This window comes from Epinephelus fuscoguttatus, linkage group LG19 (assembly GCF_011397635.1).
Source record: "Epinephelus fuscoguttatus linkage group LG19, E.fuscoguttatus.final_Chr_v1".
Classification (NCBI taxonomy): Eukaryota; Metazoa; Chordata; class Actinopteri; order Perciformes; family Serranidae; genus Epinephelus; species Epinephelus fuscoguttatus.
The window spans coordinates 39,814,758-39,867,899 of NC_064770.1; the positions used below are offsets into that span (position 1 = coordinate 39,814,758).

At 43.6% G+C, this 53,142-nt stretch overlaps 2 protein-coding genes across 4 annotated transcripts; both read left to right on the forward strand.

The window, feature by feature from the left end:
* The first annotated feature begins 5,962 nt into the window (after positions 1–5,962).
* Positions 5,963–22,832, forward strand: LOC125879314 (macrophage mannose receptor 1-like). 2 transcript variants are annotated; one of them, XM_049561148.1, is made up of 4 exons: positions 5,963–6,090; positions 8,135–8,436; positions 9,273–9,565; positions 9,675–11,413. In XM_049561148.1, the coding sequence occupies exons 2-4, from the start codon at positions 8,139–8,141 to the stop codon at positions 9,861–9,863; spliced, it is 780 nt and encodes a 259-aa protein (XP_049417105.1). In that variant the 5' UTR covers positions 5,963–6,090; positions 8,135–8,138; the 3' UTR covers positions 9,864–11,413. The 2 variants fall into 2 exon arrangements, 1 of the variants encoding a protein (XP_049417105.1); XR_007447846.1 differs by lacking the exon at positions 5,963–6,090 and adding an exon at positions 22,413–22,832 and having other exon boundaries at positions 8,134–8,436; positions 9,675–10,980.
* On the forward strand, positions 8,032–21,556 carry LOC125879322 (L-selectin-like). Of its 2 annotated transcripts, XM_049561156.1 has the most exons (3): positions 8,032–8,134; positions 19,897–20,198; positions 21,036–21,556. In XM_049561156.1, the coding sequence occupies exons 2-3, from the start codon at positions 19,901–19,903 to the stop codon at positions 21,401–21,403; spliced, it is 666 nt and encodes a 221-aa protein (XP_049417113.1). In that variant the 5' UTR covers positions 8,032–8,134; positions 19,897–19,900; the 3' UTR covers positions 21,404–21,556. The 2 variants fall into 2 exon arrangements, with proteins under 2 accessions (XP_049417113.1, XP_049417115.1); XM_049561158.1 differs by lacking the exon at positions 8,032–8,134 and having other exon boundaries at positions 19,149–20,198.
* Positions 22,833–53,142: the final 30,310 nt, after the last annotated feature.

Below are 53,142 nucleotides of genomic sequence, written 5' to 3' on the forward strand. Positions count from 1 at the left end.
GGGCAATGGGGGGCGTGAGCAAGTAATAAAACGTGTAGCTCAGCGTGTGACGTAAACAGTGACGTGGGAGGGAAGCCGCGGCTGGTCAGTCCTTCGGCGATTCTCTCATAAGTCGGCCCGTTCTTCACCGTCCCCGTCATCTGACGGTTAATGGCCTCTTCGTTTGCGAGGACAAGGAGGGCGCGCAATTCCTTGTCTCCTCAGTTGCTCATCTTTACAGTAGCCATGTTTCCATCAGCTTGTTTAGACGCACATCTAGAAGTATCGCATCGGAAAATTATGATGGAAACGCCAAAAGTCGAATTAAAATTCCCTGATTCGCACAAACTAAAATACGCTTGCTTTTATGGGGTGCCGTTTGTAAAGTGGCTCACGCAGAAAATAACATCAACATTTTTCCACGTTTAGCTTCAAATAATGTTTAAAAAAAGTGTTGTGAATTTTTTAACGTCACCTTTTACCACATTTACAGCAATATTTGTTAACTTATAAATATATTAAATAGTTAAATCTAAATATTAAATCTAAATCTAAATGTTAAATGTTAAATCTAAATGTTCTGGGTGAAACTAAATATTTAGCTAATATGCAAATTCACACTGCCGGTCACCGGAAGTACCAAAATAAAAGCTCGAGATGGTCAGACTGTTTATAGAATCAAATAACGAATTAAAACCAACTTATCGGGGGAAATGGACACTTGAACATACATTAGCGTGATAATAACTACCTAAAATAACAAGAAACGTGTTTGGAGAAATTTTATTTGATGTGTACTTTGAGTTGTTAGTGTCCCTTCGGAATCACTTTGTTGTTTACAAATACTTCCAGGTAGAAAACCAGCAGAGTTTAGCCGTTAGCTGTAAACGGTGTCTGTAATAACTCAATAAATGGTCAGTGAAAAAAACACTTTTTCCAGCAAAGCAGTTTTGTGTTGCTATGTGTGGTATTTATTCAGTTTTGGGAAATCACGATGTCTAGAAAGCATCAGTGGCTGCAGCTAACAGACAGCTAACATCAGGACGTCATCTGTTAAAAGCCTCCCGTTGTCGGATACGACATGAAACTACTCCAGTTAGCTCAATCATGTTGTAACTAAGACATCCGCTGGAAAAAAAATATTTTTTTCACGGACCGTTCACTGAGTTATTGAGTTACTACAGACACCGCTAACGGGGCTAACAGCTAACGGTTAGCCCAGCTAATCTACGATAACCATGTTATTAATTACAAACGTGCACACAGAAATAGTAATGTGTATTCAGTCATTGTGTTTATGGACTTTACAAACATCAGATTAGTCTAAACGGTGATATAGTGACGTGAAAAATGTGAGATATACACACACATATATGTAGCTAAACTCTGCTGGTTTTCTACCCGGAAGTATTTGTAAACAACAAGGCGATTCCCTCCGAAGGGACACTAACAACTCAAAGTACACGTGAAATAAAATTTCTCCAAACACGTTTCTTGTTATTTTAGGTAGTTATTATCACGCTAATGTATGTTCAAGTGTTCATTTCCCCCGATAAGTTGGTTTTAATTCGTTATTTGATTCTATAAACACAGTCTGACCATCTCGAGCTTTTATTTTGGTACTTCCGGTGACCGGCAGTGTGAATTTGCATATTAGCTAAATATTTAGTTTCACCCAGAACATTTAGATTTAACATTTAACATTGAGATTTAGATTTAACATTTAGATTTAATATTTAGATTTAGATTTAACATTTAGATTTAGATTTAATATTTAGATTTAACATTTAACATTGAGATTTAGATTTGACATTTAGATTTAATATTTAGATTTAACATTTAGGTGCCACATTTAATATTTAGATTTAACTATTTAACATTGAGATTTAGATTTGACATTTAGATTTAGATTTAATATTTAGATTTAACATTTAGGTGCCACATTTAATATTTAGATTTAACATTTAACATTGAGATTTAGATTTGACATTTAGATTTAACATTTAGGTGCCACATTTAATATTTAGATTTAACATTTAACATTGAGATTTAGATTTGACATTTAGATTTAACATTTAGGTGCCACATTTAATATTTAGATTTAACTATTTAATATATTTCTAAGGTAACAAATATTGCTATAAATGTGGTAAAAGGTGACGTTAAAAAATTCACACTTTTTTAAACATTGTTTGAAGCTAAATGTGGCAAAATGTTGATGTTATTTTCAGCGTGAGAAACTTTACAAACAGCACCCCATACGCTTTAGCTGGGTTTTTGTTGATTCCAAAAAAATGTTGATTCGCAAAACGGGGGATGGAAACAGTTATGTTCGAATTAAGTCTGACGTATCCTACTGACGCGAGGATCGATCTTTAAAATAAAAATGTAGCATCGAGAGTATCGATATTTTGGCATTGGTTCATCTGCCCCTAGTGGACAGTGCAGGTATTACCATGTAAGGTGATGAAAGTAAAGTATAAAAGGCCGCACACTGCGTCTTTAACTGCCTGGAAAATGTGAGGTCGGGCACTGGGCGCTACTCAGTGCCATCTTTCTAGGGCCTGGAGGCTGGCTGCGTCTGAGGTTGCTAAGCGACCACAACCAGCACCACATCACAGCCTGTTTACCCAAAATCCTGAGCGCAGAGCTGATCTACTTCCTGTTTGTGTGTTGGCCTGTTGTCTGTGGGACAGATGTAAAGCTGACTGATCAGATATCAATGAAGTGTTTTAGTCTTTTTGTAGAAGGTGTTAAAGTAAAACCATGTGGAATGAGGAGTAAGGAATACTTGAAAATATGGAATGCAAAGGCGGATTATCTGAACAAATACAAATGCAAATAGAAGGTAAATATCTAAACAAAATACAAATGCAAATTGTACAAAACAACCGGTAAGTGTCTGACGGGCCGGCAGCCTGGAGACAGAGTGCAGGTGAACAGGTGAACATTCACTGAGTTCAGTCTGTTCCAACCTGCCGTCACTGAGAGCAGTGTCACAGCCTTATTTTATTCATCTTATTCATCCTGTATGTGGCCAGGAAGGCCTTATTGACATACGTGATCTCTTCTTTCAGGGAGTCCTGGTTCAGACCTGTGTTACACAGTTAAACACAAACAACACATAGAAGCATCACGAGAGAGAACAGTAAAAGAAGAGGGATATATGAGCCTGACCAGTGACGCCGTTTCATATTCCACTCAGGTCAGGGACTATACAGAGCAGCAACATGTTTCCTTCATGGCAGTTTTTAAAAGACCTTTAAAAATGTTCAAGGAAGGGAGTTCCTCTAAGGTGCATGAGAGGACAAAGCAGGTTCAATGCCATGTCTCAAGAACCCCTTAAGGGAATTTCCTTAAATTTGGCACAAATGTCCACCTGGACTCAAAGATGAACTGATTAGAATGTGGTGGTTATAAGTCAAGGTCACTGTGACCTTGCCCATCTCATTCTCATTATCATAATATCTCAGGAATGTCTCAGGGAAGTTTCCCCAAGTTAGGCACAAACGTCAACTTGGACTTATCTCTGAAATTTTCTTTGGCAAGTAGATTTTTATCATACCTGACTGAAACGACAACATTCTGGTGGTCAAAGGTCAAGGTCACTGTGACCTTGCGTCTGTCTCATTCTTGTGAATGCAATGTCTCAAAAACATCTTTAGGGAATTTCCTTAAATTTGGCACAAATGTCCACCTGGACTCAAAGATGAACTGATTAGAATTTGGTGGTCATACGTCAAGGTCACTGTGACCTTACCCATTTCATTCTCATTAGCATAATATCATAGGAATGTCCTATGGAAGTTTCCTCAAGTTAGGCACAAATGTCCACTTGGACTTATCTCTGAAATGTTCTTTGGCGAGTAGATTTTTATCATAACTGACTGAAACAACAACATTTGGTGGTCAAAGGTCAAGGACACTGTGACCTTGCGTCTGTCTCATTCTTGTGAATGCAATGTCTCAAGAAACCCTCAAGGGAATTTCCTTAAATTTGGCACAAATGCCCACATGGACTCAAAGATGAACTGATTAGAATTTGGTGGTCACAAGTCAAGGTCACTGTGACCTTGCCCATCTCATTCTCATTAACGTCATATCTCAGGAATGTCTTCGGGAATTTTCCTCAAGTTAGGCACAAACGTCCACTTGGACTTATCTCTGAAATTTTCTTTGCCGAGTAGATTTTTATCATACCTAACTGAAACAGCAACATTTTGGTGGTCAAAGTTCAAGGACACTGTGACCTTGCGTTTGTCTCATTCTTGTGAATGTGATGTCTCAAGAAACCCTCAAAGGAATTTCTTTAAACATCCACTTGGACATGCAGAATACACTGAGCAGAATTTGGTGGTCGAAGGTCAAAAGTCAGCGTGACCTCACAGGATAAAATAATGAAGGTCAAAAGGTCAAAGGTCAGCTTGACTGTGACATCATCATGTTTTAACGTCATATCTCAGGAACAGAAGGGGAGACATTTGGTCAGATCCTGAATTGGTGACTCTAATCTTGAAACTGTGCTGATTGTATAGTGTGTGAAGCATCCATGGACTGGTGGGCGGAGTCATACAACCACGGGGCGGTAATTAATTTGGTAATGATTCTGGCATTCCATAAATCTAAGTTTAGCAATAATAAACCTCACATTGGTGTTTTTTTCTGGAGGATGTTGAACATGACATGAAACTGCTCTTTGGCTCCACAAACAGGCTGTTGAGACTCTCGATATCTGTCTTATAATATCTTTGTGTGGTGCAGGGAGTGAGACAAGATTTGGTTATCAAACTCAGTGTTCTATCTGTTCCTGAGTCACGCAGGTATTTGAATGTGTGTGTGTGTGTGTGTGTGTGTGTGTGTGTGTGTGTGTGTGTCTCAGATCCTGTGCAGGTACGTCTGCTGAATTTGAAAGTTTCTCTTGAGTGACACTTTTCACTGTCACTCAAGAGAAAAATGAGAAAGTCTTTACTTAATATGTGTTTACCACGTCCTTAAAAAAGATGACCAATGAATATCTGCACACTCACCTTCAGACTAACTTCACACACCTGTGCCAAGGTGTACGCAGCACAGAGGATATCCACGCCATCGCTTTGGAGTCACGCTAGCAATGAGACTTTGGGTTGACGAGCAGATCTCACTGTGTGAACTCTACTGCTGAACAGGGTAAGGGTCTGTCTCGTCGTACAGTGTCTCGACGTTGAACAGAATTTGGACTGAAAGCCCACTCTGCAGTGAGCAAACCTCTCATTCGCAGAAGGAATCAAAATGCTAGACTAACCTTTGCTGAGGAGCATGTTGTGTGGGCAGAGGAGAACTGGTCCAAAGTTCGTCGTCATACTGGGGAAAGACTGAACCCAAAGTGTGTAAATAAAGACGTCAGTGAAAGGTGGAGGAGGAAGTGTCATGGTTTGGGGGATGTTTTCTGCTGCAGGAGTTGGGCCTCTTATACAGCGACATGGCAGAGTGAATATAAATGTTTATCAGAACCTTCTTCGACAACGCTCATCACCCGATCAGCCAGCAATTTTCATGCAGGACAATGCCTCTCTGTCACACAGCAAAACGACTAAAGCAGCTCCTTGAAGCTGAAAACATTGAAATAATGAAATGGCCAGCCCAGAGTCCTGATCTAAACCCAACAGAAACCTCTGGAAAATCCTTGGTGACAAAGTTATGGCTAAGAAACCCACTACAGTCACCCAACTGTGGAAGAGACTGGAAGAAGAGTGGACCAAAATCACATCAGAGCGTGTGAGAGACTAGTGATGTCCTGTGGCCGCAGATGTGCTGAAGCCATTCAAAGCAAGAGCCTGTCCACGTCCTACTAACTGCTGACTGTTGCAACCATCAGAAACTGCCTTGGTTATTTTGTAAAACACAGATTTTAGCCATTCTTATATCTCATATCTGCTGTAGATGTTCTGGGCTGATCCCTGAATGTTCATGACGTCTTGCTCCGCCCCTGGTGGCAGGCTGACTCTGTGTGGTGGAGTCTATCTGAGCTGTGATTGGTGCAGTCAGTCGGTGAGTCTGAGTATTTCACAGTGAAGCATCAGCACCTGAAACCCTGGATTCAAAGCTGCCGTCTCTGCTGCCGTCGTCTACAAGGTGAGTGATGCTGATACGTTGACACTGATGCTATGTGGCAGGCAGATGGAAGCACTAGGAACCTTATTACAGTTTATACACAGCCTGTTAGTTATGTTTGATTTCTGTTCCCTCAATAGCTGCAGATTCCTGCAGTGAGGAAATCAACCTGCAGACGTAAAAGTAGCAGAGGTGGTAGAAAGATGTGCTCAGAGGTGCACGAATTATGACGATCTCAGTCAAGACTTTGTTTCCTTCTTGTTTTTTGCTCTTTATGCACGAAAAAAAATACTGAAGTTTAATTTAAAGTTTTAATTCAAGGATTTTTCAGATGATTTATATTTATAGATCCCAGGGGACGTTTTATGAAATGTGTAATTAGTGGTAGATTTGATTTAGTTGAACTATTAATACTGTAACAGAATCTGAATCTGACTCTGAGTTACTGTTGTTATAATGATAACACATTTTATTTATAGAGCACTTTTCAAAAACTCAGAGACACTACAGGCATAAAAAAGTGCAGGGAAATACAGTCAAGAGTGCAAAACAGCAGACAAAAGAGGAAAAAAATTACTGGCTGTAGACAAATAAGGGTGCTGACATTACAAAGTTAGGTGGGTACAAGGGAAGAGCAAGAAGGAAGTAGGATGGATTAAATTTGTAAGTTAACTGCAGAACGGAACAGGTATGTTTTGAGTTGAGTTTTGAAGGAGGTGAGGTCTGTGCAGCCGCGGATGTGTTGTGGGAGGGAGTTCCAGAGGGTGGGGGCAGCAACAGAGAAAGCTCTGTCCCCCCAGGTGCGGCGCTTGGTCCTAGGTACGGTGAGGAGGTTGGCGTCAGAGGAGCGGAGGGTGCAGGAAGGGGTTAAGTGGTCACGGGAGCGGGTGTGGGTGAGGAGGCGGGCAGCAGGGTTCTGGATACACTGAAGTTTATTTAGGAGACTGGAGGTTGTGCCGTAGAGGATACTGTTGCAGTCGTCGATACGAGATGTAATAAAAGCATGAATGAGGGTTTCAGCTGCAGGGAAGGAGAGAGAGGGGCGGAGGCAGGCGATGTTTTGAGATGGTGGAATGCTGATTTGGTGACTTGCTTGATGTGTTGGTTGAAGGAGAGATTGCTGTCAAAGATGACTCCAAGGTTGCGGCAGTGGGGGGAGGGGGAGAGGGTGGAGTTGTCGATAGAGAGATGGAAGTCTTTGGCTGCCAGGCTGAGGGACTTTGGACCAATTATGAGAAAGCCTGATTTGTCGTAGTTGAGTTTGAGGAGATTTCTTTGCATCCAGTGTCTGATATCAGAGAGACAGTTTGAGAGGGTGGAGTAGGTCTGAGAGGTGATGGATTTGGTGGAGATGTAGAGCTGGATGTCGTCAGCCTAACAGTGGAAACGGAGGCCATGACGACGGATGATCTGACCGAGGGGGAGGAGGTAGAGGATGAAGAGGAGAGGACCAAGCACCAAACCCTGGGGTACACCTTGGGACAGGGGGGCAGTCGAGGAGGAGCAGTTGTTGATGAAGATGAATTGCTTCCTTTCAGTAAGGTATGATTGGAGCCAGGTGAGGGCATCAACCAGTTGAAACTTCTCGTGGTTAGAATTCCTTCAGTGTTCGTTGTTCAGGAGGTTTTTAGCGGGAGGTCTCTTCCTCTCCAAAACAAACACGCCAGGTGATTAGAATCACTAAAAACACTGCAAAAAGCAGTTTCACGCTACAAATCAGTTCCTCTCCGATGCTGCTCTGCATCTTGGGGCTCACCCAGAACATGCTGTTGTGTGCTCACCTTTTTCTGATCCTGGCATCAAGAGTTTTTGTACAGTGAACTGAATTATCCACTGAGGTCTCTTTCTTTCCCAGACCAACAGACCCAGTGATTAAACTGGTAAAATGCAGAATAACAAAGTTTCTGACAGACTTTGGCATGTCGCTGTGAGCAGCTAGTGGAATAATTTTCCAGAAGGTTCAGAAGGTTGTCACTGCCAGCTCCATCAGCTGATTCACATTTAAAGTATATTCTATATTTCAACTCAAACTAAAGGCTGAATAAAACTGTGCATGTGACTGCAGGTGTATGGAAAAAATGATGAGGAACATCTGCGCTCTCGTCGTCCTGCTGCTGCTTCCTGCTGTGTGTGAGGGACAGCTGAGAGCTCAGGACTTCATATATCAGGGATACTCAATGTCCTGGAAAGAGGCTCAGGCCCACTGCAGGGCGCATTACACTGACCTGGTCACCATCGCTGGGAAAATTGAGAATCAGAACTTCATCAACACCCAGGGATGGATCGGTTTGTACCGAGACAATTCAACCTCTCTGTGGAAATGGTCCAGAAGAGACGAGATAGCCAACTTCACCATCTGGGACAGTAGTAAGCACACATCAAGGCCTTCAAGCTTGTAATACACTACATTAACAATAGTTTAAGACGTGTTTTCTATTTCACACATTTAATATGTCATCAAAATACAAACCCCGACTGGGCACCAAAAACTTTTGATCAGCTGGACCAACTTTCTCATTTTACAGCGAAACAGTACACAAAAATTTGCCTCTGAAAACATTTCAAGAGAGAAATAGGCAATGCAGCAATATAGATCTAGATTCATATTCAGTTAGCGCTGCCTCGTTTGAACGCAGTTCACAGAGTGAATGACATGATTGACAGCTACGTTAGAGACTACTCAGCTTTGTTCGCACATGGTGAGGCCGTTAAAAGCTGAGTGAGATTCTCTGTCTCATGTACCTCGTCAGCGTATTTTCATAGAACGCTTTGTTTGATATCCTACGAAATTGTGCTCCACGAATGACTTAACATCCTTAATGTTCAGTAGTGTAATTGACGCAAAGTTACTAAGGTTAGGTTTAGGAAAATAAACATGGTGAGGGCGTACCTTAAAATAACTCAAAGTTCACACAGATCCGAACACGTGACTCCAGGGGAAAGTCAGTGTTTTGTGACCCATCCACCACTCCAACCTGGCTCCTTACAAGCGCTCAGGACTGTTTCCTTGTTTTCTAAGGAGGCAGGTTGGAGTGGCGGATGGGTTACAGAAACACAAACTTTCACATGTTTGGATCCGTGTGAGCCTGAAGTCACTTTAAGGTACGTCCTCAGTAAAAGGGTCTAAGGCAGGAACACTCAGAAAACATTTCCAAAAACTGTTCTGACTGGATGTAAATGACGTAGATATTTTCTTCTTGCAGATGAACCCAAAGCTGATGAGAACTGTGCTTTTAAGTTCCTAAGCAAAGAGAAATGGGAGAGCGATAAATGTAGCAGCAGGCGCGGTTTCTTGTGTTTCAACGAGAAGCTGGTTCTGGTGAAGGAGAGGAAGACGTGGGAGCAGGCTTTACAGCACTGCAGGGCTCTGGAGGCGGTCAACTCCAACCAGCCAGCCACTGATTACCAGAACCACCGCTATGACCTGGCCACCCTGCACAGTCCAGATGACCACAAGTACGCATGGGAGAAGGCAAAGTATGCCCCCACTAAAGAGGTAGGGCAGTTATTCACAGTGTGTGTGTGTGTGTGTGTGTGTGTGTGTGTGTGTGTGTGTTACAACTCCTCCTCTGTGGTGGTAACATGTCTCTGTTACATGTCTGTAGGTGTGGACGGGCCTGCGTTACCTGGCTGGTCAGTGGGTGTGGGTGGGCGGAGAACGAGTGCAGTACCTGGATATGAAAAGTTGCCCCACCGTCAGGTTTTGTGGCACCTTCCCAAAGAACATCACCAAGATATACAACATACGAGACTGCAGTCAGAAAAGGAGCTTCCTCTGTTACAGGAAGCCTTGAACGCATCAGTCTTCTTCAAGTCTGTGGTTACTGAGAGGTTCTCAGCAAAGTTAGTGGATTGTCCTTTTTAAAGTTGATTTATGATAATTAAACAGTTTCTGCATTTGCAGTGTTTAAGTGGTTTACTCATAGGATGTGTCGTTTGAAGATATATGCTCCTTCTGGTTCAATTGATGCCGACTATTTCAAGATGAAACCACCACAGCACATTCAATAAACACTTCTGTCAGACAAGAAACAAACAGTTTTAACTCACCTAGTAATGGTCCGTCCTGCATCGCAGACCTTCTAACCCCCTATTCTACACCCAGGTCCCTCAGGTCAGCTGACCTGGGGCTCCTGGCTGTCTCACGCTCCAGACTAAAGGTGCGGACACACCAAACTGACGTCAAAGATCTAGCGGCGAGGAAAGCCAACTGTTGCGTCGTCTACGTCACCTCACGTCGCCCTGTGTCAGTTGCATTTGAACACACTACACGGACTACATCCGACGGCCAAGTAGCACGTACGTTCTGCGCCTGCGTGAGAGAGAGCGGAGTGAGAGAGTGGTACATCCTGTCAGCCGAGGGGTTTCCTATCTGTGCAGCCGAGCACCGCAGCACCTCCACGGACTATTACATCCAGACGGTCCCGGTGTTTCCTCCGCAGGCTCCACTTCACTCAGCTGCCCGATAAACCCGCTGCTTCTTCCCACTTTAACCTGAATAACAAACCAGGGCTCGGTGCTCCGGTTGGATCCAAACGGAGAGCCGGGGCTAGCTCAGAGACTAGCGGAGGCTAACTGGCTGTGCTTCCCTCCGGTCATGCTGCGGCTAACGCTCCACTAGCCGCTCCCAGCTAGCTCCGGTTTGTTATTCAGGTTAAAGTGGGAAGAAGCAGCGGGTCTGTGGGGCAGCTGAGTGAAGTGGAGCCTGAGGAGGAAGCACCGGTTAGCCCCGGTTTCACTACAGGCAGATTCACTCGCTACAGGGGCGAGGAAATAAAACCTGAACAGCCAATCAGAGTGATCTCTCTCACCGACAAGCTCCGCCGCCGATTCAACATGCTCAATCGGCCGACAGACGCTCCCTGACGGCCTGACTGTCGGCTTGGTGTGTCAGGGCCTTTAGGCTCAGAGGTGATCCCCCTCCACTGACTCGTTTAAGTCCAGGCTCCAAACCTACATTTATTCATCAGCGTCTGAGTCCCCCTGATGTGGTTCTCCCTGATGCTGCCTGTGTGTGTTGTGTCTCTAAATGTGTGAGCTGTGTACCCGACAGTTATGTTGCCTCCTGTGGATGCTATTTAGCATCTTATTCCTTCCTCTTGTTTGGTCAACATGAGTTGTTTTAAATGTGCTTTATAAATAAATTTGAGTTGAGTTGAGAAGAATGTCTCATGATAATCCACAGATTGGTAGCATTACGACAAAAAGGTTCAGATGCTCCAAATATTTAGTTCAAACACATCATTACATCCAGAGATTTCCACAAACTGCTGTTGCATCATTTGGACCACTCATATTTCTCTTCCCACTGTCTGCAAAAAGTGTGTGTGATGTGACCAATAAATATTCAGCTTCGACTGTCTCGTCTGTTGGGTGTATTTTGTTGGATTGAGCGATTCAGAGAAGAAGAGTGCTGCAGGAAGAAGCTTAGTCAAAGACGACAGGAGGAAGAACTTCATTTGAAAAATAATTTCTGCAAGTGTAAGAGTCATTACAGTCATTACATCTAAATATTAAATCTAAATATTAAATGTAAATGTTAAATCTAAATGTCAAATCTAAATGTTAAATCTAAATTGTTAAATCTAAATGCTGAATCTAAATCTAAATATAAAATCTAAATATTAAATCTAAATATTAAATGTAAATGTTAAATCTAAATGTTAAATCTAAATGCTCAATCTAAATGTTAAGTCTAAATATTAAATCTAAATGTTATATCTAAATCTAAATGCTCAATCTAAATGTTAAGTCTAAATATTAAATCTAAATGTTATATCTAAATCTAAATGTTAAATCTAAATGCTACATCTAAATATTAAATCTAAATATTAAATGTAAATGTTAAATCTAAATGCTCAATCTAAATGTTAAGTTTAAATATTAAATGTAAATGTTAAATCTAAATGCTCAATCTAAATCTAAATGTTAAATCTGAATGCTAAATCTAAATGTTTAGTCTAAATGTGAAATCTAAATGTTAAATCGAAATGCTAAATCTAAATGTTAAATCTAAATATTACATCTACATCTAAATGTTAAATCTGAATGCTAAATCTAAATGTTAAGTCTAAATATTAAATCTAAATGTTATATCTAAATCTAAATGTTAAATCTAAATCTAAATGCTAACTCTAAATCTAAATGTTAAATCTAAATGCTAAATCTAACTCTAAATATGAAATCTAAATGGTAAATCTAAATGGTAAATCTAAATCTAAATGTTAAATCTAAATATTACATCTAAATATTAAATCTAAATATTAAATGTAAATGTTAAATCTTAATGTCAGATCTCAATGTTAAATCTAAATGCTAAATCTAAATATTAAATCTAAATATTAAATGTAAATGTTAAATCTAAATGCTAAATCTAAATATTAAATGTAAATGTTAAATCTAAATGCTCAATCTAAATCTAAATGTTAAATCCAAATGCTAAATCTAACTAAATATGAAATCTAAATCTAAATGTTAAATCTAAATGCTAAATCTAAATGCTACATCTAAATCTAAATGTTAAATCTAAATGCTAACTTTAAATCTAAATGTTAAATCTAAATATTAAATGTAAATGTTAAATCTAAATGTTAAATCATAATGTTCAATCTAAATCTAAATGTTAAATCTAAATCTAAATGTTAAATCTAAATATTAAATCTAAATGTTTAAATGCTCAATCTAAATCTAAATCTTAAATCTAAATGCTAACTCTAAATCTAAATGCTGAATCTAAATCTTAAATCTAAATATAAAATCTAAATTTAAATGTTAAATCTACATGCTAAATCTAAATCTTAATGTTAAATCTAAATCTAAATGCTGAATCTAAATCTAAACTCTAAATATTAAATCTAAATCTAAATGTTAAATCTGAATGCTAAATCTAAATGTTAAATCTAAATATTTAACCTGAATCTAAATGTTAAATCTACATCTAAATGTTAAATCTAAATATTAAATCTAAATCTAAATGTTAAATCTAAATGCTAAATCTAAATGTTAAATGTTAAATCTAAATGTTCTGGGTGAAACTAAATATTTAGCTAATATGCAAATTCACACTGCCGGTCACCAGAAGTACCAAAATAAAAGCTCGAGATGGTCAGACTGTGTTTATAGAATCAAATAACTTATCGGGGGAAATGGACACTTGAACATACATTAGCGTGATAATAACTACCTAAAATAACAAGAAACATGTTTGGAGAAATTTTATTTCACGTGTACTTTGAGTTGTTAGTGTCCCTTCGGAGGGAATCACCTTGTTGTTTACAAATACTTCCAGGTAGAAAACCAGCAGAGTTTAGCAACATATATGTGTGTGTATATCTCACATTTTTCACGTCACTGTATCACCGTTTAGACTAATCTGGTGTTTGTAAAGTCCATAAACACAATGATTGAATGGTTACCGTAGATTAGCGGAGCTAACCGTTAGCTGTTTGCCCCGTTAGTGGTGTCTGTAATGACTCATTAACTCTAAACGGTCTGTGAAAAAAATATTATTTTTCAGCGGATGTCTTAGTTACACAGTCGCCAAAACTCTGGCAGTGTAAAAGGGGCTCTAGTTTGCTCACTCCCTCTCACTATGAGGGGTTAAAGGTCATCTCTAGACTGCCAACAGGAGGCTCTCTGATCCACCCAGCGATGGTACGGTAGGCCTCCTCTCCATCACAAGGTCGGTCCACTGTCGACTCTGGTGGTTTGGTTTTGGGAGAATCCTACTGGTCTGTATTACGTCTATATTTTGAGGTGATACACGACATGTTAATCAGAGTTTGCACAGCTGCATGGAGACTAATATAAGTGGAATGTACCTTTGTATTAGACATGTAGACAACTTGTTAATGTAGACACTGATGAAAATATTCAGAGCCTTTGCTGTGACACTCAGGTGCCTCCTGTTTCTCTTGATCATCTCTGACCTGTTTCCAAACCTTGACTGGAGCCCACCTGTGGCCACTTCAGCTGATTGGACCTGACTGAGACACACACACACACACCTGTGTGTTGAAGGAGCTCAGAGACGGGGCTGTGTCGAGGCACAGAGCTGAGGAGGGCTGCAGAAACACTGTGTTGGATCCAAGGGTCCCAAAAGCACAGTGGCCTCTGTGATTCTTTAGTGGAAGAAGTCTGGAGCAACCTGCAGTCTCAGTTTTTTCTGTCTGCCAGACAACAACAGATCAAAGAGTCGGTGACCAGCGTGAGAGGGGTCTGTCATGATGTTTATTTGGCTCAGCTGATGTAGCGTGAAGTGGTGAGTTCTTCCAGGGAGGGCAGGAGACAGCCGGTGATCTTTCCTGCAGACTTGATGACTCTTTGCAGAGCCTTTTTATCTGCAGCGGTGCAGCTGGCAGACCGCACCACGATGCAGTCTGTGAGGTCGCTCTCAATGGTTTGAGTGCAGATGACGCAAAAGCAGTAGAGAAGTAAAGAGTCGGTGCACCAGGTGTGTTCATGACAACAGATTGTGTTTGCACAGTTTTGCTCAAATATTTACAAGGTAGAAGAGAGAAACTGATGCGAGGATCGATCTTTAAAATAAAAATGTAGCATCGAGAGTATCGATATTTTGGCATTGGTTCGTCTGCCCCTAGTGGACAGTGCAGGTATTACCATGTAAGGTGATGAAAGTAAAGTATAAAAGGCCGCACACTGCGTCTTTAACTAACTGGAAAATGCGAGTTCGGGCACTGGGCGCTACTCAGTGCCATCTTTCTAGGGCCTGGAGGCTGGCTGCGTCTGAGGTTGCTAAGCGACCACAACCAGCACCACATCACAGCCTGTTTACCCAAAATCCTGAGCGCAGAGCTGATCTACTTCCTGTTTGTGTGTTGGCCTGTTGTCTGTGGGACAGATGTAAAGCTGACTGATCAGATATCAATGAAGTGTTTTAGTCTTTTTGTAGAAGGTGTTAAAGTAAAAACCATGTGGAATGAGGAGTAAGGAATACTTGAAAATATGGAATGCAAACGAAGGCGGATTATCTGAACAAATACAAATGCAAATAGAAGGTAAATATCTAAACAAAATACAAATGCAAATTGTACAAAACAACCGGTAAGTGTCTGACGGGCCGGCAGCCTGGAGACAGAGTGCAGGTGAACAGGTGAACATTCACTGAGTTCAGTCTGTTCCAACCTGCCGTCACTGAGAGCAGTGTCACAGCCTTATTTTATTCATCTTATTCATCCTGTATGTGGCCAGGAAGGCCTTATTGACATACGTGATCTCTTCTTTCAGGAGTCCTGGTTCAGACCATGCGTTACACAGTTAAACACAAACAACACATAGAAGCATCACGAGAGAGAACAGTAAAAGAAGAGGGATATATGAGCCTGACCAGTGGCGCTTTCATATTCCACTCAGGTCAGGGACTATACAGAGCAGCAACATGTTTCCTTCATGGCAGTTTTTAAAAGACCTTTAAAAATGTTCAAGGAAGGGAGTTCCTCTAAGGTGCATGAGAGGACAAAGCAGGTTCAATGCCATGTCTCAAGAACCCCTTAAGGGAGTTTCCTTAAATTTGGCACAAATGTCCACCTGGACTCAAAGATGAACTGATTAGAATTTGGTGGTCATACGTTAAGGTCACTGTGACCTTACCCATTTCATTCTCATTAGCATAATATCATAGGAATGTCCTATGGAAGTTTCCTCAAGTTAGGCACAAATGTCCACTTGGACTTATCTCTGAAATTTTCTTTGGCGAGTAGATTTTTATCATAACTGACTGAAACAACAACATTTGGTGGTCAAAGGTCAAGGACACTGTGACCTTGCGTCTGTCTCATTCTTGTGAATGCAATGTCTCAAGAAACCCTTAAGGGAATTTCCTTAAATTTGGCACAAATGCCCACATGGACTCAAAGATGAACTGATTAGAATTTGGTGGTCACAAGTCAAGGTCACTGTGACCTTGCCCATCTCATTCTCATTAACGTCATATCTCAGGAATGTCTTCGGGAATTTTCCTCAAGTTAGGCACAAACGTCCACTTGGACTTATCTCTGAAATTTTCTTTGCCGAGTAGATTTTTATCATACCTAACTGAAACAGCAACATTTTGGTGGTCAAAGTTCAAGGACACTGTGACCTTGCGTTTGTCTCATTCTTGTGAATGTGATGTCTCAAGAAACCCTCAAAGGAATTTCTTTAAACATCCACTTGGACATGCAGAATACACTGAGCAGAATTTGGTGGTCGAAGGTCAAAAGTCAGCGTGACCTCACAGGATAAAATAATGAAGGTCAAAAGGTCAAAGGTCAGCTTGACTGTGACATCATCATGTTTTAACGTCATATCTCAGGAACAGAAGGGGAGACATTTGGTCAGATACTGAATTGGTGACTCTAATCTTGAACCTGTGCTGATTGTATAGTGTGTGAAGCATCCATGGACTGGTGGGCGGAGTCATACAACCACGGGGCGGTAATTAATTTGGTAATGATTCTGGCATTCCATAAATGTAAGTTTGGCAATAATAAACCTCACATTGGTGTTTTTTTCTGGAGGATGTTGAACATGACATGAAACTGCTCTTTGGCTCCACAAACAGGCTGTTGAGACTCTCGATATCTGTCTTATAATATCTTTGTGTGGTGCAGGGAATGAGACAAGATTTGGTTATCAAACTCAGTGTTCTATCTGTTCCTGAGTCACGCAGGTATTTGAATGTGTGTGTGTGTGTGTGTGTGTGTGTGTCTCAGATCCTGTGCAGGTACGTCTGCTGAATTTGAAAGTTTCTCTTGAGTGACACTTTTCACTGTCACTCAAGAGAAAAATGAGAAAGCCTTTACTTAATATGTGTTTACCACGTCCTTAAAAAAGATGACCAATGAATATCTGCACACTCACCTTCAGACTAACTTCACACACCTGTGCCAAGGTGTACGCAGCACAGAGGATATCCACGCCATCGCTTTGGAGTCACGCTAGCAATGAGACTTTGGGTTGATGAGCAGATCTCACTGTGTGAACTCTACTGCTGAACAGGGTAAGGGTCTGTCTCGTCGTACAGTGTCTCGACGTTGAACAGAATTTGGACTGAAAGCCCACTCTGCAGTGAGCAAACCTCTCATTCGCAGAAGGAATCAAAATGCTAGACTAACCTTTGCTGAGGAGCATGTTGTGTGGGCAGAGGAGAACTGGTCCAAAGTTCGTCGTCATACTGGGGAAAGACTGAACCCAAAGTGTGTAAATAAAGACGTCAGTGAAAGGTGGAGGAGGAAGTGTCATGGTTTGGGGGATGTTTTCTGCTGCAGGAGTTGGGCCTCTTATACAGCGACATGGCAGAGTGAATATAAATGTTTATCAGAACCTTCTTCGACAACGCTCATCACCCGATCAGCCAGCAATTTTCATGCAGGACAGTGCCCTCTGTCACACAGCAAAACGGCTAAAGCAGCTCCTTGAAGCTGAAAACATTGAAATAATGAAATGGCCAGCCCAGAGTCCTGATCTAAACCCAACAGAAACCTCTGGAAAATCCTTGGTGACAAAGTTATGGCTAAGAAACCCACTACAGTCACCCAACTGTGGAAGAGACTGGAAGAAGAGTGGACCAAAATCACATCAGAGCGTGTGAGAGACTAGTGATGTCCTGTGGCCGCAGATGTGCTGAAGCCATTCAAAGCAAGAGCCTGTCCACGTCCTACTAACTGCTGACTGTTGCAACCATCAGAAACTGCCTTGGTTATTTTGTAAAACACAGATTTTAGCCATTCTTATATCTCATATCTGCTGTAGATGTTCTGGGCTGATCCCTGAATGTTCATGACGTCTTGCTCCGCCCCTGGTGGCAGGCTGACTCTGTGTGGTGGAGTCTATCTGAGCTGTGATTGGTGCAGTCAGTCGGTGAGTCTGAGTATTTCACAGTGAAGCATCAGCACCTGAAACCCTGGATTCAAAGCTGCCGTCTCTGCTGCGTCGTCTACAAGGTGAGTGATGCTGATACGTTGACACTGATGCTATGTGGCAGGCAGATGGAAGCACTAGGAACCTTATTACAGTTTATACACAGCCTGTTAGTTATGTTTGATTTCTGTTCCTCAATAGCTGCAGATTCCTGCAGTGAGGAAATCAACCTGCAGACGTAAAAGTAGCAGAGGTGGTAGAAAGATGTGCTCAGAGGTGCACGAATTATGACGATCTCAGTCAAGACTTTGTTTCCTTCTTGTTTTGCTCTTTATGCACGAAAAAAAATACTGAAGTTTAATTTAAAGTTTTAATTCAAGGATTTTTCAGATGATTTATATTTATAGATCCCAGGGGACGTTTTATGAAATGTGTAATTAGTGGTAGATTTGATTTAGTTGAACTATTAATACTGTAACAGAATCTGAATCTGACTCTGAGTTACTGTTGTTATAATGATAACACATTTTATTTATAGAGCGCTTTTCAAAAACTCAAAGACACTTTACAGGCATAAAAAAGTGCAGGGAAATACAGTCAAGAGTGCAAAACAGCAGACAAAAGAGGAAAAAAATTACTGGCTGTAGACAAATAAGGGTGCTGACATTACAAAGTTAGGTGGGTACAAGGGAAGAGCAAGAAGGAAGTAGGATGGATTAAATTTGTAAGTTAACTGCAGAACGGAAAAGGTATGTTTTGAGTTGAGTTTTAAAGGAGGTGAGGTCTGTGCAGCCGCGGATGTGTTGTGGGAGGGAGTTCCAGAGGGTGGGGGCAGCAACAGAGAAAGCTCTGTCCCCCAGGTGCGGCGCTTGGTCCTAGGTACGGTGAGGAGGTTGGCGTCAGAGGAGCGGAGGGTGCAGGAAGGGGTTAAGTGGTCACGGGAGCGGGTGTGGGTGAGGAGGCGGGCAGCAGGGTTCTGGATACACTGAAGTTTATTTAGGAGACTGGAGGTTGTGCCGTAGAGGAGGCGGGCGATGTTTTGAGATGGTGGAATGCTGATTTGGTGACTTGCTTGATGTGTTGGTTGAAGGAGAGATTGCTGTCAAAGATGACTCCAAGGTTGCGGCAGTGGGGGGAGGGGGAGAGGGTGGAGTTGTCGATAGAGAGATGGAAGTCTTTGGCTGCCAGGCTGAGGGACTTTGGACCAATTATGAGAAAGTCTGATTTGTCATAGTTGAGTTTGAGGAGATTTGTTTGCATCCAGTGTCTGATATCAGAGAGACAGTTTGAGAGGGTGGAGTAGGTCTGAGAGGTGATGGATTTGGTGGGGATGTAGAGCTGGATGTCGTCAGCGTAACAGTGGAAACGGAGGCCATGACGACGGATGATCTGACCGAGGGGGAGGAGGTAGAGGATGAAGAGGAGAGGACCAAGCACCAAACCCTGGGGTACACCTTGGGACAGGGGGGCAGTCGAAGAGGAGCAGTTGTTGATGAAGATGAATTGCTTCCTTTCAGTAAGGTATGATTGGAGCCAGGTGAGGGCATCAACCAGTTGAAACTTCTCGTGGTTAGAATTCCTTCAGTGTTTGTTGTTCAGGAGGTTTTTAGCGGGAGGTCTCTTCCTCTCCAAAACAAACACGCCAGGTGATTAGAATCACTAAAAACACTGCAAAAAGCAGTTTCACGCTACAAATCAGTTCCTCTCCGATGCTGCTCTGCATCTTGGGGCTCACCCAGAACATGCTGTTGTGTGCTCATCTTTTTCTGATCCTGGCGTCAAGAGTTTTTGTACAGTGAACTGAATTATCCACTGAGGTCTCTTTCTTCTTTGAGCAGCTAGTGGAATACTTTTCCAGAAGGTTCAGAAGGTTGTCACTGCCAGCTCCATCAGCTGATTCACATTTAAAGTATATTCTATATTTCAACTCAAACTAAAAGCTGAATAAAACTGTGCATGTGACTGCAGGTGTATGCAAAACATGATGAGGAACATCTGCGCTCTCGTCGTCCTGCTGCTGCTTCCTGCTGTGTGTGAGGGACAGCTGAGAGCTCAGGACTTCATACATCAGGAATACTCAATGTCCTGGAAAGAGGCTCAGGCCCACTGCAGGGCGCATTACACTGACCTGGTCACCATCGCTGGGAAAATTGAGAATCAGAACTTCGTCAACAGCCGGGGATGGATCGGTTTGTACCGAGACAATTCAACCTCTCTGTGGAAATGGTCCGGAAGAGACGAGATAGCCAACTTCACCATCTGGGACAGTAGTAAGCACATATCAAGGCCTTCAAGCTTGTAATACACTACATCAACAATAGTTTAAGACATGTGTTTTCTATTTCACACATTTAATATGTCATCAAAATACAAACCCCGACTGGGCACCAAAAACTTTTGATCAGCTGGACCAACTTTCTCATTTTACAGCGAAACAGTACACAAAAATTTGCCTCTGAAAACATTTCAAGAGAGAAAAATGCAATGCAGCAATATAGATCTAGATTCATATTCAGTTAGCGCTGCCTCGTTTGAACGCAGTTCACAGAGTGAATGACATGATTGACAGCTACGTTAGAGACTACTCAGCTTTGTTCGCACATGGTGAGGCCGTTAAAAGCTGAGTGAGAGAGCAGAGTGATAGAACGCTTCGTTTGATGTCCTACGAAATTGTGCTCCACGAATGACTTAACGTCCTTAATGTTCAGTTGTGTAATTGACGCAAAGTTACTAAGGTTAGGTTTAGGAAAATAAACATGGTGAGGGCGTACCTTAAAATAACTCAAAGTTCACACAGATCCGAACACGTGACTCCAGGGGAAAGTCGGTGTTTTGTGACCCATCCACCACTCCAACCTGCTGCAATCATATGACCAATGTGATGATGGCAGTAAACAAGGCAGTAGTCCTGAACACGTCTAAGGAGGCAGGTTGGAGTGGCGGATGGGTTACAGAAACATGAACTTTCACATGTTTGGATCCGTGTGAGCCTGAAGTCATTTTAAGGTACGTCCTCAGTAAAAGGGTCTAAGGCAGGAACACTCAGAAAACATTTCCAAAAACTGTTCTGACTGGATGTAAATGACGTAGATATTTTCTTCTTGCAGATGAACCCAAAGCTGATGAGAACTGTGCTTTTAAGTACTCACGTACAGAGAAATGGGAGAGCGATAAATGTAGCAGCAAGCACACTTTCTTGTGTTTCAACGAGAAGCTGGTCCTGGTGAAGGAGAGGAAGACGTGGGAGCAGGCTTTACAGCACTGCAGGGCTCTGGAGGCGGTCAACTCCAACCAGCCAGCCACTGATTACCAGAACCACCGCTATGACCTGGCCACCCTGCACAGTCCAGATGACCACAAGTACGCATGGGAGAAGGCAAAGTATGCCCCCACTAAAGAGGTAGGGCAGTTATTCACAGTGAGTGTGTGTGTGTGTGTGTGTGTGTGTGTTACAACTCCTCCTCTGTGGTGGTAACATGTCTCTGTTACATGTCTGTAGGTGTGGACAGGCCTGCGTTACCTGGCTGGTCAGTGGGTGTGGGTGGGCGGAGAACGAGTGCAGTACCTGGATATGAAAAGTTGCCCCACCGTCAGGTTTTGTGGCACCTTCCCAAAGAACATCACCAAGATATACAACATACGAGACTGCAGTCAGAAAGGAGCTTCCTCTGTTACAGGAAGCCTTGAACGCATCAGTCTTCTTCAAGTCAGTGGTTACTGAGAGGTTCTCAGCAAAGTTAGTGGATTGTCCTTTTTAAAGTTGATTTATGATAATTAAACAGTTTCTGCATTTGCTGTGTTTAAGTGGTTTACTCATAGGATGTGTCGTTTGAAGATATACGCTCCTTCTGGTTCAATTGATGCCGACTATTTCAAGATGAAACCACCACAGCACATTCAATAAACACTTCTGTCAGACAAGAAACAAACAGTTTTAACTCACCTAGTAATGGTCCGTCCTGCATCGCAGACCTTCTAACCCCCTATTCTACACCCAGGTCCCTCAGGTCAGCTGACCTGGGGCTCCTGGCTGTCTCACGCTCCAGACTAAAGGTGCGGACACACCAAACTGACGTCAAAGATCTAGCGGCGAGGAAAGCCAACTGTTGCATTGTCTGCGTCGCCTCACGTCGCCCTGTGTCAGTTGCATTTGAACACACTACACGGACTACATCCGACGGCCAAGTAGCACGTACGTTCTGCGCCTGCGTGAGAGAGAGCGGAGTGAGAGAGTGGTACATCCTGTCAGCCGAGGGGTTTCCTATCTGTGCAGCCGAGCACCGCAGCACCTCCACGGACTATTACATCCAGACGGTCCCGGTGTTTCCTCCGCAGGCTCCACTTCACTCAGCTGCCCGATAAACCTGCTGCTTCTTCCCACTTTAACCTGAATAACAAACCGATTCAATATGCTCAATCGGCCGACAGACGCTCCCTGACGGCCCGACCGTCGGCTTGGTGTGTCAGGGCCTTTAGGCTCAGAGGTGATCCCCCTCCACTGACTTGTTTAAGTCCAGGCTCCAAACCTACATTTATTCATCAGCGTCTGAGTCCCCCTGATGTGGTTCTCCCTGATGCTGCCTGTGTGTGTTGTGTCTCTAAATGTGTGAGCTGTGTACCCGACAGTTATGTTGCCTCCTGTGGATGCTATTTAGCATCTTATTCCTTCCTCTTGTTTGGTCAACATGAGTTGTTTTAAATGTGCTTTATAAATAAATTTGAGTTGAGTTGAGAAGAATGTCTCATGATAATCCACAGATTGGTAGCATTACGACAAAAAGGTTCAGATGCTCCAAATATTTAGTTCAAACACATCATTACATCCAGAGATTTCCACAAACTGCTGTTGCATCATTTGGACCACTCATATTTCTCTTCCCACTGTCTGCAAAAAGTGTGTGTGATGTGACCAATAAATGTTCAGCTTCGACTGTCTCGTCTGTTGGGTGTATTTTGTTGGATTTGAGCGATTCAGAGAAGAAGAGTGCTGGAGGGAGTTACAGTTACAGTTTGCAATGCTGCAGTGTTATATTTTATTCTATATTGTGGATCTGTGAGTGTCGTTTCATAAATATTCCATGGCACATTTGTACTGTTAGTAAGCGTGATGTAAATCTGTGTCAGAGCAGTGTGACTGGGGTTTTCAGGCCAGCTGTGTGTGTAGCAACCTTCCAACATGGCCACCAGAGGACGCTACGATGCTTCAGGAAATCATCCATCAGTGACATGAGACACACTTTTCCTGGTTCAGACTGTTATCTCATCCGTGGAGATTTCATCAGCTGCAGCTGTGACACAGCGCTGCTCCGTGTGCCTGCAGGGATAGAAAGAAGAATCCTCTCTGATCACTGCGGAAAACACCAGAAGACCTTTGAACCACTCTGTGTTGTTTACTGTGTGTCTTTAATGTGATGTGTTCAGGGGCGGGTTTAGAAACGTCTGGGTCGTCCAGTCTGGGGCACTGATTTAAAAAGGGGGGCACATTTTGTGTTAATGTGTTCAGACTCAAACTGTGCGTTATTAATAGTTCCATCAGTTATTCAGTAAAATCAATAAAAGCCAGATAAACAAGTTAAAATATTCTAATATGAAATATTGTCAATAATTAGATGCTATTTGTGCAAGTTTTGCATCCTTTTGTGGTCATTTGGCATCTGTCTGTGGTTGTTACACATCTTTGTAGTAGTTTGATTAACTTTCTAAAAAGAAATGTATGTGGCAGTAACTGCAGAGGTTCTGATACTAATAAGCCAACTACCTGTTACACTCAGACTCTGGTTGGGGCCTGTGTCACGCATAGCGAGCCCTCTGGCCCCGCCCCTGCCGGAATGTGTGTTTGGATCTATAGATATCTGGATTTTCCCACAAATCTCTGTGGATCATTTCTACAACATTATGACAATATCATATACATATATGATATTTATTTTCAGAGGAAGATGCTGAACATGAGTTGTGTGGCTGGATTGGGAACTCTGCACGAGGACAAAACAGACAAGGAGAATCAAATCTGTGTGATCCCGTAAACAGAGGTCAGAAATAACGCCCAGCCTGTTTGTGTGCGTTTCATTTCCCTGCTTCGGTTTGGAGGCAGAATAAAGCTCGAAAGACGGTGTTAAGAGTTAAAAGTTAAAAGTCAGCCATGTGCGGAAACCACCGTACTGAAAGTAGACTTCCCCATGTGTGTGATTACTGCAACATAGAATTACACCAGGCTGGTCTGCTGCTGGACGGGTTTTGATGGCTGAGGTCGACAACACATCCAGTTAAAACATTGTCGAGCTTCAGCCAAGTGACCTGATTGGTCAGAGCCTGGCCCACGCCATGCTTAGAGCTCCCATAATGCACAGCTAGTCTGCCAAGTCTGCTGCTTTCTGCTTCACGATGGGAGAAAACAGGACACGTGTATAAAGCAGTGGGTGCGAGCGATGATCCAGCAGAGGGAGCTTTACACACTGATGGACTGATGGACTGCAGGACGCAGCGTCAAAGATACACCCACCCAGAGACACGCTCACTTTACTCGCACAGCTGCACACAGACAATAGGAAACACAGTGAAACAATATGAGCCTTGTGATTATGTGTGGCATAAAGTTTATTTTTAAAGCGCAAAAGTGAGACAAAATCAAAGTGCTTTATAAAAGATATTATTTTGAAATGAAACATGAAAATGAAGATTGAACATCTCTTCTATATTTTAAATTAATTTCAATATTTTACACTTTCAAATAAAGTATGAAAAGGGCCTGAAGCAAAAGTGTGGGCACCCTGCATGGTCGGTGCTCAGTAGCGCCCCCTTTGGTGAATATCACAGCTTCTAAACAGAATAGTGATGTGTGCAAGTGCTCTCATGTTGAAACTAAAGCCGGTGTCCCACTGGACAAAATCCCCACTAACATCTGACACTAGTATTTAATGGGAAAGGTTCCAATCTGCATTCACACGCGGGTCATATGACTCTGCAGTGGTCACAGGGCCAGGTGGAGGTGCTAATTGTAGCCCCTTTGATGGTTTGTTCTAACAACGGGCAGCCAGGTAAAACCCTCCATCTCTGCCCAAACTGTGCCAGCTAACTTTTGATTGATGTTTGAGCGCTGAGTTTGAAAGAAAGACTGCTGCTGGTGTGGGGAGTTATTTCCTCTCATGCAAGCGCAGAATATATGTACTGGTTGGCCGTCAGCTGGAGTCTTTGCAGTGTGTTCAAGTGCAGCTTTTTGGCAACATGAGGTGACAAAGCAGTTTACTTTTGCCTAAAGGTGCGGACACACCAAACCGACATCAAAGAACTAGCGGCGACAAAAGCCAACTGTTGCGTCGTCTGCGTCGCCTCACGTCGCCCTGTGTCAGTTGCATTTGAACACACTACACGGACTACATCCGACGGCCAAGTAGCACGTACGTTCTGCGCCTGCGTGAGAGAGAGCGGAGTGAGAGAGTGGTACATCCTGTCAGCCGAGGGGTTTCCTATCTGTGCAGCCGAGCACCGCAGCACCTCCACGGACTATTACATCCAGACGGTCCCGGTGTTTCCTCCGCAGGCTCCACTTCACTCAGCTGCCCGATAAACCCGCTGCTTCTTCCCACTTTAACCTGAATAACAAACCAGGGCTCGGTGCTCCGGTTGGATCCAAACGGAGAGCCGGGGCTAGCTCAGAGACTAGCGGAGGCTAACTGGCTGTGCTTCCCTCCGGTCATGCTGCGGCTAACGCTCCGCTAGCCGCTCCCAGCTAGCTCCGGTTTGTTATTCAGGTTAAAGTGGGAAGAAGCAGCGGGTCTGTGGGGCAGCTGAGTGAAGTGGAGCCTGAGGAGGAAGCACCGGTTAGCCCCGGTTTCACTACAGGCAGATTCACTCGCTACAGGGGCGAGGAAATAAAACCTGAACAGCCAATCAGAGTGATCTCTCTCACTGACAAGCTTTGCTGCCGATTCAACATGCTCAATCGGCCGAAAAGCCGCCGACGCCGAAGTGCCGACGGCGCGGGACACACTGCAAAAACTAGGCCGACAGACGCTCACCGACGACCCGACTTTGGTAAGTATCACAGCTTCTAAACACTTCTTGCATCCAGCTCAGAGTCTCTCAGTTCTTGTTTGGAGGACACTTCCTATTCCTACTGACATCACATGATGTCACGATGGCTGTGTGTTTTCAGCTTTCGGCATTTTATGTTTGCCATGATTCGTTTTATACTCCTTTCCATAATGTGGTTGAAACAAACTATAGAGGCCTTGAGTGTGTTTTGAGTGTGTGTGTTTAAATCATAAATGATCTGATGTTCATCAGTGAGTCGGGACGTTCTGCACAGATGTGTGAAACACTATATCCACAGCAGCGGGCCTGTCCAGGCTCGTCTCTATGTGTTGGTAGAGGCAGAGGTCACACCAGTGTAGCTTCATGGGCCTACAGGCGTGTGTGTGTGTGTGTGTGTGTGTGTGTGTGTGTGTGTGTGTGTGTGTGTGTGTGCTGTGGGTGTGTGTGTGTGTGTGTGTGTGTGTGTGCGCTGTGGGTGGTCATATGGTGCATTTCCACAGCATGGTACGACACGGCTCTGCTCAACTCGACTCACTCCTTTTTTGGTTTTTCATTAGAAAAAGTTGCTGATAGTACCTGGTTACAGTCAGTCTGTTTCCATGACAACAGAGAAAATGGATTTATTGTGCCAGTCTTTTAAAACCTCTGTAAACATATCAGTGTGAGTGAAATGTTCCTGCAGTGAATGTGTCACAGTGGGACTAACACACCCAGATCATGTGACTCCTGCATGTATACAGTCAATCAGACCCAAACTGGCCGAGGCGCTCTGAGCATGCTCCACAGTTTCCGCCCCGGGCTTTGACCCGGAAGTCCAATAGCATTAAATGTGTAAGAGAAGAAGAAGCCGGTAACAACATGGAGAAATCTACATCCAGAGCCGTGACTTTTTGGACGGACCAAATGTACAGAGCTGTAAAGTTGTCCACCATGGTAGCAGTTAGCTGCTAGCTAACCGTAGCTAACTTGTTTGTCCATTGTTTGGTCTGTGACGTAATAGGTCAACAGGAAAAAGGTCCAATACTAACAAGCTGAAAGGGGGCATATCTCCACCTATCGTAGAGGAGTCGCACATACTCGGCTCAATAAATGGATGAAGCCAGCAGAGGTGTTGTTACGAAGAGGGAACATGTGAAGGATGAAAAGAAGCTGCAGAGGAAAAGAGAGAGAGGGGGAAAGTGTGAGAAGAAGAAGTGGGCTGGAACTCGAGGTATGTTGGAGGCAGGCACAGACAGGCTGACAGAGAGAGGCTGAGTGAGGCTGGAGAGGAAACAGGCAGCAGAGCGAACTAGAAAACAGAAAAACATCTGACTTCATAACTGATATTTGTTTAACTACATGTCATGTGAACAATAATTTATTACAAAATGCACAATGTATTTAGGGGGTAGAGAGGCCCTGATGGAGTGGAGACACTGGTGGAGGAGGTGAAGAGAGGGAGTGGGCAGTGATGAGCTGAAGGATGAAGGTGGAAAACTGACAGCAGCAGAGAGGAGAACACTTAATAAACAACTTAACAGCAAAAACATGACTGGCTTCAGGAGAGCGTTGCAAGATCTAGTTGGATTCTTATCTTATATATTGATCACAGACATAAAAATAAAAGGTGTATAACTTTCCATTTCAACAAAAAACCTCTGACAACACATCAAATATTTGCAGGACCAAGTTGTTGGCGATGCAGAGGCTTACAAGGCTCTATACGTTTCTCAAGTTTTGGCTTTTTAATGTAGAAATACAGTAGTTACAGCAGCAGCAACACTGTCTGTGTGAACACTACATGCGTTAGAGCCACAGCCCATTGAAATACTGACGCTTGGTCGGTGACTTACAGCGTCAGACACTGATGACAAAACAGTGAAACTACTTGGTGTAGTCACATTACGTTGCCATGTGTGTACACGTCTCACCTGACAAAGATAGTGACTTGAAGCAAAGGCACAATCTTGTTCTAAACCTAACCAAGAAGTTTTAGTGCCCAAACTAACACTGCAACAACTTCACAACGTTAAAGGAAATGGCCACTTTAGAATGAAAACACAGACAGTACTTACTGACCCTCATGCCGACAAGAAGTCCAGTGTAGTTTTTAATCCACAAAACTCGTTCGGGGTATCGGAAGATAACAGCTACACTTGAAGTGCATGGAACCCACGCTTTGAAAATGTAATAAAACTCTGCTAATGCATTTCAAAAATGTCAGAACGGCTCATCCGTCGTAATCCAAGTGCCCTAAAACTACTTGGTTAGGTTAGAACAAGATTACGCCGTAAGTCACCGACCAAGCGTCAGTATTTCAATGACTTTGTTGTGATGACTTCGGTTGTGCTGATCTGCTGCAGCTCTAACGCATGTAGTGTTCACATAGACAGTGTTGTTGCTGCGACGCTGCTGCTGTAACTACTGTATTTCTACATTTAAAAGCCAAAGCTCTGGAAATGTATGGAGCCTTGTAAGCCTCTGTATCGTCAACAACATGGTCCTGCAAATATCTGACGTGTTGTCAGAGGTTTTTGTTGAAACGGAAAGTTATAAATTGTTTATTTTTTTATGTCTGTGATCAATATAAACATTGAAAACATAGTGAAAGGTGGTATGATGTCAGTATGATTATTAAAAGATCATGATCACTGCAACAGTGTGCATCATGTGGGAAACAGATGAGACTCCAAATCTGTAGATGTTGCATAGCTAATCAGCAGATAACACTGCTGCTCACGCAGGCAGTGTGGCCCGAGCATGAGTGACTAATGGGAAAAACAATTTTCCAAATTGGTTTGGTGTTGAGAGACTAACCAAAAGTTTTACTTTAGGAATTTTGGAACTTCAGGATGCTAACTTGCATATTTTTTGGAAATTAGCATAACCACCTACATGGACAATATTTCAGCAGTTGCTTGGCCAACCTGGACAATTTTGGAGTCGTTTTGGGCATTATCAAGGAATGCACTTCTCATTCATTCATTCATTCATTCATTCATTCATTCATTTTCCATAACCATTTAGTGTAGCTGTTAATCCAGCTAGCTGTTATCCTCCGATACCCCAAACGAGTTTTGTGGATTAAAAACTACACTGGACTTCCTGTCGGCATGAGGGTCAGTAAGTACTGTCTGTGTTTTCATTCTAAAGTGGCCATTTCCTTTAAGGTCACATTAAAAACCACAGCGTTTATTTCAACATTTATTATATAGCTCCACCATGTACTGTTAACGGGTCGTGGTCTGAATGTATCACATATATATCTTACAACAACACCACAGTGCTGAGGTGATACAATTCATTTCATCATTATTACAGCCTGGTCTCACTTGGAACTGTCGAAAAACCGGTGCTTGGTCAGTGACCTCCAGAGTTGGACACCGATGAAAAAAGCTGTTCTTTCACATCACTGCTGTTGTTGAACGGTGAGCAGCGCCATCAGGGGGAAACAATCACCGACTTTGCCCCGGTTGGTTTGGCTCTACAAACCTCAGGTGATGGTGTTGTACCGACGTAGTGCTTTTATTTTGAAAGAGACTGTATCAAACTGTACATTTCCTGTGAAAACAGAAGTGTATTTTGAAAACAGACAATGCATGTAACAGGCTGAAGTTGACACAGTGTCCCAGAACGTCAACAACCAACACACCCAGGGTACCTTGGACGCCATATGTGGACGTGGAAAGTCCATGACCAAACGTGGACATGTGACGAGGTCACAGTGAGGATGATGATGGTCAGAGAGGTTGCCGTCACGTGCTGCTCACACAGGCAGTGTGGTCTGGTGTGGTAACACGTTTAGGTATCTGACCAAAGAGGTGCAATGATCCAATATTTAGTCACTGTAAGAATCAAGATTTGACATCATGTATTATCTATGAAATAGTTAAAAGCTCCACGTGCTGTACGTTAATTACTGCGTCAGTTTTATACCTTTATGTTTGGTACATGGAGAACATTTAATAATACGTTAACATCAGTAACATTTTGAACTGAACCTTTTCCTTTTTTCCTTCAGTAAAGGACCTGAATACTTTTCCACCACTGACTCTGGGATCTTGGAGGAATGATGACTCAGTCTTTCCAGTTATATGATTGGTTAGTCGGTGACTCGCTGTGCAGTTTCTTATTTTATTTTTCGGTTTCAGCTGGTCAGAAATCAGTGCGTCCGTTAGTGTCTGTTGTGTATCTGTCTGTGTGTGTTTGTTCAGAAGATATTTTGTTCTGTCCAGCAGAGAAACTCTTCAGTGCAACAGACAAAGAAACTAAACTGCAAGTTCCAGATGTTGCTTTAAAGTTTTTAACTCTTGTGAACAGGGAACACATTTAAACTGTGATGAAGGAAAACACACACACACACACACACACACACACAATCAAATAAAATCCACACTAATAGAAACACATTAAAGCCCGTCTCTCTTCCTCCCACATTCCAGGGGAGTTCTCTCGCTCGGGGTGAAAGAGACACGCCCGATGAGAGAGGAGGGAGGAGGTGTCTACGTCAGCCTCCACTCCAACACTTTGAAATATTTTCCTCGTCTCAACTGAGGAGGAGGAGGAGGAGGAGCGAGAGAGGGAGGACATGTTGCTTTACAGAGTGGTATCCAGGATTAATGAGAATAAAGTCATAATATTAGAAAAATAAAGTTGGAATGTAATGAGAAAAAAGTCGTAATATTACGCAGGCCCGGAGTGGCTAATCGGGATCAATTCCCGGTGGGCTGGTCTGACGTTTGGGCCGCGATATTACAACTTTATTCTCATAATATTACGACTCTATTCTCAAACTCTTCGAATTGTTTCTTCTTCAGTGTGGCCCTAATACTCTGTCGTAGGATCATCTCCAGCATGAGTTTCAATTTTATGATGATCCCTGCAGCCCACAGGTTCATCCAGCCCTTATATGCAGTTATGTTCCTCTGTGTCCAACAGGTAGATGTGTGTTCGTCCTTTTGGAAATTCATTGTGTGTCGTACAGCACATGCAGTGTATGCATTCATCACTTCCTGCCCTCCACGACATACTAAAGTCATCATATGTTGATGTTTTCAGAGCTTGTTGAAGTTTGAAACATACTGTATGTGACGACTGTTTCTGAATGACTGAGTGTCAGTCGAGCTGAGTTTACTTTGAGAGAAAGTTTAAGTGCAGTTTACACTTTAAGGGAAGCAGCCTGTCTTCATTCTCTGGTACGACCTGATAAATCTGCTTTTTCCATTCTGAGGAGACAGAGGGGAGGAGAGTGCGAGTGTGTGTGTGTGTGTGTGTGTGTGTGTGTGTTTTCTCATCTGACTCCGAGTGCAAAAGAGAAGGAAGGAGAAAAACCCAGGACAGCAGAGAAAAGCAGAGAGAAATATATCTTCAGCATGTCGGTGACTCACGGCATCATCCACAGTCAGCCAATCAGAGGAGACCTCCCCTGCCTTTGACTGAACCTACCTCACCCAGATCCACACACACACACACACACACACACACATCTGGCCTGCTGATGTTGCTCCTGATCCACATCAACAGCAGAGAATCCTCTTTAGTCAGAGCTCCAGCCGAGGCTCCGCCCCCTGTGAACTCAACCCTGAGAGACTGTGCAGACACACACACACACACACACACACACACACACACACGCACACACACATCCCCCTCTCTCTTCCACACACACACACATATTTTAAGATAAACTGTCGTGCTGAGCTCGTCCAGTAAACACTGAGACTGTCTCTGAGTCGGGGACATTTGTCTAACTGAAACCCAAACACACACACACACACACACACACACACACACACACACAGATATATACACAGATATATATTTTATTTTTCATGCAGTTCAAACACACAAGCAACAAAAGCATCACATGATGTCACAGCTGTGTCCAAATCAAAGGTTGCTGTGGAAAGTGACGTGCGTAGATGTGGAGATGGAGAAAGTGTAGAATTCGTAACGTCAAGGCTGAAATCATGGATGGTTGTAGTGAGGGAACTGGGGCCGATTAGGATCATGTCTGATTTGTCACAGCTGAGTTGTAGAAAGTTAGTTTGGATCCAGGATTTTATCTCAGTGAGGCAATTTTCAAGTGTGGAGCAAATTGCTGTAGTGATGGATTTGGTGGCAATGTAGATCTGCACGTCGTCGGCATAGCAGTGGAAATGGAGGCCATATTGGCGGATGATGTTACCAAGTGGGAGGATGTAGAGGAGATGACCAAGCACAGAACCCTGGGGGACGCCTTGAGACAGAGGCGCGGTAGAGGAGGTGCATTTATTGATATGGATGAAGTGCTGTCTGTTGGAGAAATTTGATCTGAACCAGGAGATAGCCAGATTTGGTCATTTTGTATCGCTTTGTGGTTGTTTAGTGTCGTTTTGTAGTCGCTTGGGTTTCTTCAGGGTAATTTTGTGTAATTTTTCATCAACCCTATGGGCCCAAACGACACATAGTGCGTCCAAATTCACACCTGTTCTTCGCTATGGATTTTCTCCGTGACCGTGCGTCAAAGTGAGAAGCCACAGCGGAATTGTAGCTTTCCGACAAGGCCAAGCACTTGTCGGTAGTTCAATGTTTTCACAGTGAAAAAAACATGATAAAGTTACACTAAAATGATGTATAACAGAGCTTTCATACAGCTCTGCACACACATTACTCTTGGATGGATTACTTGCGAATGCAGGGTCGCACAGAAATGCCACACATATCACATGAAAGCGCAGGAGCAGAGCTTTGCAGTGATGCCACACACATCATTGTGCTGTCATCCCATCACGCTATAAATACAGATTTATTGTCTACAAAATAAAAACCTGACAAATTTCTTTACAACCCATTATACAGATCTTGTTATCAGTCACTTCATATAGTGAGGAATATCGTATCTTACCACGTCTTAGGCTTGCGTGTGTTTCTCCCTGTCTATCCACATTTGTAGTCCGGCTTTCAAGATGCAAATATCTCCATATTGTCCAGTTGACACTCCATCAAACTTTGTATGACAAGACCAGCCACTTCACCTTTGCGCACCCAGACAACTGCAGCCTAATTATGCATACTGACAGGGCCGTAGTCACCATATACACTGAGGGGGACACGTGCCCCCCCACCAGTGCCCAAAATGCCCCCCCAATATATAACTGAAACTGAAAAACAAATATTATCTTGGAGGACATCATTGCACTTGGTTGACTATTTTCTATGATCTTAGATGTAAATATTGCATGTTTCTTTCAGATAAAACACATGTTTGACTTGTGAATGAGTCAATGGAATTTCTTGCAATAATGAAAAAATACTGGCAATCATGTCCGCCTGGCACAAACCACATGTTTTGGACAGCTGTAAAGTGACAGAATGTCCCAGCATCATGGTTCTTATATTGCCAGATTCCAGAGAGTCTCCCCTCTTCATATATGGCAGAATATGTCAACTTCCAACTTGCTATGCTGAGATACATGTAGAAATGTAAGAATTTAGTCACACAGATTTGTTTTTTTCATTGATATAAAAATTAATATAAAATATAGGCACATAGAAGGACATGGAATGATGGCAAATCTGGTTAGCCCACATTGTCCTGAAAAAAATATACAGCATGTGTATGTAGCCTTTATAATGACTGTGATATGAGCTTAAAAGTAAAGGCAGTAAAACCCCAAAAGAGTCCTAGGGCCCATAGGGTTAATTTTGTTGCTTTCTGGTTGTTTTGTGTTTTCTTTTGTCATCCTTTGTCTTTTTGTAGTTGTTTGGATCTCTTCAGGACAATTTTGTGACTTTTTTGTTGCTTTGTGGTTGTTTTGTGTCTCTCTAAAATAATCTGGTATCTTGTTTTGGTCATTTTGCATCACTGTCATCTTTGTGTGACTACTTGTGGTTGTTTTGTTGTTGTTTTGGTCTCTTTGAGAAAAGTTTGTGTCTTATGGGTTGTTTTATGTGTCTCCTCGTGGTTGTTTTGTGTCTCTTTGAAATAATTCTGTGTATTATTGGCTGTTTTGTGTGGCTTTGTAGTCATTTCAGTTTCGCTGTGGTTGTTTTGCATCTTTTTGTCTCTTTGAGATCATTTTTTGTCTTATTCAGTCACGGCGTGTCACTTTGTGGTTGTTTTGTTCATATCTGTAGTTATTTTGTGCCTCTTTGGAGCTCATTTGCATCTCTTTGTGGAATTTTTGTGTTAAAAAAAAAAAGTTGTCGCAAAGTGTTAATTTGAGTGAGATTTTGCAAGTGAAGTCTGTGTATGATAGGCCCGGTCAATAATCGGGGATGATGTACATAAATTCAGGTAAACAGCAGCACATACAGATCAGATATAGAATATACAAACACATATGAGGAAGATAAAATGGGAGTGAGTTTTATTTCTCTCTGTGGTTACTGAAGTCACAGCAGCTCCTGTTTCTGCTGCAGAGCGAGAAGTTTGTCCCAAAGTTTACGGCTGTATTTTTCATCTTAATGAAGGAGCGTCATCCAGCTGTGGAGGTGACACCACACTGAGCTCTGTGACACAGTGGGAGAGAGGAGGGTCCAGTTTGGGTTGATGTGTCTCCCATGTCCCCAGTTTGCCTCTGTGTGTGTGTGTGTGTGTGTGTGTGTGTGTTTTCTCTCCTGGTAACTTCACGGCTGCCATCAATCACCTCGTCACCTCTCTCCAGCTCTCCCAACACACCTGCCTGCTATCAGCTCATCATCTCTCCTGCACATCAACCCTCGGCTCTTCTCCCACTCACTGCCAGATCGTCGTCACAGCTGAGCCGTGACTTTTTGGACGCACCAAATGTACAGAGCTGTAAAGTTGTCCACCATGGTAGCAGTTAGCTGCTAGCTAACCGTAGCTAACTTGTTTGTCCATTGTTTGGTCTGTGACGTAATAGGTCAACAGGAAAAAGGTCCAATACTAACAAGCTGAAAGGGGGCATATCTCCACCTATCGTAGAGGAGTCGCACATACTTGGCTCAATAAATGGATTCCCCTCCCGTGCTTGTATACTGGGACAAGGACAGTAGGCCAGTTAGATGTCCTCGTCCAGCTGGGACTGTAGAAACACTTCACTGTGACTGGAGACACACTGAGTGTAACGACCCTCCCACTGTCTTTGAGGCTGATGAACCTCATCAGGCAGCTGGCTGACATGGATGGAGGGTCATCAGCTTGATCAAGTTCACCTGAGCCTTCAGCCTATAAAAGCTGGTCCATGTGCTAACACTGTCTTCATTGCTACTGCTGGCGTCCACCCTGCACGACTGACTACGTTTACATGCACAAGATATTCCAGTTTTTGTCCTCATCCTGAACAAAACAATATTCCTACTAAGCTGTTTCCTCAGGATTCGTCCTTCCTACCAGAAGTGTCTCAGGCTCTATTTTAGGACAGCTCAACCACAGCCTTGGTTTGTGTTCAACACACAGAGCTGACTGTAAACAGACAAGAGGTCATGTGACCCAAACTGCAGCGAAGACCTCAACTGAGACATACATTGTGAATGAACCGTATATGAAAGCTCCCAAAACCTGTTAAAGTAAATCTCTTGCATGGTCTGATCCAGCCTGTGACAGCAGTGACCCCTGTGAGGATGATGAGGGTGTGATCTGCTTCACTGTTCATCTCTTTGTGTGTGTTGGCACATGAGGGGAACAGAAAGCATCTTGCAGTGCTCTGCTCTGCCTCCTTTGCCTTCAATCATTAAACAGGACGCCTCCTTCCTCTCAGTTAACCCCGCCCCTTCATCTTAAAGCCCCGCCTCCTGCGTGCTCCCATCCCTCCCTCCGTCTCTCCCCCGACACCCTAAAAATCTGCATGTTTTTTCCCACATATATGATTGCTGACGTTACCTGAGTGATCCAGTGTGTTGTCTCGTCCTGTTCCACCACCTGTAAACTCGTCCACCAGTAAGACCAGTAGCAGCACCAGTAGAGGCGCAGCAGAGAGAGGAGCTGCAGGGATCCAGGGTCTGTGTGTGTGAATGGGAGTTCTGGTTGTGGGGGTGCAGTCGCACAGTGTGACCACCAGGGGCCGACAGGACGGTTCAGTGTGTCAGAGAGCAGTGATGTCATCTCTGATCGTCACAGTCACATCAGAGGGAGGTGTTCAGGTGCCGTGGGTGTTTGGGAGGATCCTCCAGGGGACATATTACAGGCTGGTCCACCTGAGGCCTCCACTGACTTCCTAAAGTGTGGGTCGTCTGCATAGCTGTGGTGTGTTGTATGGAGGGAAAGCAGAGTTACACAGACTGGTTCCAGACCTTTGAATCACTGCCCACAGTGACTCCAAAGACTCTGACGCTCTGCTGACTGACAGCAGCTGAACACAACTGCTGAGCCAATCAGAGCTCCGTAGGTGGGATTAAGACTTAGGACGTCATACCCCCCACGTTAGAGCAACAACTGTGGATGAGGTCAAAGCAGCTGGAAGGGGTGGGCGATCTTGTAGTGTGTCCTGATTTATGAGGTGAATAACCAATGTGCTTCAGATGACCAATGAACATTAGCCGATGTTCAAGATCTGATTGGATTGAAATATTGACGTCATGCGGCTCATATATACCTGGATGTTCCTCGTCTGAGCCTCTGTGAACAGACTCTTCAAGCAAACTCTCCTTCTTCTCATTAAGCCATCACTGCTATGTGTCAACAGGGCCGCCGCCAGAGATTTTGGGCCCCATGAAAAGAATTTTTACTGGGCCCCTTAGAAAATGCTTTTATCACTAACAGTCCCCCACTGCTCACTGTCTCCCTCTTGTAGGTCTAATTTATCTGCAGATAGACTGACAGGTGGTGGCCTTGGATTTGGGGTGAATAAATACATATATGAGGCTATATGGTCGTTAATCTATTTAATCTTCTGATTTCCAGAATATGTAAACATTTCTCTGATTGGACTGAGAGCAGTCACCCAGTCTGCTGCACACACTATTTCAGTGATAGCTTAATTTTAACAAAACAAAAAAGCATATATATATATATATATATATATATATATATATATATATATATATATATATGAAACAATTAAAATTGTTCAGAACGATTTTTTTTTCATTTATTTTAAGTTATCTTTTCCATAATAATAGATTCATCTTTTATATATTTTGTGAGTTTTGTTTTTTGTTATTAAATAACACTTGAGTCTGTAATAAAGTTTATCATTATTATTAATTCAACACACAGAGCTGCTCACCTCCTTCCTCATGTGGGGGCACTGGCTCAGGGGCAGGTGGAGTCGGGGGCTGACAGACAGCTGCTGCTGCTGCACTTGACGTATCTGTTCTAGGGCTGACACAAAAAATTTGAAGCTTCGAAGCTTATTCGTTCGATGGCACGGGATTCGATTGTGGAAAATAATTTGAATATTTGGCCTTTTTTTGTCCTGTTTTTTTTGGGGAACCTTCAACGCAACACCATCTCCGACAAGGAAATAGAAAGCCCGACGTGCAATGAATGGAGACCTATTATCCTGCTTGAACACAGACGACTAAATTCTTTCAACAATGTGACTCAAAATAATGATAAAATAGATTTTACTGATGTAAAATAATATGCTGATGGTGACATTTTCCACCAGTCTGGTGTCAGTGACACAGGCTGCTCTGAGTCGTGCATCTGTCTGCTTGCGCTGCAGTGCGCCGAGGGTTTTCATTTTTAGTGTTAAATCAGAAGTTAAACACTACTTATCAGCAACCAGAAGTGTTTTATCGTTTGTGAATATTTTTATCTTAATTCTAGGGTTGCAAGAAACTACGCTTTCGCCAGAATTTGTAAGTTATGAACTTTTTTGGACTTCTTTTTTGTTACTTTCCATTTTTGGCTACCTGATTTTGGAGGCATATTGCCGTCTCCGCCTCCTTACCTGCTGTCTGTGACAAATTCAGGTGCACTGCAGCTGATCCAGTCAGACTGAACAGTTTTACGTAAATAGAGAGGGGGGTGTTAATGTTTCCAAAACAAATAAAGCTATTGTTACCAGTACATTGTAAATAAAATATATTTGTGATTAGAAGTTAGTTAATAACTTAGTGTCATATTTTTATTGTGAGTATTATAATATTATTAGGGGCCTCTCTGGGCCCCTTTTAATCATGGGCCCCTAGAATCCTTCTCCTTTTTCCCATCTTTTCGGCGCCCCAGTGTGTCGGAGTAAAATAGTTTCAAAAATACTTCCTGCCTGTGGACAGCTACAGTCGCAGACGTGGCTATATTTATAGTACAGTCGTGGGTCGGCGTCAGCCCCCTGCTAACAGCAGGGCTGTGAGGTGAGCTTACCGCGCTCCTGCTGCTCACAATGAGTGAAAGTGAAACTTAGTAAATTGCTGCTGTGTCTGGAGAATGAAGAGTACGTGCACTAGATGTGTTCATGACGACGGAGCATAGTTTGCACAGAGAGTTTTACCTCTGAAATAAAAGTAGGTACGACATAAAAGACAGAAGGTAATCCCTGTTTTGGTATCAGTCCTATTGACGCTGAGCCGGGCAGGTTGTTGTACGTCATGGTGCCACCTGCTACTCAGTAACCATTCACACACACTCACACGCCAGTGCAGCAGCCATCAGGAGCAGTTTGGGGTTCAGTATCTTGTCCAAGGACACTTGGACATGCAGACTAGACGAGCTGGGGATCGAACCCCCTGATCTTCTGATTGTGGACGACCCACAGCCACACAGTCTACAAGCAACGGCCAACCAGCACGTATGTTCTGCACCTGCATGAAAGGATCTAACTCTTTACATCAGCAGAAGTCTCTCTTTCAAAGTGAACACTCCAACACTGATCAAACGTTAGCTGGCACTGTTTGGGCGGAGACGGAGCGTATCATCTGGCTGCTCGTTATTAGATCATGCTGATGACTGCAGAGTCACGTGAGCCGGAGTGAATGCAGATTGTAACCCTTCCCATTAAAAACAAAAGTCAGATGTTACGGGGGATTTTGTCCAGTGGGAGCGGCTTCAGTTCCAACACAATAGCACTTGAACACATCACTGTTCAGAAGCTGGTATGGAACATTTCCCAGAAACCCTGAACTCAGCATGTTGCTCTCAGCACACAGTGTCATGTGTTGGTGTCACTGAGAAGTACGCACTAAGTTTTAACAGAAAGGTGTCATGTGACACATTTTATATCTGAACATTTGGTGGTTTTCAGCCGCTCAGTTCAACACACATCATCATTTCCTCATGAAGAAACATCAGGGAGCTTTGACTCGCACTGGAAACAGCTGGACGTTTGTCACTCTGAGAGAAAAGAGGCCTCGGAGCTGCAGCAGATGACGGTCTGCAGGTCTGCAGGTCTGCAGCCGCCGCCGCCGGGTGGAGCTCAGATATCCACCAATCACAGCCAGCCTGACCAGAGGTGATTGGTCGGTACAGAGGCAGGTCGCATGCTATTGGCTGAGACACTGGAGCTGCTGGAATCTGAGTTGGCTGATGAGATCTGCAGAGCACCAACACACACACACACACACACACACACACACACACACACACACACACACACACACACACACACAGCCAGTATTACTCATCAGTGTAACAGTGCTGCAGCCTGGTTTCCTCTCCCTCTCTGTTTATCTGTCTCCTCATCTTCACTGTTTATTCTTCACTATCAGAGATTTTCCTTCCGTCACAAACACACACAATGTCCGAGTCACACAAAATCACAGCGAGCTTTTATTCTAAAATTAAAGCTGGTCGAACATCAGTGAAGTTCAGATGAAGCTGGAGCTCTCTGATGACACTGTGATCATCTCTGGCGTGCTCTTTCCCCTCCTTTAATAGTTTAGTGTCGGGCGTGTTTTCTGTCTCTGTATATTTGACTTTTCCCATCGTGTCATATTCAGCAGATGTGCAGTGTGTTTGTGTAGTGTTGTGTAGTGTTGTGTAGCATTGTGTGGAGGTCTGGGTGAGGTTTTAACTTTGTCTGAACCTCAGCTAAGAAACAATAAATTGTGAAGACAATAAAGCCTCCACTAAAACAGCATTTTAAGTCCTGTGTGTGATTTATCCTGGCTTCATATGAGCAGATGAAACTCTGCTAGCTGCTAGGCTAATTTATGTAATGTGAAATGCCATAGGCTTGTGCTAATAACGTTAGCGTGTTGTATATGTGAGAAAAACGCATCAGGTATAAGACAGTTGTTTTGTAACGTTACATGTTGCTGTTGTTTCTTTATATTAGCACAGGAAACAACGCAGTGTCGGACTGAAGAGGACGATCCTGTCTGATGTTACACAAACACAGAGTGAGACAGGTCTCATCGTAGGAAATGCAAAATTCACATGGAGGGCTGCAATGATTGGTGACACCCACTGGACGCTACCATGACTGGTCACATCTGCAGAAACGTTGCAGTGACTGGACCAAATTGTGAGTCGTTTGATGTGTGTTAACTGTGGCGACTGCAACGTTCAGAAGAGGTTCCTCGTCAAGGTCACAGAGTTTTCAGGGGCTTTAAAAGCTGCTAATTCTGTCAGCTGATGCAAAACAACCTGTCCAGGTGCTGGGGGAGGGCGGGCCTGCAGATTTCTGTGTTTCCCTGGAAACAAAGGATCAATAAATAACAACAAATAACAAAAGACACACTAATATAAAATCCTCAGTTTTGGCTATTCCCCAAATTGTTAATTTAAACATTGTATCGGCCCAGAATTTCAACATCGGTGCATCTCTGGTTCAATTAGAGACTTAACTTGTATATTTAATGATTATTTTACAGTGTTATTATTTTATTGTTTATTCATCTGTACTAGCTGTAATGTATGCGAGCTTTAATTCCTCTTAGAATGATGTAACAGCGTAATTCAGTTTATCTCCTCTACGATGATTCGCACTGTGATGACCTCCTGCAGTTCAGCTGCACAGTGTTTTTGCGATCAGCCTTCAGACTCACCTGTAACTCACTTTTACCACTGCAGCTCTTGTGCTGTTTAAAAGTTACCTGATACAGTTTCTGAAAGCCAAACTCTACAGCATGTTTGACTCAGTGTCTTCAGCAGGGTCGTGTTTTAACCCCGGCCCTCTGACTGAAGTGCATCACATAGCTTCCTGATGAGGAGAAAAACAAAGTGCCCCCCCTTTAATGAGGCAGCCATAAAGTTTTGTAAGGTAAATCCAATTTAAAACACCTCCATAAAACTTCAAAACCGTGCAGGTCCAATCTCAGCAGTTCCTCCTCTCGGTCCCTGCAGCCTCTTTACCCCCCTGCTAACGTGGCTAAGTGCTAACAGGAACCAGCAGTGGGTTTGGGGGTGTGCAGGAGTGGGGGGGTAGTTAATGGGCTTTCAGAGCTGCTAATATGGAAAGAAGGACTATTTAAAAATTGCTGAGAGGGAGAGAATGAGGGACTTAAAAAGAGGAGAAGAAAGGAGAGGAAGAGGTGACCTGTGGCCCCCCGATGTCATACTGGAAACCGTCAGAGGGGGGCCATTTTAAAACCCCTCCATAAAGATGTTTAGGGGTTTGGGGGTGCCAGCGTGGCAACCAGGTAGCTGCTGATGTTTCAGCTCAATCTGTGTGTGTGTGTGTGTGTGTGTGTGTGTGTGTTTGCTCAGGTACAACTGGGCTAATCATCTAATCATCTCATCTAAGATCAGATGCAGCCCTCGTCCTACACTCTAATATGGAGCCACATTAGCATTAGCTAATGTCACTTGCTGAATTCTGCAACAGTTTCAACAGTTGTTATTCCCGTTAGTAACTTAGGCCCGGGCCACCCTGCCTGCATGAGCAGCGCTGTTCAGGTGCGGCTCTGCTGGTGCTTAGCTACGGAACATCTAAAGATACGGAGTCTCGTCTATTGTTGCCATGTGACGCAAGTGGTTTTAGTAAAAATGGTCTTTTATTCAAACTGACATCAAATCACCTTTCACTGCATTTCCAATGTTTAAATTTTAAATAATTAAAACATTACTAATTTCACTTGGACACAACAACGTGGGAGATGGGGTCCAGGTTGGTAAATACCAAACTCATCCTTACATTGAAATGTGTTTTTGGGACTCATGATATCGATATTCCCTCCTCTTGCAGCTCAGTTTTGGTCTCCTCCTTCTGCAGAGTTGAGTGATTGTTCTCTGTGGGTTTACAGGTGCGGACACACCAAACCGACATCAAAGAACTAGCGGCGAGGAAAGCCAACTGTTGCGTCGTCTACGTCGCCTCACGTCGCCCTGTGTCAGTTGCATTTGAACACACTACACGGACTACATCCGACGGCCAAGTAGCACGTACGTTCTGCGCCTGCGTGAGAGAGAGCGGAGTGAGAGAGTGGTACATCCTGTCAGCCGAGGGGTTTCCTATCTGTGCAGCCGAGCACCGCAGCACCTCCACGGACTATTACATCCAGACGGTCCCGGTGTTTCCTCCGCAGGCTCCACTTCACTCAGCTGCCCGATAAACCCGCTGCTTCTTCCCACTTTAACCTGAATAACAAACCAGGGCTCGGTGCTCCGGTTGGATCCAAACGGAGAGCCGGGGCTAGCTCAGAGACTAGCGGAGGCTAACTGGCTGTGCTTCCCTCCGGTCATGCTGCGGCTAACGCTCCGCTAGCCGCTCCCAGCTAGCTCCGGTTTGTTATTCAGGTTAAAGTGGGAAGAAGCAGTGGGTCTGTGGGGCAGCTGAGTGAAGTGGAGCCTGAGGAGGAAGCACCGGTTAGCCCCGGTTTCACTACAGGCAGATTCACTCGCTACAGGGGCGAGGAAATAAAACCTCAACAGCCAATCAGAGTGATCTCTCTCACCGACAAGCTCCGCCGCCGATTCAACATGCTCAATCGGCCGAAAAGCTGCGACGCCGAAGTGCCGAAAACTAGAGCGACAGACGCTCACCGACGACCTGACTTTGGTCGACGGTCGACCATCAGCTTGGTGTGTCAGGGCCTTTACACTACAAACAATGTTAATAATCCATCAGTGTGTGTGCGCATAATTTCCAGGAAGTACTGTGGGTCAAAGTTGAAGCAGGAAGTCTGTAGCTGCGATGGTTTACAATGAATCATTTGGGTAATAACTGTATCATTCATATCTGATCACTCCTCCTCAGAGGTCCGGTATTGTCTGGTCGTCTGACGACTTGTGTTTCATCTTCTCTCTCTCTAGACTGCTGTCTGAAATTAATGTAAGTAAGAAGGGATGAGAGGAAGAAGTGTCAGCAGGTGACAGAAGAAGAGAATAAAACGATAAGAAACAAACATTAACAGAGAAGGGAAGAAATAGACGTTAATAGAAGCACGTTCAGGTGAGTTTATGTAACACTGGGGTCTCTCCGTCTCTGACTTCACACAAACACTCTCTAACAGCCCAATAAGAGCTTCTGGTTTCTAAGGAAGCTGTAAACTCACCAGGTATCCCACCAGGCTCACTGCCTCTTCTCCTTGATCTTTTAACGTGTAAAAACCTGCTGCCGCCAGCAACACCACAGAGTACACACACACACACACACACACACACACACACACACACACTGCAGTAGTAAAATCAGCCTCAGTGTATTTTAATGGATGGTGAGTGCTAACATTAACACATCAGCAGACAGATGGATGGAGGGACGGACGGACAGATGGATGGATGGATGGATGGATGGATGGACGTATGGATGGATGGATGGATGGATGGATGGATGGATGGATGGATGGATGGATGAACCCCTTTAAATGAAACTTGATCGTTGGTTACATGTTTAGAGTTGATTTCCATCTTTCATTATAATTGTTTTAATTACTTTTAAGGAGGCTGAAGAGATGAAATCATCTCGTTATTTATTTAGAAAAAATGCTAAATTTTACACAAGTAAAATAAATAAATAAATAAATAAATAAAAAAGGTTAGGGTTCGGTGTCTGTCTGTGCTGTTGATCATCTCAAGACCTCCATGGTGTTCTTGGACTTGGGGACAAGGTGTTCGTCCAATGCTGCTAAAACCAGAAATATTAAACAAAAAGCTCCTTTAGGCAAATCATGTTTTTATTGGATTCTTCTTTATCACTGTTTAGACTAATGAACAGCACAACATATGCTGAGTGAAGTCACGCTGCAGAGCTGGACCTTCAGCCACGTCTTTTTTTCATCTTTGGATCAAACCCAGAACGTTCTGGTTTCGCTCTGTGTCTTTATGTGTCAGAGAAGAAACAAATATGACTCACTGAGGTTTTCCATCTGAAAAAATCTGAGTGGAGACTGAGCTGCACCGTGTGCGTATGTCACATTTCTTCATTAATGGAAGCTGCTGTTAAAACCTGCAGCTGATCGTAGCTGGAGTTTAAGATCCTTAAAAACACTTTGTGCTCTCTGACTCCAGTGGAGCTTCTGGAAATATCTGGATATGATGTCATGTACTGTTTGACCCAGCCTCTTCCCCACAGGCTGAGGAAACACACAGCGAGCTACAAAATGCAGCCAGGAATGAAGAGAAGACAACACACAGCTGGTTTGAAGCCAGTTACAGTGTTTGAGTGAAGCTTTCTTTTAATAGAAGACCTCCAGTGGTTGTAATGTTAATGGTAGCGCCATGAACGGCTGCTTAAACACACACAGCGTCTCCTCTGTCTTCACTGTGCCACAAAATGAAAAGGTTGGAGGCTTTTAAACGCCTCGTCACACCTGCTGCCAAACGCAAAGTATGTTAAGAGCAGAGCAGAGGTGGCGTGGACGAGAGGGACGCTACGTGTTGACGGACTTTTATTTCCTAATGGAGGGTTGATGAGACGGACGCGTCATTTCACAATTAAAAAAGACATTCACTGCTTTAGACTCTGCAGCTCTCAGATGATGCCACATCTCTGCGACTCGTCGAAGAGAAGGACACAGAAGGTGAAGCGGTCAGTCCACAGACACAAACACTGTAATCACACACACACACACACACACACACACACACACACACACACACACCCAGGCAAATACACAACTGTTCACCATCTCACAACCCAAGGACCATTAGTTCCCACACACACACACACACACACACACACACACACACACACACACTTAGAGAAGGAGTCTCTAATTTGATGTGTATTTATAGCAGTGTGAGTGGCCTGGACGCCACGCTGCATGGAGGAAAATGTAGAGGCGTGATTACACACTACTATTCCCAGCCCTCCCCCTCCCTTCCTGTAGCTACAACACACCAAATCTTTTATTCTGAAAGTTTAAAGAGTATAAGAAGCTGCAAAATAAGCTCCAAACCTCAGTAAATATAAAGAGCAGGATGTTTGATCGTCACGGTTCTTCAGATGCTGTGAAAAAGCAGTCATGAACAAATGTTTACTTCCTGTTGTAGATCAAGGAAACCATAAAAGAGGGAGAGGTCATGATGCCAGCTACACTGTTCGAGGAGACCAGACGTTGGTGTCACTTTTGCTGGAGTCAAATCAAACTATAATCTATCACATCTTTGCAACCTGGGCTCACTAGTAGTAGTCGAATAGCAACACACAGTGACGCCTGGCGTCAGATACCGACGAAAAAAGCCGTCCTTTCACATTGCTCTTATATATGTACTTTATTTAACCAGGTAGAAGCCTCCTTGAGATTAAAAATCTCTTTTTCAAGAATGACTTGGCCAAGAAGGCAGCATACAACATTGTTACAAGTTATAGCATGGACAATTATACAACTGTCATACCCAACAAATGAGTGAAAACCACAATATACAATTAACATGAAATACAAGGTCCAGGAAAAGAACATCTTTAAAACCTCTTCCACTCCACCCCCATTTTGTAGCAAAAACGCCTAAAATGACATACCCAAATTAAAATGACTGTAGCTTCTGAACCACTCTGACTACATGCATGCATGAGGTCTTGCCAGAAAGAAAACTCTCTGAAGTTTCTTGTGAAAGTGTCAGAAACACTCTAGGTGATACAGAGACAGAGTAATGGGCCTCTGAAGTCAGTAACAAGTTGAAGATTTTGCCTAAAATAAAATAAAAAATGTGTTTGAGGATGAATAACTGTCTGTGGCTTCATCTGAGCAGGTAAATGACACTGTGGGGCTGTAGGCACACTATCAATGAACACTTGTTTCAAATTTGAAGAAGACTGCTCAAAGTATGACCATTCTACAGTGTTTTTACCATGAAAAGATCCAGGCGGAGCTCCAAATGACAAGTGGGTCACTCTGCTTCAAAACAGTACTATCAGTGATCAAACAACACTCAGCCAGCTTCAAACATTGTACCTTATTGAAATCAGGTGTGATTATGATAGCTGATGTTGTTTATGACACAGAAACACCATAAAATATCACCAAATAAAGCCATATGAAACGTGAAAGTTATGATCCCACTTTCTAGACGGTGTATCTCAGCCAAAAATAGTGGTAGGAGTGAGACTCTTACCTTTTATAAACCAGCTACGTCCCCGCTAACAGCTCCACATAAGATCGCGAGTAATCCTTTAATTTTTCCCGTCGAAAAACGGCATGACATGACTTGTCACCACTCATCGTGACGTTGGACTTTGTGTGTTTAGGCTGCTCTGGTGCCAAATACATAATAAATGAAAGAAAAACAATGTTATTTTTGAAAAGTCGAGAGCTTCCTGAATCCGGCAATACCAAACATCACATGGTTTGATGACGTAGTGCGCCTGGGAGATACCATTTAACAGAGGAGGGGGGGAGTGAGGATGTCGGCGTCCTGGCGGAGTTAGAGAGGTTAAAATAAATTAGAAACAGTCACACTGACCAAAAGAGCTAATTTCATGATCCTTTAAAAAAGCATGAATTTGGATTTTTCTGCATTTAACACCAGCTTACGTTGAATTAAGTGGGTCTGAACAACATCAAAGGCAGACTGCAGGTATTCCAGAGCTTTTGTTACTGAAGAGAACGAGCAATAGATGACAGTATCATCTGGGTAGAAGTGGTGGGCAACATTTGATAAGTTGTCACAGAGACTATTTACATATATAGAAAACAGCAATTATTATTGCATAACTGCGCCTGGAGGCGTCAGAGGGAAACATGGCTGAACAACATTGAAGTCGAGGGCTAGGTGGAAGTGGTGGTGGATGGGTCCAACAGCAACTGACTTTCACCCGGGAGGCCGGTGTTCACTTCCTGTAAGATTGTAAAGCCAAACCCTGTTCTTTTTTCCCTAAACCCAACCATGTGCGTGTGTTGTTGAAGGAAAGAAGCATCAGTTTGCAGTGTTGTACCTTCTTAGTGCGTTTAGTGCTTGGTCAGTGACTTCTGGTGTCAGACACTAACGAAAAAGCCGTCTTTTCGCGTTCACATTATACGCAGCCAGTTGCCGTTACTGTTTAACAGCGCCTGGAGGCGTCAGGGGGAAGCGTGGTGTGACAACAACCAAAGTTAAAGGGGCAGAAGTCTGAGTAGGGCGAGCAGGAGGGGTGGTGGATGGGTCCAACAACCACGGACTTTCACCCAGGAGGCCAGTGTTCACTTCCTGTAAGATTGTAAAGTCAAACCCTGTTTTTTTTCCCTAAACCCAACCACTTGTGTTTGTTGTTGTTGTTGTTGTTGTTGTTGTTGTTGCGGTGTTGTACCAATGTAGTGCTTTTATTTTGAAAGAGACTGTATGCAAACTGTACATTTCCTTAACTAACTTGTGACCAAATTGTTTGGATAAAAAGTCGGGCAAGGAACGGGCAGTTATCAGCTGTGAGACTGAAGCCAGTGATACGATCCTACAGTCATCTGGAAGGAGGAAGATGATGAAGACACACCAGCAGGAGAGCAGTCGTCTCCTCTTTTCCAGAAGTTCTCTCTGGCAGTGGTGTGGCATTCAGAGGGAGGAAAAATGACCTGGATCAGCCAGAAACTCATGACTTTCATTCTGAAGGTAATATCTGAAGGTGTGTGTGTGTGTGTGTGTGTGTGTGTGTGTGACTGTCCTCTCCTGTGATGAATTGAACACATGGAAGGAACTCAAAACTGTGAATTTTTGACCTGCAGGTGTAACGTTGCCAATGGAAACCACGCCTTCTCTCCTCCTGGTTTTAGGGAAGACCAGGTGTTTCAATGCACAATACACACACACACACACTTATATTCACACTACAGGAATTAGATAAAGCTTCCTATAATCTTTAAACTATCCAGTCTCCTACTACTTGTGGTATTTCAAATTAGACTCCTGTGATCTCCTTGTAAAGAATCAGCAGTGACAGATAATGGACGTCCAGTTGGACTGAAGGACGTCACAGAGGATTTAAACATTTGAAACATATTTGAGCCAGTATGTTCACACACAGAACTGCAAACACCTCCTTTATCCTCTGAAGCTGCTTGCTCCTCCATCTGACTCCATCCAGCACCTCTCACCCGAGCAATGTCTCACTCTGAAGTTGTCAAGATCCAGCGCTCGGGCAGTGACTTGCAGCTTCAGAAACCAATGAAAAAAGGCATCTTTGAACGTCAGCATGATAGGCGACCGGCTGCCGTTATAATTTAACAGCATCCAGCGGTATCAAGGCATCAAATGCAACGGGTCAAGGATGAAAGTTAAGGCAGCAAAAGTCCAAGTGGGGCAAGCAGGAGGGGTGGTGGATGGGTCCAACAAACACCGACTTTCACCTGAGAGAGCAGCGTTTGTGTCCTGTAAGATTGTAAAGTGAAAAGTTGTGTTGACACACTCCCCCGATCCCCAATGGATCCCGTACAGACTCCTTGACTCAAGCCCTAAGCCCTTACAGACCTAGGACCAATTCCATTTCTTCCCCTTAGCCTTTGTCTTGGCCTCCATCATATTGAGAGCTAACCTGACGGAGAATTGGGACACCACTTCCCCTCACGTAAACGCGCAAAACCAAGGGGAAGGGCCAAGACAAGGGCTAAGGGGAAGAAATGGAATTGGTCCTAGGTCTGTAAGGGCTTAGGGCTTGAGTCAACGAGTCTGTAAGGGATCCATTTGGGATTGGGGGAGTGTGTCAACACAACTTCACATCAGTCCACTATCTGCTGCTCCCACAGGGCCGGGTCACGGTGCTTCCTTTAGCTCATCGTGGAGGATGAATGGGACATACCCACGTTCTGGGTCTGCTCCAGCGTCTCCTCCCAGTTGGACGGGAAAGAATCCTAATTAGATGCCCTGACCACCTCAGCTGCCTCCTCTCAACATGAAGGAGCGACGGCTTTACTCCGAACTCCTCACGCTGTCCTTAAGAGCCCTTCTCAATCAAAACACTTCAGGAGTGAGTACCTGTCAGGTGGATGGATTATCTTGGAGAAGAAGAGCTCACTGACAACAAATCTGGGACAGAAATAAATCTGCTGAGTGCATAAAAGGTCTTAAATCTTGAACCCAAACCTATGACAAGTGGAAACAAAAACAAAAATGTTGTGCTTTTGCTCAGTGTAAATCTTCTCTTAAAGATTACTTTTGTGGCTTTTGGCTTTTATTTGACAGGACAGTTTAAGTGTGAAAAGGGGGGACAGAGAGAGGATGAGATGCTGCCAAGAGCCACAGGTTGGAATCAAACCTGCAGCCACTGCGGCACAGACACAGCCTCGTGCTCTACCAGGTGAGCTACTGGGCGCCACGTTCGATCTTTACAGGAAAAATCTGCATGGATTAACTCAGTCCTCGCAAACTGATCCAATAAATCGGGCTGATTCCATTAGAACGAGCTGATTAGGAAGCTTTAAAACTGGTACGACCTTTAATTCTATTAGAAACACATTCTAAACACACACACACGAATACGAGTCCGCCCACACTCACAGCAGCTCCAGAGTCCTGCTGGAAAAACAGCAGCAGTTTTTTCAATCAGGCAGCCAGCTCACACACACACACACACACACACACACACACACACGTTTCACGGTCACACACAAGTATTCGTCCCAGCGTAACACAAAAAGTGGGATAGGTCTGAGTGTGTTTTTTTTCCGCAGGAACAGGAAATGATCGGAAAAATGAGGCGAAAAGAAGATAATGTGAAGTTATTCTGTTTTTTTCTCACTCTCAACAAAGCTCATATCGACCCAAACCAACAATGTGATCGTCTGGTTTTATCGCAGCACCACTAGTTCGGGTCGTTTTTGTTGGATGTGATGGCCGAATGAAAAAGTAAAATGTCAGCAGCCTCTTAATTCTGGACTCCTGTGTGACGTCTCAGAGTGAGGAGAGGACAGGTCACTTCAGCTCAAACTCATTACTGAAATTCCCATGCATGTGAGCTTCATACTGTTTCTGTGTGAGTGTGTGTGTGTGAGTGTGTGGTTTTCTGTCCACCCTAAAGAAAGAGAAGAAAACCTCACCACAGATCCACAAAGCTCTCAGTGAAGGAGTTATTATTGTCCTCTGTCTCTCTGTCTCTTTCTCTCTTTTTTCTCGTCTGCTTCAGCCGTCCTGTAATCGCTGAAACCCAACACATGATCACAGAGCAGGGCTGTGTGTGTGTGTGTGTGTGTGTGTGTGTGTGTGTGTTCCTGTTGACCTTTGACATCCACATTTACAATGGGATGAGCAAAAATAGATTCCCCTTCCCTCACCTTTAATGTTAGGGTAGAGACTTTCTCTGTAACTTCTCTGTACAGAGTAAACGCTGACTGCACACTGTAATGGTTATAGAGTAATGACAGCATCAGTGTTTAGACTGGTCCCGATCAGCTTCTCTTTCACTATGCAGTTCTTTTCAAGTGCGCACAGTGTTTATAAATGAGACCCCTGGATACCTTTGAGCTATCCCACGAAATAACCCAGTACCAAGTAATATCAAAACTTCTCCAGCTAAACGGAATCTGCATTCGATCCTTTTGATACCCAAACTGAGAAAAAAATGCTTTTATGCAAAATACTATTTTGCTTGCAGCCAAATAATCACAATCTTTCTTTGATTTAATGGGTCACATGATTGGCCCACTACAACACCATATAAGGCCTGTTTCCACTGAAGAAGTTCCTGGTTTGGGGGGCAGGAACTACTACAGGAACGTCCTCTCGCTCGGCCCTCTCAACCGCCGTGTCTCCACTGAGAGAGCGGAGTAGGAGGAAGGTTCCTGTAAAGTTACCGGCTCTGGATGTGACGTAATTGTTGCGCGACCATTTTGACTGGGGCGACGTAGTGGCGTAGGGACGCTGTTAGCTGTTAGCTGTTAGCAGTGTCTGTAATAACTCAGTAAATCAATAAACAGTCCGTGAAAAAAAATGTTTTTTCCAGCGGATGTCTTAGTTACAACATGATTGAGCTAACTGGAGTAGTTTCATGTCGTATCCGACAACGGGAGGCTTTTAACAGATGACGTCCTGATGTTAGCTTTGCTGCTGCTGTTAGCTGTCCCTGTCAGCTGCAGCCACTGATGCTTTCTAGACATCGTGATTTCCCAAAACTGAATAAATACCACACATAGCAACACAAAACTGCTTTGCTAGCTCAATCATGTTGTAACTAAGATATCCGCTGGAAAAAAAAAATTTATTCACAAGCCGTTTATTGAGTTAATGAGTTATTACAGACACCGCTAACAGCTAACATTTAGCCCAGCTAATCTACAATAACCATGTTATTAATTACAAAACGTGCACACAAATAGTGATGTTTGTTCAATCACTGTGTTTATAGACTTTACAAACATCAGATTAGTCTAAACGGTGATATAGTGACGTGAAAAATGTGACTTATCTGTCAATAAAGTCGAAGTCGAGTTGACAAGTCATTTGATGATGTCATCACATTGACACGGCGGAGGAAAGTGAAGTATCTCCACACATGTGATGTGTGTCTGTCAGGTGTCAGCTCAGATTTGACTGCCCAATGACTGCTCGGCGTGTATTTTTCACATCGCAGGGATTTTTTTTCATGGACATTTTTACAGGAAACTACAACGCGGAAGTACGCTTGACTATGAAAGCCCAAATGACTGCGCCCGAATGACTCATGGAATGTACTCCGCTTATAGTACGCCCAAATATGTTCACTTCAAGGATAAAGTATCAGCGTAAGCCAATCAGAGGCAGTGATTGCATTCCCTACACAAGCACACAGAGAGAGAGAGGGAAAAAACACACGACTTATCGACTCCTCTCGAGGGGTGTCGACTTGTGCCACTGACGTCGACACGTCAACAAATCAACTTTTCTGTTGATGTCCTTATATATATATATATATAAATATATATATATATATATATATTCCATTCCCCTGTCGGGAGTTATTTTTCAACAGTCACTGGCTCACTATACATTATCCCTTACGGAAGGAGCTGAGGTGGTTGCTGTGTTTCTGGCGTGTCTCTTCGTTTATATGGCGGTGGAAGCTATGAACGAGCTAACTCTCGTCTGCTGAGTTTTAAAAATGCCGGCTATTTTGTCGCTTTCTGTTGACATCACATCCCGCCTTGAGTATATCCAATCAGCACCAAGTAAACCCCAAGCCTCAGCCAGGAGTTTCTCGGGGCCATTCTGAGTACCTGAGGCAGGGACTTGTTTTGCCCCTGTAAAAGTTCCAGAACTCTGTCCTTCGTGGGTGGTTCCTGCGGTGGAGACACGCACCCTCGGCCCCGGCCCCGTAAAATTACCCCAAATTTCCTGCGGTGGAAACAGGCCTACAGTCTGTGGTGTGGTTAAGTTGAGTACGGTTTATTTGATTGAATTGGCAGGTCAGGAACTGGCCCGACTACACGGCCGTGACGTCTGGTGGGGTCTTAAACAACTGAATGATTCCACTCACATGATGGATATTGAATAAAGTAGAAAAAGTATCAAATTAAGTACTCTATTGTAACTCTGTTGATGGCACCCATCCATCCATTTTCATTCGCTTATCCTGGGCCAGGTCACGGGGCAACAGGGCGAGCAAAGCCCCCCAGACGTCCCTCTCCACAGCAACACCAGCTCCTCCTGGGGCACCTGGAGGTGTTCCCAGACCAGATGAAATCTATAATCCCTCCAGTGTGTTCTGGATCTGCCCCGGGGCCTCCTACTGGTATCGTAATTTTTTTCAATAATACCCAGCCCTACAGCACGGTGCAGTGAGTGACCTGCTAGCTCAACAGCAGCATTGGGAATATCTCGGTCAAAATCAGGATGCATCAGTCCTTTGTGCCTCGCTGTGATGTTACCCTCAGTCTGAGCTTGTCCATCTTGTCAGACAGGGATCATATATTTGCGAAAGGATGTTCAAGAGTGGCGCAGTCTTTAACTCAGCTTGTAGCTCCACTCACTTCCCCTGCTTTGCTTCACTCTCCCTGCCCTCACCGCTGTCTTCCTGCTCAGATGGTCACCCAAACTGGTCCAGATGGTTCTCCGCT

Coding starts and splice junctions, on each gene's coding strand:
- LOC125879314 (XM_049561148.1), top strand. CDS start 8,139: ATGGAAAAAATGATGAGGAACATCTGCGCTCTCGTCGTCCTGCTGCTG. Junction 8,437..9,272: donor CTTCACCATCTGGGACAGTA/GTAAGCACACAT, acceptor TTCTTCTTGCAG/ATGAACCCAAAGCTGATGAG. Junction 9,566..9,674: donor AGTATGCCCCCACTAAAGAG/GTAGGGCAGTTA, acceptor ACATGTCTGTAG/GTGTGGACGGGCCTGCGTTA.
- LOC125879322 (XM_049561156.1), top strand. CDS start 19,901: ATGCAAAACATGATGAGGAACATCTGCGCTCTCGTCGTCCTGCTGCTG. Junction 20,199..21,035: donor CTTCACCATCTGGGACAGTA/GTAAGCACATAT, acceptor TTCTTCTTGCAG/ATGAACCCAAAGCTGATGAG.